This window comes from Mus caroli, unplaced genomic scaffold (genome assembly GCF_978045245.1).
Source record: "Mus caroli unplaced genomic scaffold, Mus_caroli_1 scaffold_8, whole genome shotgun sequence".
In the NCBI taxonomy this organism is placed as follows: domain Eukaryota; kingdom Metazoa; phylum Chordata; class Mammalia; order Rodentia; family Muridae; genus Mus; species Mus caroli.
The window spans coordinates 138,119,829-138,191,917 of NW_028227263.1; the positions used below are offsets into that span (position 1 = coordinate 138,119,829).

General features: G+C 38.7%; 1 protein-coding gene and 1 pseudogene across 2 annotated transcripts; both read right to left on the reverse strand.

Annotated features, from left to right (window-relative positions):
• Positions 1-15,231: 15,231 nt before the first annotated feature.
• On the reverse strand, positions 15,232-20,459 carry LOC147003696 (uncharacterized; annotated as a pseudogene).
• A 6,052-nt stretch (positions 20,460-26,511) lies between these two features.
• LOC110288775 (vomeronasal type-2 receptor 116-like) lies at positions 26,512-58,011 on the reverse strand. Of its 2 annotated transcripts, none has more exons than XM_085842317.1 (6): positions 57,732-58,011; positions 55,243-55,534; positions 50,686-51,498; positions 48,974-49,201; positions 43,248-43,371; positions 26,512-32,998 (listed from the first exon to the last, which is right to left on the reverse strand). In XM_085842317.1, the coding sequence occupies exons 1-6, from the start codon at positions 57,926-57,928 to the stop codon at positions 32,244-32,246; spliced, it is 2,409 nt and encodes an 802-aa protein (XP_085698443.1). In that variant the 5' UTR covers positions 57,929-58,011; the 3' UTR covers positions 26,512-32,243. The 2 variants fall into 2 exon arrangements, with proteins under 2 accessions (XP_085698443.1, XP_085698442.1); XM_085842316.1 differs by having other exon boundaries at positions 26,512-33,148.
• Positions 58,012-72,089: the final 14,078 nt, after the last annotated feature.

The following is a 72,089-nucleotide window of genomic DNA, read 5'->3' on the forward strand; positions in this document are numbered from 1 at the left end:
AGGGTTGGGTCCCTTTGTGATTTCTTTATTGCTTCCATTATTAGATCTTGGATGGTTTTGTTCATTTTCTTTGCCTCTTTGATTGTGATTTCGTGTAGTTCTTTAAGGGATTTTTGTGTTTCCTCTTGAAAGGCTTCTAGCTGTTTACCTGTGTTCTTCTGTATTTTTAAGGGAGTCATTTATGTACTTCTTAGTCTCCTCTATCATCATCATCATAAGAAGTGATCTTTAGATCTGAATCTTGCTTTTCCTGTGTGATGGTGTATTCAGGACTTGCTATGGTGGGAGAATTGGGTGCTGATGATATCAAGTAACCTTGTTTTCTGTTTCTTAAGTTCTTTCTCTTGCCCCTCCTTACCTGATTATCTCTAGTGCTACCTGAACTCACTATATCTGACTGTAGCCTTCTTGTGATCTCGGTTGTGTCAGAACCCCTCAGAGTTCAGATGTTTGGTCTGTGATTCTGTGATTCTGTGATTCTGTGACTGTGAGTCTGTGATTCTGTGATTTGGAGATTCTGGGATTCTGGGATTCTGGGATTTTGTGATTCTTAGATTCTGGGATCATGTAATTCTGGGTTTGTCACAGCTCCTGTGTATCAAGCTGCCTTTGAGACCCTGAGATCCTGGTGTGACTAAGCTCCTGGGATACTGTGATCCTGTGATCCTCATATCCTGAGCATTTTATAGCACCTGGGAGTGGAGCTTCCTCTTGGTGTTGTGGGACTGGCTATGAAGTTAGACCCCAAGGACTAGTCATGTCAACTGTACCCACTGGAAGACTATCTAATCCAATCTTAGATAAAATGTGCTTTATCAGATTAAGTCTAACAGCTCATGGTTAGTTTTCATCATCCATGTGCTTTGTCTATTGCCTTACATCTTTTCTTTTCGATTTCTTTGACTGTGACCTTATCTCTTGAAGAGAAAAATGAGTTGAAACCTTGCTTTCAACTCAAGAAATTGGCCTTTGTCTTATTACTAGAGAGCCCAGACAATTAGCAGATGGGAACTATTTGTTGATTCTGGTAATTTTGTTGGTGGTTTATGTTTGGTTGGTTGGTTGGTTCACTTCTTTCTCCTTTTTTTTCTTTTTTTTTTTTAGTTTCTATGAATGCAAGCTTTATTATTAATGTACCTTCCATAGACATAAATCTCAACGGCCCCCTGCCCCAACAAGTTGAAAAGTCAGAAATCCTGTGACATACCGTTTCTACTTTGGTACCCAGAAGAAAGTGTGAGACTCTTCAAGGCTTTCAAAACTTCTGGGAGTCCAAGGACATTCTGAAAGGTTTCCTTGGGGTTTAGCCTGGTGGTCTCTCTTGATGGACATTGGCAACCACACATTTTTCCAATTCTTGTGGGCCTTAGACAACCACTTGAGCCTCATTTCATGCCTCCTCTTGAAGAAACAAATGTATTCTTTTGCCAGTTTGGATGCATCAGCCAAGGCCTCGAGAGTCTCCTCCTTAGGGTTGGGGTCTGCCTTGAAGTGCTTTCTTAAGCTCCCAATACTCCTCACAGGTGAACCCAGAGCTTCTATCCATGCAGGATAAATGCGGAGTTGTCTCCATCCCAGCTGCTTCCATCATGGTTGTAACTCTTGTGAGTTCTGTTCAGAACATTTCTGTATTAGTCGGGGTTTTCGAGAGTCACACAACTTATGGGTAGTATCTATATAGTATGGGAATTTGTTGATGATTTACAGTCTATAGTCCAACTCCCAACAATGGTCGGCAGCAGCTGTGAATGGAAGTCCAAGGATCTAGCAGTTGCTCAGTCCCACGAGCCAAGCAGGTGAAGAAGAGAGAGTCAATCTTCCTTTATTTCAATGTTGTTATGTAGGTATCCAGTAGATGTGACCCAGATTAAAGGCATGTGCCGCCACGCCCTTAATCCAAGATGACCTTGAATTTAGAGATCTCCCTGGCTTAATCTTCTGGAATTCATAGCCACTAAGCCTTAACAACTCCATGCCAAGATCCAGGTCAGAAACTTGTATCTCCCAGCCTCCACATTAGGATCATAGGCGAGCTTTCCAATTCTAGATCAAAGTTCATTCCAGATAGAGTCAAGTTGAAAACCAGGAATAGCGACTACAATTTCTTTTTTTTTTTTCTTTTTTTCTTTCTTTTTTTTTTTTTTTTTTAGAATTAACTGCGCTACCAAGCTTGGTGTCTTTTGCCAGAAGCAGTTAACACCACAAGAGTGATTGATGCTCAAAGAAACCTCTATATGGAAGGTGAGAATCCCAATTCCCCTTTTCTTTTTTTTTTTAATTAGGTATTTTCCTCAATTACATTTCCAATGCTATCCAAAAAGACCCCAATACACTCCCCCCAGCCCCCACCCACCCACCCCCACCCCTTGGCCCTGGCATTCCCCTGTACTGGGGCATGTAAAGTTAGCAAGTCCAATGGGCCTCTTTCCAGTGATGGCCGACTAGGCCATCTTTTGATACAAATGCAGCTAGAGTCAAGAGCTCTGGGGTACTGGTTAGTTCATAATAATGTTCCACCTATGGGGTTGCAGTTCCCTTTAGCTCCTTGGGTATTTTTTCTAGCTCCTCCATTCAGGGCCCTGTGATTCATCCAATAGCTGACTGTGAGCATCCACTTCTGTGTTTGCTAGGCCCCGGCATTGTCTCACAAGAGACAGCTATATCTGGGTCCTTTCAGCAAAATCTTGCTAGTGTATGCAATGATGTCAGCGTTTGGAAGCTGATTATGGGATGGATCCCTGGGTATGGCAGTCTTTAGATGGTCTATCCTTTCTTCACAGCTCCAAACTTTATGTCTGTAACTCTTTCCATGGGTGTTTTGTTCCCAATTCCAAGAAGGGGCACAGTGTCCACACTTTGGTCTTCGTTCTTCTTGAGTTTCATGCGTTTAACAAATTGTATCTTATATCTTGGGTATCCTAAGTTTTTGGGCTAATATCCACTTATCAGTGAGTACATATTGTGTGAGTTCATTTGTGAATATGTTACCTCACTCAGGATGATGCCCTCCAGATCCATCCATTTGCCTAGGAATTTTATAAATTCATTCCTTTTAATAGCTGAGTAGTACTCCATTGTGTAAATGTACCACATTTTCTGTATCCATTCCTCTGTTGAGGGGCATCTGGGTTCTTTCCAGTTTCTGGCTATTATAAATAAGGCTGCTATGAACATAGTGGAACATGTGTCCTTCTTACCGGTTAGAACATCTTCTGGATATATGCCCAGGAGAGGTATTGCTGGATCCTCTGGTAGTATTATGTCCAATTTTCTGAGGAACCGCCAAACTGATTTCCAGAGTGGTTGTACCAGCTTGCAATCCCACCAACAATGAAGGAGTGTTACTCTTTCTCCACATCCTCACCAGCATCTGCTGTCACCTGAATTTTTGATCTTAGCCATTCTGACTGGTGTGAGGTGGAATCTCAGGGTTGTTTTGAGTTCCATTTCCCTGATGATTAAGGATGTTGAACATTTTTTCAGGTGCTTCTCTGCCATTCGGTATTCCTCGGGTGAGAATTCTTTGTTCAGTTCTGAGCCCCATTTTTTAACGGGGTTATTTGATTTTCTGGAGTCCACCTTCTTGAGATCCTTATATATATATTGGATATTAGTCCCCTATCTGATTTAGGATAGGTAAAGATCCTTTCCCAATCTGTTGGTGATCTTTTTGTCTTATTGACGGTGTCTTTTGCCTTGCAGAAGCTTTGCAACTTTATGAGGTCCCATTTATCGATTCTCGATCTTACAGTGCAAGCCTTTGCTGTTCTATTCAGGAATTTTCCCCCTGTACCCATATCTTCGAGGCTTTTCCCTACTTTCTCCTCTATAAATTTCAGTGTCTCTGGTTTTATGTGGAGTTCCTTAATCCACTTAGATTTGACCTTGGTACAAGGAGATAGGAATGGATCAATTCGCATTCTTCTACATGATAACCGCCAGTTGTGCCAGCACCATTTGTTGAAAATGCTGTCTTTTTTCCACTGGATGGTTTTTGCTCCCTTGTCAAAGATCAAGTGACCATAGGTATGTGGGTTGATCTCAGGGTCTTCAATTCTGTTCCATTGGTCTACTTGTCTGTCATTATACCACTACCATGCAGTTTTTATCACAATTGCTCTGTAGTAAAGCTTTAGGTCAGGCATGGTGATTACACCAGAGGTTCTTTTATCCTTGAAAAGATTTTTTGCTATCCTAGGTTTTTTGTTGTTCCAGATGAATTTGCAGATTGCCCTTTCTAGTTCGTTGAAGAATTGAGTTGGAATTTTGATGGGGATTGCATTGAATCTGTGGATTGCTTTTGGTAAGATAGCCATTTTTACAATGTTGATCCTGCCAATCCATGAGCATGGAGGTCTTTCCATCTTCTGAGATCTTCTTTAATTTCTTTCTTCAGGGACTTGAAATTCTTGTCATACAGATCTTTCACTTCCTTAGTTAGAGTCACACCAAGGTATTTTATATTATTTGTGACTATTGAGAAGGGTGTTGTTTCCCTAATTTCCTTCTCTGCCTGTTTATCCTTTGTGTACAGAAAGGCCATTGACTTGCTTGAGTTAATTTTATATCCAGCTACTTCACCGAAGCTATTTATCAGGAGTTCTCTGGTGGAATTTTTAGGGTCACTTATGTATACTATCATATCGTCTGCAAAAAGCGATATTTTGACTTCTTCTTTTCCGATTTGTATCCCCTTGATCTCCTTTTGTTGTCTAATTGCTCTGGCTAGGACTTCAAGTACAATGTTGAATAGGTAGGGAGAGAGTGGGCAGCCTTGTCTAGTCCCTGATTTTAGTGGGATTTCTTCCAGCTTCTCATCATTTACTTTGATGTTGGCTACTGGTTTGCTGTATATTGCTTTTATCATGGTTAGGTATGGGCCTTGAATTCCTGATCTTTCCAAGACTTTTATCATGAATGGGTGTTGGATTTTGCCAGTTCTGGTGGTGCAGGCCGCTAGGATTTGCTGAAAGAGGCAGAGGCAGGAGGATCTGGAGTTCGAGGACAGCCTGGTCTTTTTTTTCTTTACTAGGACTTGGTGTGGAGTTGGACATGATTGCCTTCTTCCTGATTTTCTCTTATTCTTGTATCCTTCTTTCTCACACACTCTTGATTGAGAATACCTTTCTTGCAAAGTGGGAGTTTCTCATGCCTTTATTCCAGCACTAGGAAGGCAGAGGCAGGCAGTTTAAGGCCAGTCATGTTTAGAAAGCAAATTATTGGACAGCCAGGTTTACACAGAGAATCCCTGTCTCAAAAACACAGAATTCCTTCTTTCAAACAGAGCATATGCATGCATGGCTGTAATCCTAGAATTTGGGATTTGAAAGAGAATTATACATTCAAGTCCATCCTAAACCTGAACTGCAATAGAAAAGGCCTCATAACATCAACTATTGAAGGCTGTTGAGATGGCTTATCAGGGAAAGTTACTTTTGTCCAAGTTTGACATGCTGAGTTTAATACTCAAGACCCAAAAGTTGCAAGGAGAGAGCTGGCTCCCATAGTTCTCTGACACTCACATAAACACTATAGGCACATGTGCAACCCTGTCTCTGTAAACTTGATAAATAAAATGAATATGTGTGTAGAGTCTTCTATCTGCTGGGATGATGGACATGAGGTGCCTTATTGTGTACCTATGCCAACATGCTTTTGTTTCCCTGTGAAGTTTAAAAGGTAAAACTGCTTCTCATGTATTCTTGGTTAACAGTTATGTCCATTCAATGGTAGGCATATGTCATTTCAGTCTTACTTGGATTTTCTCCGGTTTTCGGAGCACTTTGATAAAGTTCTGAGAGGCTACCCATTCTCAGTGAATTGGTATTTGGCACCAGTGGCTTTTACCACTTATTTTTTTCTTTGTAATTTCTACATTTAGATGATGTTGTGTCACAGATATTCTTTTCTTGGCAGTTAACGTTCTTAAAACCTGTGATTGAATGTCCACTTTGTTCTTACCTCTCTGAAATCATAGTCTACCATTCAATTGAATGACTCTTCTAGTCCTTTAAATTTATATTTTTCTAACTTGTTTGGGTATTTAATAATACTACATACATGAATATTTTGTCTGAATATGTGTGTGCACCTTGTGCCCTGCGTTTTGGATGATGGTAGACCACAGTGTGTTGGGTGCTGGAAAGTGAACATAAGTCCTCTGCAAGAAGAGCAAGTTATCTTAACTGTTGAGCCATCTCTCAAGCCCACCCCCTAGGTTTTATTTCATGTTTTGTTTTTATTCATTGAATTCATAAGTTTGACCTGTTGTCATGTCCCACGGTACTTAAACATTAAACGTTAAAATGCTTGTTTTTGCTTTAGGTGTTTTTTGTTTTGTTTTGTTTTGTTTTGTTTTGTTTTTTTATGGTTGGATTTTGGTTTTTAAGACAGCATCTTACTATGCAATGCTGCCTGGTCTGGAACTTATCTAGAGGCCAGGCTAGCACATATTTCACTAAGACTTACTCGCCTCTATCTCCCAAGATATGGGATTAGTGACTTATGCAAACACACATGGTCACTGTTCCATTTAATTTTTTAAAGATTTATGAATTTAATATATATGAGTACACAATTGCTCTCTTCAGGCACATAAGAAGAAGGCATCAGGGAAATGCAAATCAAAGCAAGCTTGAGATTCCACCTCTCACCAGTCAGAATGGCTAAGATGAAAAATTCAGTTGACAGCAGATGCTGGCAAGGATGTGGAGAAAGAGGAACACTCCTCTATTGTTGTTGGGATTGCAAGCTTGTACAACCACTCTGGAAATCAGTCTTTTGGTTCCTCAGAAAATTGGACATAGTTCTACTGGAGGATCCTGCAATACCTCTCTTGGGCATATATCCATAAGATGTTCCAACTGCTAAGAATGACACATGCTCCACTATGTTTATAGCAGCCTTATTTATAATAGCCAGAAGTTGGAAAGAACCCAGATGCCCCTCAACAGAAGAATTGATACAGAAAATGTGGTACATGTACACAATGGAGTACTACTCAGCTAATTAAAATAAATGAATTTATGAAATTACTAGGCAAATGGATGGACATGGAGAGTATCATCCTGAGTGAGGTAACCCAATCACAAAAGAAGTCATATAATATGTACTCACTGATAAGTGGATATTAGCCCAGAAACTTAGAATACTCAAGATATAAGATACAATTTGCTAAACACATGAAACTCAAGAAGAACAAATACCAAAGTGTGGACAATTTGCCCCTTCTTAGAATTGGGAACAAAACACACATGGAAGGAGTTACAGAGACACAGTTTATAGCTGAGATGAAAGGATGGACCATCTAGAGACTGCCATATTCAGGGATCCATCCCAAAATTAGACCCCAAACGCTGACACCATTGCATACACTAGCAAGATTTTGCTGAAAGGATCCAGATATAGCTGTCTCTTGTGAAACTATGCTGGGTTAGCAAACATGGAAGTTTATGCTCACAGTCAGCTATTGGATGGATCACAGGGCCCCCAATGGAGGAGCTAGAGAAAATAACCAAGGAGCTAAAGGGATCTGCAACCTTATAGTTGGAACAACAAAATGAACTAACCAGTACTCCCCAGAGCTTGTGTCTCTAGCTCCATATATACATATGGCCTAGTAGGCAATCTATGGAAGTAGAAGATGGCCTAGTAGGCAATCTATGGAAGGAGAGGCCCATTGTCATGCAAACTTTATCTACCTCAGTACAGGGATATGCCAGGGCCAAGAAGTGTGAGTGGGTGGGTGGGGGAGCATGTGGGGGGACTTTTGGGATAGCATTGGAAATGTAAATGAAATAAATACCTAATAAAAAATAAAATTAAATAAAATAAAGGCATCATATCCCATTACAGATGGTTTGAATCACCATGTGGTTGCTGGGAATTGAACTCAGGACCCCTGGAAATCAGGTAGGTGCTCTTAATTGCTGAGCCATCTCTACACTGCCCTCCACCTCCATGTAATTTTTTTTTATACAAATTTATTTGGAGTAGGGTGGCCTCCATCTTTGTAACTCATGATGACTTTGAACTTCCTATCCACCTCCCTCTATGTCCTGAACAAGTATCCATCACCTCTGGATTATATACAGTTGTGAATCAAACCCAGGGCCATGTACTTGCAATATAAGCCCTCTACCAAATGATCCACAACCTAAGCTATTCTCATGCTTTCTGAGGCAAAAATTAGCTATTCTCAAATTTTGACTTCACCATTATGTTGGCCTACTTGTTTAAAAAGTCAGTTAGGGAATTGATCCAGCAGCTGAGTACATTTTGTTCTTGCAGAAGACAAGTTGGAGTTTCAGCAACCACTAGGAATTTTACAACTTCTTGTACTTCCATGTCTATGTATTTTTCTATGTACAAATCTGTTATTCCACTGACCAATACACCTCCCATCAATCTTGTGCAGATTTTTGATATTTTATAAATGAAATATTTAAATGTAATAATTTTATATGTACTGTCAAATAAATAAATTCTTCTTAAGGACACGTTCTCTCTGCTGACTGTTGGTAGGATTCAATTACTTATGCCTTGAGTGACACATAATTTGTTCCAAACAGGAGGTTATTATTGTCTAGTTAACCGGTCAGTGATGTACTGACATACCTTAATGCAGTGGTTCTCAGCCTTTGGGTCATGCTCCCTTTATGGATTAAGTAATCTTTCCATAAGAGTTGCCTAAGGCCATAAGAATACAAAGTTGTGTATATTATGATTTTTAGCGGTAAAATTAAAGTTATTAAGTATAAATGAAAGTAATTTTGTGGTTGGAGACCACAACATGAAGAACTGTATTAAAGGGTCTCAGCATTAGGAAGGTTGAGAACCACTAGCTCATAATATTTTCATTTTAATTCTGTTATTAATTTATTGTATACATTGAGAGGACAGCTTATAGCTAGGCTTTACCCACCAATATCTGATTTTCATTTGCTATCACATGATCCACTTGCTGTCCCTGGGAAGCAGTCAACTGCAGATAAAGTCTAGTGTATACCAGGCAAAAATACAAGACTACCACTATCTCATACTACAATAAAGGCTTCTGCAAGAGGTCAGGCCTTTCTGTCTGGGAAAGCACGAATGGGCTGAAGTCTGCAGACATTACAAAATCCTATGAAAATGTAATCTGTTCTTTTCTTTTTAATTAGATATTTTATTTCCATTTCAAATGTTATCCCCTTTCCTGGTTTCCCCTATGAAAAGCCCTTATCAACTCAACCATCCCCCTTCTCACCAACTCACCCACTCCCACTTCCTGGTCCTGACATTACCCTACATTGGGTCATTGAGCTTTCACAGGTCCTAGGGCCTCTCCGCCCATTGATGACCAACAAGGCCATCCCCTGCTACATATACAGCTGGAGCCATGTATGCCTCCATGTGTACTCTTTGATTGGTGATTTAGTCCCTGTGAGCTCTGGGGTTACTGGTTAGTTTATATTGTTGTTCTTTCTATGGGGTTACAAACACCTTCAGCTCCTTGGGCCCTTTCTCTAGCTCTTCCACTGGGTACCCTGTGCTCAGTCCAATGGTAGGTTGAGAGTATCCACCTCTGAATTTGTTAGGCATTGGTAGAGTCTCTCAGCAGACAGCTATTATCAAGCTCCTGTCAGCAATCACTTGTTGGCATCCACAAGAGTATCTGGGTTTGGTGACTGTATATGGAATGGATCCCCAGGTGGGCCAGTATCTAGATGGCCTTTCTTTACTCTCTGACCCATACCTTTCTGTATCTTCTTCCATGTGTTACCCCTTCTATGAAGGACCAAAGTATCCAAACTTTTGTCTTCCTTCTTCTTGAGCTTCATCTGGTGTTTGAATTGTATCTTGAATAATTCTGAGCTTTTGAGCTAATATCCACTTATCAGTGAGTGCATACCATCTGTGTCCTTGTGATTGTGTTACCACAGTCAGGATGATATTTTCTAGTTCCACACATTTGCCAAAAATGTTCAGGAATTAATTGTTTTTAATAACTAAGTAATACTACATTGTGTAAATGTACCATATTTTCTGTATCCATTCTTATGTTGGGGGACATCTGGGTTCTTTCCAGCTTCTGGTTATTATAAATAAGGCTACTATGTTCATAAACATAGTAGAGCATGTGTCTTTATGACATGGTTGAGCATCTTCTGGTTATATACTCAGGTGTGGTATTGCTCACTCCTCAGGTAGTATTATGTTCAATTTTCTGAGGAACTGACAGACTGATTTCCAGATTGGTTGTACCAGGTTGCAATCACACCAGCAATGGATGGATCCTCCAATTTCTACACATCTTTACCAGCATTTGTTATCACCTGAGTTTTTTATCTTAGCCATTTTGACTGGTGCGAGGTGGAATCTCAGGTGTGTTTTGGTTTGTATTTCCATGATGACTGAGGATGTTAAATATTTCTTTATGTGCTTCTCAAGCATTTGAGTTTCCTCAGTTGAGATTTCTTTGTTTAGCTCTGTATCCCATTTTTAATAGGGTTATTTGATTGTCTTGAGTCTAATTTCTTGGGGTCTTTGTATATATTTGGTATCAGAACTCTATTGCATGTAGGGCTGGTAAAGATCTTTTCCCAATCTGTTGGTTGCCATTATCTATTAAGAGTAACCTTTACCTTACAGAAGCTTTGCAATTTTATGAGGTTTCATTTGACATTTAGTGATCATAGAGCAAAGCCATTGGTGTTCTGTTCAGGAACTTTTCCCCTGTCCCCATGTATTCGAGGCTTTTCCCCCACTTCCTCTTCTATTAGTTTCAGTGTATCTGGTTTTATGTGGAGGTCCTTGATCCACTTGGACTTGAGCATTGTACAAGGAGATAAGAGTGGTTCAATTCGTATTTTTCTACATGCTAACCACCAGTTGATCCATCACCATTGATTGAAAATGCTGTCTTGTTTCCACTGGATGGTTTTACTTCATTGTCAAAGATCAATTGACCATAGCTATGTGGGTTCATTTCTGCATGTTCTGTTCCATTCCATTGATCTACTTCTATGTTTCTATACCAGTACCATGCAGTTTTTATCACAATTGCTCTGTAGTACAGCTTGAGGTCAGGGATGGTGAATCCCCCAGGAGTTCTTTTATTGTTGAGGATATTTTTCGAGATCCTGGGATTTTTGGTTATTCCAAATGAATTTGCAAACTGCTCTTTCTAATTCTATGAAGAATTAAGTTAGAATTTATGTGGGGATTGCACTGAAACTGTAGATTGCTTTTGGCACGATGGCCATTTTTACTTTATTAGTCCTGCTAATTATGAGCATGGGAGATTTTTCCAACTTTTGAAATTTTTTTCGATTTCTTTCTTCAGAGACTTGAAGTTCTTGTCATACATATCTTTCACTTCCTTGGTTAGAGTCACACCAAGGTAGTTTATATTATTTGCGACTATTGTGAAGGGTGTCATTTTCCTAATTTCTTTCTTAGCCTGTTTAACCTTTAAGTAGAGGAAGTCTACTGATTTGTTTGAGTTAATTTTACATCCAGCCACATTGTTGAAGTGGTTTGTCAGGTTTAGGAATTCTCTGGTGGGATTTTGGGGTCACTTAAGTATACTATCATATCATCTCCATATATTTAGACTTCTTCATCTCCAATTTTTTCCCTTTCACCTCCTTTTGATATCTAATTGCTCTGGCTAGGATTTCTAGTACTATATTGAATAGGTATGGAAAGAGTAGGCTGACTCATCTAGTTTCTGATATAATTGGGGTTGTTCCAAGTTTCTCTCCATTTAGTTTGATGTTGTCTTCCGGTTTGCTATATATTGCTTTTACTATGTTTACATATGGGTCATGAACTCCTGTTCTTTCCAGACTTTTTGCATGAAGGGATGTTGTATTTTGCCAAATGCTTTCTCAGCATTGAAAGAGATGATCATGTGGGTTTTTTTTTTCTTTGCTTTTATTTATATAGTGGGTTACTTTGATTTCCTTATATTGAACCATCCCTGAATTCCTGGGAAAAAGCCTACTTTATCATGATGGTTAATTGTTTTGTTATATTCTTACACTCTGTGAGAATTTTATTGAGTATTTTTGCATCAATATTCATAAGCGAATTTGTTCTGAAGTTATCTTCCTTTGTTGCGTCTTTGTAAGGTTTAGGTATAAGTGTAATTGTTGCTTCATAGAATGAATTGAGTAGTATCCTTCTGTTTCTATTTTGTGAAATAGTTAAAACAGAATTGGTATTAGCTCTTCTTAGAAAGTCATATAGAAATCTGCACTAAACCCTTTTGCTCCTGGGCTCTTTTTGGTTGGGGGACTATTAATAATTGCTTCTATTTCTTTAGAAGTTATGAGACTGTTTAGATGGTTTATCTGATCCTTATTTAACTTTGGTACCTGGTATGTGCCTAGAAAATTGTCCATTTCATCCAGATTTTCCAGTTTTGATGAGTATAGGCTTTTGTAGTAGGAACTGATAATTATTATGATTTCCATGGTTTCTGTTGTTATGTCTCCACTTTCAGTTCTTATTTTATTAATTTGGATACTGTCTCCATGTCCTCTTGTCACTCTGGCTAAGGGTTTATCTATCTTGTTGATTTTTCTCAAGAACCAGCTCTTGGGTTTATTGATTCTTTGTATAGTTCTGGTGTGATGTGATACCCAGAACTTGCTATAATGGGAGAACTATGTTCTGATGATGCCAAGTTCTCTTGGTTTCTCTTTCTTATGTTCTTGATCTTGCCTCTCTCCCTCTGGGTATCTCCAGTGCTACATGCACTCACTGTCATTGGCTGGAGCTTGTGTGTCTTGTTTTCCTGGTTGTATCAGAGCTCCTCAGAGTCCATATGTCTCTGTGATCCATTGATCCTGAAATTCTGCATGTAAGAGTGCCTGGGATTCAAGCTGCCTCTAGGATCCTGAAATCCTGGCATGATCAAACTCCTAAGAACCTGTGATCCTATGATCATGGGTGTGTTAGAACACCTGGGAATCCAGCTTCCTCTGGGTGTTGGGTGGTTGGGTGCATTGCTAGCATTGGAGATCTACTCAGAACACTGGCTAAGACAGGAAGGCACCAGATTCTTTTGATTCCCCAGAGGGGCATGTCTTTAATACAAGCACTCAGAACCCAGAATAGGGGTATGTCTATGAGTTCAAGACAACCTGAGATACATAGACAAACAAGCTAGCCAAACCAACATAGTAAGTCTGTGTATATATATATATATATATATATATATATATATATATATATATATATATGGAAACACAGATACAGGGTGAGAAAAATGGCTCAACTCACTGGATAACAGCACTTACTCTTATTGCAGATAACTTTGGTTCAATTCCCAGCATTCACTTAAAGATATACAATGATCTGGATCTCCTAGACCATCATGACCTTGAACTCACTGACTACAGCTGCCTCTGCCTCCTGATTGTTGGGATTAAAGCCTGCACCATAATTCCTGAGCCAACATAGATACTAAAATTGTTAAAGTGAATACCTCATGACTTGGAAAATGTCAGGATGTCACAAACTGGTATCTGATATTCTGCAGGAGTAACTCTGAAACACATAGCCTTTTAGAACAAAGTCTAGTAACTTCTTAAAATGTAAAACGTGGACTCTAGCGAGGGTTCAGAGTGTAAGTCCATATTCTGCTATGGTAGAGGACCAGGGTTCCATTTCCAGCAAACAGACTGCTTCATACCCATCTGTAACTCCTGTTCCAGGAATCCAATGCATTTTGGGGGGACTCACAGGCATTAGTTATGTACTTAATATTCATATATATATGTCCACTTGAAATACTGACACATGAAACAAACAACAAGCACCAAAAACATATGGGTTGCACTCCTATGTAAGAGCATTAGGTGCTACACAGAGCTGGTCCCCAACAAAAGTAGTGACACATTAGTCATGAAGACTTTACAGTAAATGATCATTTATCCCACAGACTGTAATATTCAGTGAGGGAAGAAAGGGCAACCAATAGAACAAACAACAATAAATATATATGTCTTATTTAAAGTGAGGTCACTCACTTCCTCCCCCATTCAATGTCAGTAACATTCAGACTCCAATCCACACTGATGCAGCCAAGAACACAGCTTCATCTTGCTAAGTCCCAGGAAAGCATTAACTCCTTAGGAATGAGATGGCAATAATCCTCATCTTGATTCCATGTAATTCTTTGATGAGTAATTTTCAATGACTGGCTTCCTCACAAAAGCCACTCTTAGAACTTCTTTGCTCAAAGTCACATTCACTCCTATGGTTCAACAAGCTTGGTCAATGGCTGAAGCTTTCTCTACATTGTCTGCATTCACAAACCTATCTGGGTTGTGTCTGTGTTGTTAATAAGAACAATCTTTGTTCAAACTCTTCCCCAGATTCAGTGTGTTCATGATGCGTGTCTGCACTGTGGTTACTTCAGTTAAATATGATGCAAGTATGGGTGAACGCTCCGCTCATCTGAAGCACTCTTAACTTTTGTTCAGTGAAAACCCTTTTGTTTATATAGGGTAGATGATGGAAATGATTTCCCATGTTCATTGCACCCAATACATATACTCTATTTAGTTGTGTGCCAGTCCTGCAATAAAACACTTTGGCACATTCTTTGCACTCCTGATGCTTTATTGCATAAAACCTCTGATGTAAATGAGACTGCATCCCACAAACACTACACATAAAATCCTTTCCTCTAGTATAAAGTTGTTGGTCATTGATGGGGTGAGTTTTGTTTTTTAACATTTCCCAGATGCACGACATTCAAATTTCCTTTCCCCTATATGAGCTTGGACATGAAAAACAAGGCTGCAATTTTCCTTATATGATTTATGCATTTGATATCATGTCTTAGTTAGGGTTTCCATTGCTTTGAAAATAACTTTGAAAACTTTGAAAAGGTAAGTCTTATAATGGACAACATTTAATTGTGTCTGGCTTACAGTTTCAGAAGGTCAGTCCATTATCTTGGCAGCAACCATGGCTGCATGCAGGGAGACATGGTTTGGAGGAGCAGAGCTTTTATATCCTGATCTAAAGGCAGCCAGGAAGAGACTCTCCCTCACTGGGAGGAGGTTGAGCACTGAACCTCATAGCCCATCGCCACTGTGACACACTTTCTCCAACAATGCCACACCTATTCTAAGAAGGCCACAACATGTAATAGTGTCACTCCCTATGGGCCAAGCATTCAAACACATGAATCTCTGGGGCCAAACCTATTCAAACCACTATAGTATACTTCTATTGGTTTTCTCCAGTATGACCCCAATAATGATATAAAAGGCTGGACCTGTTTATGTATGACTTGCTACATTTAGTTCATGTAAAAGGTGTCTCTCCTGTGTGAACTCACTGATGAGCAACAATGAAGCTGTTGTGTTTGAAGGTTTTGTCACACTCACTGTACCTGAAAGACTTGTCTCTGGTGTGAATTCTGAAATGCTTAATGAGAAAGGCTTTTTGGCTGAAGGACTTGCCACACTTGCTGTACTAAAAAGGCCTTTCCTAAGTGTGCATTCGCACAAGATAAATGAGGCTGGATTTCTCCTTAAATGCTTTGCCATATTCACTGCAACTGTAAGGCTTCTCCGCAGCATGAACTTGAAAGTGATGTGTAAGGTTGGATCTGGTCATATATGATTTCCCATATTCGGTGCAGGTAAAAGGTGTCTCAACTGTGTGAACTCGCTGGTGAGATATGAGGGAGATATTATGCTTGAAGGCTTTGCCACACCCACCACACCTGAAAGGCTTCCCTCCAGTGTGAGTTCTGAAATGCTTAAGAAGAAAGGATTTGTGGGTGAAGGACATCCCACACTCACTTCCCAGAAAAGGATTTTCTCCAGTGTGTATCATCCGGTGTTGATCGAGGTGTAACATGCTAGTAAATTTTTGCAACAGTCGCTGTATATGCAGTTCTTCTTCTCACTCTGAATGGCCTCTCCACTCTCAGTGTTCATGGGGGCATCCCCAACATTATAAGTCACTTGATGCTTTAGAAGACCTGAGGAGGTCTGGAGGATCATCACATTGTTCATACTTAGCAGGGGCGTCTCAGCACAGCACAGCATGTGCTATTGCAGGATGCATGAATTGGCACATTTTGCAGACAGACTCTGCTCAAAGGATGACATTTCACTCTCCACGTTAATCCAACAACCTGGACACAGAGAAATAGTGATGAGTGGCATGTAGACTATCAAGTGACAGACAGACAGAAAGACAGAGAGACAGCACCTATTACTAATGGTGATCTGATATTTCTCACAGAACAAAGGGGCTACTTTAGGGTAGACAGGGTCCAATATCGAATCAAATCCAATAAAATAAAATAAAATAAAATAAAATAAAATAAAATAAAATAAAATAAAATAAAATGAGCTTACAAGTGCCACAATTCATGTTACATTCAAACATAAGGCATGTCACCAGAAGTACTTGAGGCACAAAGATCCCAAATATTTACAGTGTCATCAAATTACAGGGAAGCCATCAGTGTTAAGACTCCTGACCCCAGGCCAGGTGTGTTTATGCAATCCATTAATTGCAACACTCAAAAGACAGAGCAAGAAGACATTGGCAAGTCAGAGGACAGCCAGGTCTACATAGTGCATCTAGCACAGCTTGGATTCTAAAGATAGACCGATTTCTCAAATGCACCCCAATAAAATCTTTACCCCAAATTGATTCCTGTGTGCCTTTGTTGCAATTGAGATAAACAGAGATATTGTGAAACTTGACTTGGTTTTTACCTGTATTTTATACTCCAAGACTGTGGGGGAAAGACTTGGTGTTCATAGGCAAGCTTTGAGAAAGATACAGCACTCTCTAAAAAAACAAACAAACAAACAAACAAAAACAAAACAAAAACAAAAACAAAGGAAAGCCTATATATGCTCTGAAATGATGGTAGGGTCTTACCCAGCAAAGACATGAGTGTGAAGATCTCTGTCATCACAGTCTAGTGCAGGATCCTTTGAGAGTCATCAAGCAGTGTCCATTCCTCCCAGGAGAAGTACACAGCCACATCCTCAAAGGATAAACAGTCTTGAACAGTGGAGAAAGTTGAATTTATATGAATCTTCCTTGTCAGGGATTCCTGTTACCCTTAAGTCATTCCCACTTAGCTTTCTACCTCTGAGGATACTAGGCTGTGAACCTATTCTATTGATAGCCAGTCTGTCCTCAAGTTTCCACCAACTACTGTGCTCATCACTCAGCAACAACAGTCAAGTTGACATAGGGGCTTCATTACTTTTCTATTACTGTGAAGAGACACCATGACCAAGGCAACTGATAATAACAAGGAGTTTAATGGGGCTTACAACTCAGAGGGTCAATCTATAACCTCCATGTCAGGGAGGATGGATACAGGCGCACACACAGCACTGGAACAGTTGCTGAGAGCTTACATCCTGATCCATAGTACAGTACCAGGCAGAGAGAGTTAACTGGGAATGGCAAGAGCTTTTGAGACCTACAAGCCCTGCCCCAGTGATACACCTCCTCCAACAAGGCTATACATCATTATTATCTCCAAAGTGTTCCACCAATATGGAACAAGTATGCAAGTCTATGAATATCTGGAGGGTGAGTTCAGTGAAACCATCACAGCTGGAGTCAATCCAAGCAAGAAGAATGTCCTCCTTTAAATCTGAGAATTCACCTGGATGCCTCCCAATCCGACACTAACATGGATTCCTCCCAATCATCTGTTTCACACAGATTACATTTGGGTCACTGTTGTTCACTCTGTACCTGGCACAAAGGCCAAGAAGCCATGTGTACATGACCTCAGGACACACACATCAGTCTTCACACTGAGCTTCCATTCAATCTCAGTATGCAGACTCAGCCCTCAGCTGTTGTGTTATCACAATTTTTACCTTCCACTAAAGCCAGCCAAACTCATGCATGCCTGAGCATATCTAATCATCCCCAACACATCTCACTTCCAGGTCTGCTCTAATGTCATCACTGGAGCTTTAAGACCTTCAAATCTTTAGCCAATGGTTACCACGAAGGGAAACCTGTCCATATAATCCCTGCTGTGGATGTGGGGACTTTTCATTCTGAGCATGTGCCAGGGAAATCAAATGGAAAGGCAGAGAGAATTCCAGCACAGAGTCCCAGGACACCACAGCCTCAGAGATCACTTATGTGTTAAGTGGGGAGTATGATTCCTGGGCTCCCTCCACTTACCTCTTCCTGGATGGCAGGGTTTAACTGAATACTGGGAAACCTGTAGAAAAACAAGGTTGTGAGTAATAAGCAAGAGTGTTGGTATCCCAAAGGTTCACCCAAGTCCTCTCTCATACATGCAGTCAGGAACCCACTGGGCTCCATCCTTGGAGTCTCTTACTGGGTGACCTTGGACAAAGAATCAATCTCTACTGTTTGTGACCTGAGGATAAAATTTACTGTTTTATTGCTTGGAAGAGACACCATGGACAAGGCAATTCTTACAATATAAAATAAAACATTTAACTGGTGCTAGCTAACAGTTTCAGAGTGTTCATCCAGGATGAGCATGGTGGTGAGAAGGGAGGCATGGAACCAGGGCAATACCTGAAGACTTTATATTCTTATCTACAAGCAGCAGGCAGACACACACACACACACACACACACACACACACACACACACACACTGGATTACATGTGGGCTTCTGAAACCTCAAAGTTCACTCCCAGCCACATCCTTCCTCCAACAATACTTTCGTTACCTCTTAATCTTTCCAATTCTTCTCAAAGAGTTCCACACGCTGGGGACTGAGCATTCAAATATCTAAGCCTATGCAAACTGTACTCATTAAAAATAATGTACCTTCCTATTCCAAAAAGAGACTCATAGGGCTGGAGAGATCACCCTCTTTTGATGTGTCTGAAGATAGCAACCATGTACTTATATACATAAAATATATCTTTAAAAAACAAACAAATGAGAATCACAGTCTCAACCTCAGTCCTATGTGTCAAGTATTTGGTACAGGCTCTTCCTGAGCACATGACTTATGCCTCTTTAACAAATTTCACCAATGGGTACATATGATTTCAAAATGTAGTTTTATCTATGCACATAGAATTACGACTTTGGAATTAATTGGCCTTTCTTTACACAACATTTGCAAGGCAGAAGCAAGCAGACTTTTGTGCATCTGAGGCCAACATGATGTACATAGGCCAGCTAGAGTCATGGAGAGTGTCAATGGGGAGAGGGAGGATAGCTAATAACAAGACATACTTTACTCAAATACTGAATGCAATCACACAACTGTAAAATCTTTCAGTAGTACTTAAAAATTAATCATATTATTAATTATAATTACTAATATAATTTAGTAATATTATTTAAAAATAAAATTTATTTTTAATTTAATTTTTCTTCACAGCTAAGCTTAGCATAACAGCATATCCTGATGGCTGAGTTTTTAAAATTCATTGGCAATGTAAGACAGGTTGGCTCCAATTAGGGCACTTCCACCATGAACCAGTGTTCAGTTGGCAGCCTTAACCAAAGGAGACCCTAACCCACAAGAAGGAAAATCTCTTTGAATTTGAGGCTAGTGTGATGTAAACAGTGAGTCTGAGCCAAGATTAAAATAAATAAATAAAGTAAAAATATAACAAAGGGTGCTTTTTCTTATCAATTGTGATTTAGAGTTAGAAGGATCTCTTTGAGTTTGAAGATAGTGTGGTACATAGAGAGACAGGACAGCCATGACTACATAGAGACACACTATCTGAGGTAGAGGGAGGGGAAGGGGAGAGGGAGAGGGGCAAAGGGAGAGGGGAGAGGAAGGGAGGGAGAGAATGAGCTCACAAGGCCCCCTGTGAGGGGGCAGCAGAGCAGGAAAGGACAGAGGGGGTGGGAGAGGGGCATACTTAGAGAATAAAATAATTCCATCAAAAATCTGGACACCACCATTACCAACCTTAAACTCTCCCATGCCAGCTGCAGCTTGCATTCCAACTTGAACATTAGTGCACAGGATTTACCCAAAGATTCACAGGTCTCTGCCTACACCCAAATTACCCCCACACCACCCTTGGAAAACTGACTAGATCGAATCTCTCAACTATTCAAATCTTCTTGGACACCAGAGTCTCTCTGTATACAAAAGTCAGGTCCTTAGGGGCACTGAGCCCTTTCCCTCATCTAATGCCAGTAAAGGTCTCCCCAGGACTCTGTCTTCAAGCACAGGCCTGCCCAACTGCCTTAGGGAGTACAGTCCACCAGACTCTGTGATTCAGAGGGGATGTCTCTAGTGATTGAGCACACAGATGTCAAAAAATATTTTTTTTCCCCACAGGTTTCCTATAGTCAGGGACATGGGAGTTTATCCTGTTGGCTCCTGACCCAGAACTCAGGAAGCTGGGAGATCACTAGGCACTCACCTGGGGCAGGGTTCCACCAGCAGCCTCCACAATCACCACTGGGCTCCACTGGCCTGCCAGGCCCTGGAGCATTGTCATCCCCCATCGAACCCTGGATCAGATCACAAGGGTTGTAAAAAACCTCAGTTCCACCTCCATGATGGAGGAAAAATGCTTCAACTCTCCCATTTTCCTGCCATGACCAATACTGATAAAACAAGTTTTCTGTGACTGACAGATACAAAATGTTTCAAAGAACCTCCTGCACACAAGTCGAAAGTCCCATCATTTTGTCTTCACCAAAATGCCTATTTTCTCTGGCTATTCTCAGTGCAATGTCTTCTGTACAATGTAGTTCAGACATGATCAAGTGCCAGGAAGTAGACACACCTCCCCAGATGGAGCTGTACACTCAATCTGTTAGGGAGATTGTCTGCCAATATTTTCTTGAGCTACAAAGGCCAGGCTTGCTGAAACACTCCTAAATTACAGAACTGCTGGCAGAGGCAAGTTAATGTCTGGGATTAGAAACTAGCCTGTCAGAGTGAGTTCCAGACCAGACAGGAAACCTCTTGGAGAGTTACAGAGTGAACATGACCCCAAGCTGGGCCATGTGAGGAGAGGAGATCTGAAAAGAGAAAGAGGAGCCACCAACCAAGAGGGGCAGCCTTAGTGAAGAGACTAGCATGGCTAAAAGTGCCTGAGTTATATAAGTGTCAGAAGAGCTGGAAGGAGGAAAGCACAGGGGATCACCTGGACTAGAAAGTTTGGGGGAGCTGGGGCTAGGTTGGGGAGGCATGCCAGCCAGGAGGGACCTATATGCAGTAGAGACAGAGGGATGCTGAGAGAAACTGGAGGCCACTGTACAGTTGATATGTTAATGGACACTTTAGTTCAACATTTTTGCCTTGGATTTCAGACCCAACTGGCTTTAGGCCTTTGTGTGAATGATACTGACAGGTCTTCTTGCAAAAAAAAACTCACGAAATTACCACAGAGGAAGAAAGAAAGGACATATTTGAAATCGAGTATTCATTCACCACTGATCTCAAGAATTCAAACTCTTCTCAGTTATACACATCAGATATGATGTCATCATCAATAACTTTTCTATTGTGCATTGCCATGCTAAGAGAAATTTAGAGATGCATAACAGAATTCAGCCCACAAAATCACTTAGGTGTGGCACTGAGGATGCACTTCAGAAGGAAAGTCTAGAGTAGCAGCTTCCCAGGAAAGGGAACACTGGAGCATATGTAAATGTGATCTAGTCTGCAGGGAGTCTCATTAACCCCTTACACTTTGGTTCTCCACTGTCCATCTCTGCAACTGCCCTGGTATCCATGGCCGAAGCTGTCTGAACTACGTTAACCAGGACCCAATGTGTGCATTAAGGCAGGAAGAGTGGCTGGAGGTGTTAGTGCATACATATACTCCCAGTGGATATCTGAGTTTGTGGCTAGCTTGGTTTACCTTCTAGTGCATCCAAGGCTACACAGAGAAAGCCTGACTCAAAGGAAAGAAAGAAAGAAAGAAAGAAAGAAAGAAAGAAAGAAAGAAAGAAAGAAAGAAAGAAAGAAAGAAAGAAAGAAAGAAAGGGTGGAAGGAAGGAAGAAAGAAAGAAGAGAGAGAGAGAGAGAGAGAGAGAGAGAGAGAGAGAGAGAGAGAGAGGAAAGGCATTCACCTGGAGCCTAGACAGGTCTGAAATTTGCACCACCACAGTATAACTCATCTAAGCCTTGGGTAGAATCACCCCTATTCCTGTGCCTCTCTGGACAGCCCTGTCTGAGGGCCTGGAGATGCTGGATGGGGTGGCAGAGGATCCTTAGTTTACCTGATATTTGCAGCTCTCTGTGGTGTGGGTGCTAAGCCCAGGCAGTGGGCTGATGTCCCTGATAGTGATCCAGTCTTACAGTCCTGTTTTATTTATTAATTTTACTCTTATAGAGATGGTGTTTGTGTCCGTGTGGCATTGGTACATATAGGAGACATATGATGGAGTTTAAGGTCAGCCTGGACTACAGAGTGAGTTTCAGGACAGCCAGGGCTACACAGCTACTATAAATAAGGTTGCTATGAACATAGTGGAGCATATATCATTATTACAAGTTGGAACATCTTCTGGGTATATGCGCAGGAGAGGTATTGCTGGATCCTCCAGTAGTTCTATGCCTGCCAATTTTCTGTTGAAACACCAGATTAATTTCCAGAGTGGTTGTATCAGCTCACAATCCCACCAGAAATGGAGGAGTGTTCCTCTTTTGCCAAATCTTCCCCAGCATCTGAATTTTTGATCTTAGCCATTCTGACTGGTGTGAAATGGAATCTCAGGGTTGTTTGGATTTGCATTTCACTGATCATTAAGGATGTTGAACATTTCTTTAGGACCTTCTCAGCCATTCAGTATTCCTCAGTTGAGAATTCTTTGTTTAGCTCTGTTTGTACCCCATTTTTAATGGGCTTATTTGGTTTTCTGGAGTCCAGCTTCTTGAATTCTTTATATATATTGGATCTTAGTCCCCTATCAGATTTAGGATTGGTAAAGATCTTTTCCCAATCTGTTTGTTGCCATTTTGTCTTACAAACAGTATACTTTGCCTAACAGAAGCTTTGCAATTTCCTTAGGTCTCATTTGTCAATTCTCGAACATATATCACAAGCCACTGCTGTTCTGTTCATGAATTTTTTCCCTGGGCCCATATACTGGAGGTTTTTATTCCTACATTCTCCTCTGTAATTTTTAGTTTGTTTTTATACGACACTATGTATTATATATATACAAACATGTATTTATATGTATTTTTTTACATTATATATTTATGTGATATATTTATATTATGTCTATATTATACTTTATATGTTATATATTATATATTATAATTGTACATTTATATATTTTATGATTTTATATTAAATATTTATATATTTTTATAAGACCATAAGTTTTTATAAGTTTATATATATGTTTATATTATAAATGTATATTATATGTTTATATTATTTACATATTATAATTTTATATATTATATATTTGTATATTTATATTATTTTTATATTAAATATTTATATATAAATTTAAGACACACACACACATATATATATATATATATATATATATATATGTGTGTGTGTGTGTGTGTGTGTGTGTGTGTGTGTGCCCAGCCCTTCCCAATCCCTGGGGACTTAAATTTCTCTGGGGTTAGGTGTGTCTCTCCCACTGATGCTAGATCAGGCATTCTTATGCTGCATATTTGTTGGGGGCTTCACATCAGCTAGTGTATGAACTCTGGTTAGAGGCTCAATGTCTGAGAGATCTTGCTTGTCCAGGTTTGTTGAGAATGCTGGTCTTTCTATGGGTCACCCTCCTCCTCAGATTCTTACAACTATTCCCAATTCATCCACAGAGTCCCTGGGGTTCTGATCATTGTTGGATATAATATATTTGTATTTGACAGCAGAAAAGGAACATTTCCTCAATATATATATATATTTCTTTGATATATATATGTATATATATATCAAAGAAATGACAGTAACTTTTTAAAAGTTTTTATAAGACACTATTGCCTATGCTCACTACATTTTCTGACAGGACCCTAATATAGCTGTCTCTTGTGAGGCTATACCAGTGCCTAGCTAATCCAGAAGTGGATGTTCAATGTCATCTATTTTATGGAAGGCAGGGTCCCCAATGGAGGAGATAGAGAAAGTACCCAAGGAGATGAAGGGGTCTGCAACCCTATAGGAAGAACAACAATATGAACTAACCAGGACCCCCAGAGCTCATGTGTTTAGCTGCATATGTAGCAGAAGATAGGCTCCTCCACCATCATTGGGAGGAAAGGCCCTTGATCTTGTGAAGATTATATGCCCCAGTAGAGGGGAATGCCAGGGTCTGGAAGCAGGAGTGGGTGGGTTGGGGAGCAGGGTGGTGAGAGTAAATAGGGGATAGTATTTGAAATGTTAATGAAGAAAATTTCTAATAAAATAATTAAAAAATTAAAAAAGAATAAATTCGTGAAGAATTCCATTAAACTGTAGTTTGAATATCTAATCTTTCTTGGCAACAATGCCATCTTCAATAAATTTTCTTCTTTTTTTGTTTTTTTTTATTTTTTATTACATCTTATCCTCAATTACATTTCCAATGCTATCACAAAAGTCCCCCATACACTCCCCCCCACTTCCCTACACACCCATTCCCAGTTTTTTTTTTTTTTTTTTTTTTTTTTTTTTTTTTTTTTTTTTTTTTTGGCCCTGGCTTTACCCTGGACTGGGGCATATAAAGTATGCATGTCCAATGGGCCTCTCTTCCCAGTGATGGCCTACTAGGCCATCTTTTGATACATATGCAGCTAGAGTCAAGAGCTCCGGGGTACAGGTAGGTTCATAATGTTGTTCCAACCATAGGGTTGCAGATCCGTTCAACTCCTTGGGTACTTTCACCAGCTCCTCCATTTGGGGCCCTGTGATCCATCCACTACCTGACTGTGAGCATCCACTTCTGTGTTTGCCTGGCCCCGGCATAGTGTCACAAGAGAGAGTTATATCTGCGTCCTTTCAGCAAAATCTTGCTAGTGTATGCAATGGTGTCAGCGTTTGGAAGCTGATTATGGGGTTGATCCCTGGATACGGCAGTCTCTAGATGGTCCATCCTTTTGTCACAGCTCCAAAATTTGTCTCTGTAACTCCTTCCATGGCTGTTCTGTTCCCAATTCTAAGAAGGGGCATAGTGTCCACACTTCAGTCTTCATTCTTCTTGAGTTTCATGTGTTTAGCAAACTGTATCTTATATCTTGGGTATCCTAAGTTTTGGGCTAATATCCACTTATCAGTGAGTACATATTGTGTGAGTTCCTTTGTGAATATGTTACCTCACTCAGGATGATGCCCTCCAGGTCCATCCATTTGCCTAGGAATTTCATAAATTCATTATTTTTAATAGATGAGTAGTACTCCATTGTGTAAATATACCACATTTTCTGTATCCATTCCTCTGTTGAGGGGCATCTGGGTTCTTTCCAGCTTCTGGCTATTATAAATAAGGCTGCTATGAACATAGTGGAGCATGTGTCCTTCTTAACGGTTGGAACATTTTCTGGTTATATGCCCAGCAGAGGTATTGCTGGATCCTCCAGTAGTACTATGGCCAATTTTCTAAGGAAGGCCAGACTGATTTCCAGAGTGGTTGTACAAGCTTGCAATCCCACCAACAATGGAGGAGTGTTCCTCTTTCTCCACATCCTCGCCAGCATCTGCTGTCATCTAAATTTTTGATCCTAGCCATTCTGACTGGTGTAAGGTGGAATCTCAGATTTGCTTTGATTTGCATTTTCCAGATGATTAAGGATGTTGAACATCTTTTCAGGTGCTTCTCTGCCATTCGGTATTCCTCAGGTGAAAATTCTTTGTTCAGTTCTGAGCCCCATTTTTTAATGGGGTTATTTGATTTTCTGGAGTCCACCTACTTGAGTTCTTTATATATATTGGATATTAGTCCCGTATCTGATTTAGGATAGACAAAGATACTTTCCCAATCTGTTGGTGGTCTTTTTGTCTTATTGACAGTGTCTTTTGCCTTCCAGAAGCTTTGCAGTTGCATGTGGTCCCATTTGTCAATTCTCGATCTTACAGCACAAGCTATTGCTGTTCTATTTAGGAATCTTTCCCCTGTTCCCATATCTTCAAGGCTTTTCCCCACTTTCTCCTCTATAAGATTCAGTGTCTCTGGCTTTATGTGAAGTTCCTTAATACACTTTGATTTGACCTTAGTACAAGGAGATAGAAATGGATCAATTCGCATTCTTCCACATGATAACAACCAGTTGTGCCAGCACCATTTGTTGAAAATGCTGTCTTTCTTCCACTGGATGGTTTTAGCTCCCTTTTCGAAGATCACTTGACCATAGGTGTGTGGGTTCATGTCTGGGTCTTCAATTCTATTCCAGTGGTTTACTTGTCTGTCACTATACCAGTACCATGCAGTTTTTATAACAATTGCTCTGTAGTAAAGCTTTAGGTCAGGCATGGTGTTTCTACCAGAGGTACTTTTATCCTTGAGAAGAGTTTTTGCTATCCTAGGTTTTTTGTTATTCCAGAAGAATTTGCAGATTGCTCTTTCTAATTCGTTGAAGAATTGAGTTGGAATTTTGATGGGGATTGCATTGAATCTTTAGATTGCTTTTGGCAAGATAGCCATTTTTACAATATTGATCCTGCCAATTCATGAGCATGGGAGATCTTTCCATCTTCTGAGATCTTCTTTAATTTCTTTCTTCAGAGACTTGAAGTTTTTATTATACAGATCTTTCACTTCCTTAGTTAGAGTCATGCCAAGATATTTTATATTATTTGTGACTATTGAGAAGGGTGTTGTTTCCCTAATTTCTCTCTCAGCCTGTTTATTCTTTGTGTAGAGAAAGGCCATTGACTTGTTTGAGTTAATTTTATATCCAGCTACTTCACCGAAGCTGCTTATCAGGTTTAGGAGTTCTCTGATGGAATTTTAAGGTCACTTATATATACTATCATATCATCTGCAAAATGTGATATTTTTACTTCATCTCTTCCAATTTGTATCCCCTTGATCTCCTTTTGTTGTCAAAATGCTCTGGCTAGGACTTCTAGTACAATGTTGAATAGGTATGGGAAGCATAGACAGCCTTGTCTACTCCCTGATTTTAGTTGGATTGCCTCAAGCATCTCATCATTTATTTTGATGTTGGATACTGGTTTGCTGTAGATTGCTTTTATCATGTTTAGGTATGGGCCTTGAATTCCTGATCTCTATAAGACTTTTATCATGAATGGGTGTTGGATCTTGTCAAATGCTTTTTCTGCATCTAAGGAGAAGATAAAGTGGGTTTTTTCTTTGAGTTTGTTTATATAATGGATTACGTTGATGGATTTCCATATATTAAAACATTCCTGCATCCCTGGAATAAAACCTACTTGGTCAGAATGGATGATTGCTTTAATGTGTTCTTAAATTCAGTTAGCAAGAATTTTATTGAGTATTTTTGCATCAATATTCATAAGGGAAATTGGTCTGAAGTTCTCTATCTTTGTTGGATCTTTCTGTGGTTTAGGTATCAGAGTAATTGTGGCTTCATAGAATGAGTTGGATAGAGTTCCTTCTACTTCTATTTTGTGGAATAGTTTGTGCAGAACCGGAATTATATCATCTTTGAAGGCCTGGTAGAACTCTGCACTAAATCCATCTGTTCATGGGCTTTTTTTGGCTGGGAGACTATTAATTCCTGCTTCTATTTCTTTACGGGATATGGGACTGTTTAGCTCGTTAACTTGATACTGATTTAACTTTGGTACCTGTTATCTGTCCAGAAATTTGTCCATTTCGTCCAGGTTTAAATGTTTTGTTGAGTATAGCCTTTTGTAGAAGGATCTGATGGTGTTTTGAACTTCTTCAGGATCTGTTGTTATGTCTCCCTTTTCATTTCTGATTTTGTTAATTAGGATGTTGTCCGTGTGCCCTCTAGTGAGTCTAGCTAAGGGTTTATCTATCTTGTTGATTTTCTCAAAGAAACAATTCCTCGTTTGGTTAATTCTTTGAATAGTTCTTCTTTTTTCCACTTGGTTGATTTCACACCTGAGTTTGATTATTTCCTGCTGTCTACTCCTCTTGGGTGAATTTTCTTCCCTTTTTCTCTAGAGCTTTTAGATGTATTGTCAAGCTGCTAGTGTGTGCTCTCTCTAGTTTCTTTTTGGAGGCACTCAGAGCTATGAGTTTTCCTCTTAGAAATGCTTTCATTGCGTCCCATAAGTTTGGGTATGTTGTGGCTTCATTTTCATTGAACTCTAAAAAGTCTTTAATTTCTTTCTTTATTCCATCCTTGACCAAAGTATCATTGAGAAGAGTGTTATTCAGTTTCCACGTGAATGTTGGATTTCCATCATTTATGTTGTTATTGAAGATCAGCCTTAGTCCATTGTAGTCTGATAGGATGCATGGGACCATTTCAATATTTTTGTATCTGTTAAGGCCTGTTTTGTGACCAATTATATGGTCAATTTTGGAGAAGGTCCCCTGAGGTGCTGAGAAGGTATATGCTTTTGTTTTAGGATAAAATGTTCTGTAGATATCTGTTAAGTCCATTTGTTTCATAACTTCTGTTAGTTATACTGTGTCCCTGTTTAGTTTCTGTTTCCACGATCTGTCCTTTGATGAAAGTGGTGTGTTGAAGTCTCCCACTATTATTGTGCTAGGTGCAATGTGTGCTTTGAGCTTTACTAAAGTGTCTTTAATGAATGTGGCTGCCCTTGCATTTGGGGCAAAGATATTCAGAATTGAGAGTTCCTCTTGGAAGATTTTAACTTTGATGAGTATGAAGTGTCCCTCCTTGTCTTTTTTGATAACTTTTGGTTGGAAGTCGATTTTATTCGATTTCAGAATGGCTATTCCAGCTTGTTTCTTCAGAACATTTGCTTGGAAAATTGTTTTCCAGCCTTTCACTCTGAGGTAGTGTCTGTCTATTTCCCTGAGATGGGTTTCCTGCAAGCAGCAGAATGTTGGGTCCTGTTTGTGTAGCCAGTCTGTTAGTCTATGTCTTTTCATGGGGAATTGAGTCCATTGATATTAAGAGATATTAAGGAAAAGTAATTATTGCTTCCTTTTATTTTTGTTGTTAGAGTTGGCATTCTGTTCATGTGGCAGTCTTCTTTTAGGTTAGTAGAGGGATTACTTTCTTGCTTTTTCTAGGCCGTGATTTCTATCCTTGTATTTTTTTTTTCTGTTATTATCCTTTGAAGGGCTGGATTCGTGGAAAGATAATGTGTGAATTTGGTTTTATTGTGGAATACTTTGGTTTCTCCATCTATTGTAATTGAGAGTTTGGCCAGGTATAGTAGCCTGGGCTGGCATTTGTGTTCTCTTAGTGTCTGTATAACATCTGTCCAGGCTCTTCTGTCTTTCATAGTCTCTGGTGAAAAGTCTGGTGTAATTCTGATAGGCCTGTATTTATATGTTACTTGACTTTTCTCCCTTACTGCTTTTAATATTATATCTTTATTTAATGCATTTGTTGTCCTGATTATTACGTGTTGGGAGGAATTTCTTTTCTGGTCCAGTCTATTTGGAGTTTTGTAGGCTTCTTGTATGATCATGGGCATCTCTTTCATTAGGATTGGGAAGTTTTCTTCTATTATTTTGTTGAAGATATTTGCTGGCGCTTTAAGTTGAAAATCTTCATTCTCATCAACTCCTATTTTCCGTAGGTTTGGTCTTCTCATTGTGTCCTGTATTTCCTGGATGTTTTGAGTTAGGATTCTTTTGCATTTTGTATTTTATTTGATGTTGTGCCAATGTTCTCTATGGAATCTTCTGCACCTTAGTTTCTCTCTTCCATCTCTTGTATTCTGTTGCTGATGCTCGGATCTATGGTTCCAGATTTCTTTCCTAGTGTTTCTATCTCCAGCGTTGCCTCACTTTGAGTTTTCTTTATTGTGTCTACTTCCCTTTTTAGGTCTAGTATGGTTTTGTTCATTTCCATCACTTGTTTGGATGTGTTTTCCTGTTTTTCTTTAAGGACCTGTAACTCTTTAGTGGTGCTCTCCTGTATTTCTTTAAGTGAGTTATGAAAGTCCTTCTTGATGTCCTCTACCATCATCATGAGATATGCTTTTAAATCCAGTTCTAGCTTTTCGCATGTGTTGGGGTGCCCAGGATTAGGTGGGGTGGGAGTGCTGCGTTCTGATGATGGTGAGTGGTCTTGATTTCTGTTAGTAGGATTCTTACGTTTGCTTTCGCCATCTGGTAATCTCTGAAGCTAGCTGTTATAGTTGTCTCTGGTTAGAGCTTGTTCCTCAGGTGACTCTGTTAGCCTCTATTTGCAGACCTGGGAGGCTGGCTCTCTCCTTAGTTTCAGTGGTCAGAGTATTCTCTGCAGGCAAGCTCTTTTCTTACAGGGAAGGTGCCCAGATATCTTGTGTTCGAACCTGCCTCCTGGCAGAAGTTGTGTTCCACTCACCCGAAGTCTTAGGATCCCGTGGGGAATTCTGTGTGGGTCCTTTCAGGTGTCTGGGGAATCCACTGGCAAGGCAACCCGGTGCTCGAGTGGACTGGAAGGAACTTGTGCCCCAGCTCAGGCCGGGTTGCCTGCTTCCCTAGTTAATACAGTCTCAGGAACATCAAGATTGGATTGGAGCAGACGCTGTGTTCCTCTCACCAGAGGTCTTAGGATCTCGTGAGGAAGGAATCCTGGGCGGGTCCTTGAGGGTGTCCGGAGAATCCTCTGGTAAGGCACCCCGGTGCTCGAGTGGACCGGGAGGGACTTGTGCCCCAGCTCAGGCCGGGTTGCCTGCTTCCCTAGTCAATGCAGTCTCACGTTCCGCGAGATTGGATTGGAGCAGACACTGTATTCCACTCACCAGAGGTCTTAGGATCCCGTGGGGAATCCTGTGAAGGTCCTTGCAGGTGTCCGGACACTCCTCTGGCAAGGCACCCCCAGTGCTTGAGTGGCTTCAATGAATTTTCAATAACTAAAATGTGGATGATTATGAAGTATGTGTTCCTTAAAGGGACATTGCTAATGATCATATTTCTATGAAGACTGACTTAGGGAAGTGATTGTTTTTGTAAATGCATTTTAGACCCATTTGGTTTCCCATTATATAGTAAGAATTGAAAAATGTGAAATATTTAGTGTAGCAGCAAACACTCATTTGTTTGTTTTTTTTTTTTTTTGAAAAGTAGTTTTCTAGAAAGCAGCGTAATTAAAGCATCTGCCTCTCATTCTGTTTTCCAGAATTTTCTGAGTCCAGAAACTCAATCAGAACTGCACAAAAAGGGTAATCTCTGAAAAAAAAAAGTTAGGTTCATGCAAATGTCAGTAGTTTTACCTATCCCTTCCATAACTACAATATAAATAGCATGTTGACATATATACAAGCTTATTTTATTTCATTTTTAAATTTATTATTGCTCAATATTTTTTTACAGTCTAGTAGTAATCCCCGTCCTGGTCTGTCCCACTGACTCTTCCTCTTCTAACATCTCCTCCCCCATTTCCAAGATGATATCCCTACATCGCCAACGCCCAGCCCTTCCCAATCCCTGACCATATAAGTCTCTCTGGGGTTAGGTGTGTCTCTCCCACTGATGCTAGACCAGGCAGTCTTATGCTGCATATTTGTTGGGGGCTTCACATCAGCTAGTGTATGATCTCTGGTTAGAGGCTTAATGTCTGAGAGATCTTGCTTGTCCAGGTTTGTTGAGAATGCTGGTCTTTCTATGGGTCACCCTCCTACTCAGCTTCTTACAACTATTCCCAATTCATCCACAGAGTCCCTGGGCTTCTGATCATTTTTGGATATAATATATTTTTATTTGACATCAGAAAAGGTACATTTCTTCCTTAGACTATTGGCCAATATCTTGAAGAACAGATGAATAAAGGCTGTATTTTGTTATGTGTGTGCTCTTACTGGAAATAAGAAAATATGTTCTGATGTAATCTTTGCTGATTATTTAGTTAGTCTGTGTTTCTCATTGGCTATTTGATTTGGTAGATGTTTTCTATTTGTAACCCTGTCTGTCCTAGATCTCATTTTTCTGCACAAAGTGATGGATTCACTGCCTTATCAACATTTTTTGGAAGTTACCAGAGGAAAATCTCCATGAAAGCAAAACGAAGAATAAAATTGTAATATTAGAGAGTTTAGTTCTGTGAGAAGAAATAAAGCAAGTGAATGAGTGCAAGATTTTATGGACACCGTAAGGAAGTTCAGTAGATATGATAGATCATGACATCAGTAGAGCAATCAGTGAGAGTGATTCTAAAACTAGACACATGCACTATAACCCAATATTTGGTTGGTATGTACCAACTTTACATTTGACAGAATTCCTGAAATATTTGTTCAGAAATATGATTTTTTCCTGATCTTTTGGGTAGAATTTCTCTCTGGTCGCATTAAAATGATATAAACCTTGGGTACAAAAATACATCCAAGCATCCCTGCACTGGATGCCAAGATGGAGAAGATCTCCACAGCAACCATGTGTTTGCCCTTGATGCTATGGTAGACAGGCAGGAAGGTAACCCAGACACTGCAGAACACTAGCATGCTGAAGGTCAAGAACTTGGCTTCATTGAATGTGTCAGGCAGATTCTTGGCTAAGAAAGCCACAGAGAAGCTTCCAAGTGCCAGGCAGGCCAAATATCCCAGGATACAGTAGAATGCAGTAACTGAACCCTTGTTGCACACAATGATGATGTGGCCATGGAGAGTGTGTTCATCAATATCAACAAAGGGAGGAGAAACTGCTAGCCAGATTGCACACAGAACGCATTGGAGTAGGGAACATATGGGAATAATGTAGTTGGGTGTCCCTGATACCAGGAAGTTTCTCAATCTTCTTCCTGGGTCTGTGATTTTGAAAGCCAGAACCACAGTGACTGTTTTGGCCAGAACTGTGGAAACAGCCACAGTGAATACAATTCCAAATGTAATTTGCTGTAAGACACAGATGGCTCTGTTTGGAAGGCCAATGAAGAAAAAGGAGCACAGAAAACAGAACATGAGTGACATGAGTAATAGGTAGCTGAGGCTTCTGTTATTGGCCTTCACAATAGGAGTGTCATGGTGCTTCACAAAGACACAAAGTACCACAGCTGTGAATGCAGAGAAACAGAAGGCCATTAAGGCAAGTGCCATCCCCAAGGGGTCTTCATAGCTTAGAAAGGTGACACCTTTCTGAATACATTTGTTCTGTTCTGTGTTGGCATATTGGTATTCTGGACAATTCACACATTGATCCATATCTGATTTCCAAAGGAAAGATTAGTTAGGTCTGCTTTAGAAATTTTATTGTCAAGGTATTTCAAGTAAGGGTAATGAAAGAAGCCTTGCAATGCTGACTGTGATGCTGAGAATGTAATGTGAAGGATATTGCTGTGGAGCATTGTTTTCAATTCATAATGTTCATAAAGATTTAAAGGAAATAAAACCAAGAAATATTTTGTCTACTTAACTTGATTGTATCATATATGATGTTATTAGAAAGGGATTTGATCCGGCCACCCTTCCGGCCAGAGGACAGGTGTCTACATGGCTCAGAAGCCCTCTGCCTCAGGATCAGCGGGTGCCAACTTGGTTCCAGGACTCCTCTGAACTTAGGAACTTAGTCTGCACAGGTGAGAGTGTGCATCACAGAAGCTGATAGCTTCTGTGACCTGCCAAAGCAACACAGCTTCTGGGAAAGTTCCTGTTTTTGGCCTTCTTCTACACAAGGAGGAGGTCCAAACGCAAGATATCTGTGCACCTTCCCTGTAGGAGAAGAGCTTGCCAGCAGAGAGTGCTCTGACCACTGAAACTCAGAGGAGATAGCCTATCTCCCAGGACTGCTGATAGACGGTAACAGAATCACCAGAAGAACAATCTCTAAACAGAGTCAACAATAACAACTAACTCCCGAGATTACCAGATGGCAAAAGGTAAATGTAAGAATCTTACTAACAGGAACCAAGACCACTCACCATCATCAGAACCCAACACATCCACTTCGCCCAGTCCAGGGCACCCCAACACACCCGAAAAGCTAGAACTGGATTTAAAAGCATATCTCATGATGATGGTAGAGGCCATCAAGAAGGACTTTAATAACTCACTTAAAGAAATACAGGAGAACACTGCTAAAGAGTTACAAGTCCTTAAAGAAAAACAGGAAAACACAACCAAACAGGTAGAAGTCCTTACAAAAAAAATAATAATAACAGGAAAACACACCCAAACAGGTGATGAAAATGAACAAAACCATACTAGACCTAAAAAGGGAAGTAGACACAATAAAGAAAACTCAAAGTGAGGCAACGCTGGAGATAGAAACCCTTGGAAAGAAAACTGGAATCATAGATGCGAGCATCAGCAACAGAATACATGAGATGGAAGAGAGAATCTCAGGTGCAGAAGATTCCATAGAGAACATCGGCACGACAATCAAAGAAAATGGAAAATGCAAAAAGATCCTATCTCAAAACATCCAGGAAATCTAGGACACAATGAGAAGACCAAACCTACAGATAAAAGGAGTGGATGAGAATGAAGATTGTCAACTCAAAGGACCAGCAAATATCTTCAACAAAATTATAGACGGTAACTTCCCAAATCTAAAGAAAGAGATGCCCATGAACATACAAGAAGCCTACAGAACTCCAAATTAACTGGACTAGAAAAGAAATTCCTCCCGACACATAATAATCAGGACAACAAATGCACTAAATAAAGATAGAATACTAAAAGCAGTAAGGGAAACAGGTCAAGTAACTTATAAAGGCAAACCTATCAGAATTACAACAGATTTTTCACCAGAGACTATGAAAATCAGAAGAGGTTGGACAGATGTTATGCAGACACTAAGAGAACACAAATTCCAGCCAAGGCTACTATACCCAGCCAAACTCTCAATTACAATAGATGGAGAAACCAAAGTATTCCACGACAAAACCAAATTCACACATTACCTTTCCATGAATACAGCCCTTCAAAGGATAATAACAGAAAGAAAAAAAAATACAAGGACGGCAACCTCGCCCTAGATAAAACAAGAAGGTAATCCCTCAATAAACTAAAAGAAGACAGCCACAAGAACAGAATGCCAACTTTAACAACAAAAATAACAGGAAGCAACAATTACGTTTTCTTAATATCTCTCAATATCAATGGTCTCAACTCCCCAATAAAAAAGACATAGACTAACAAACTGGCTACACAAACAAGACCCAACATTTTGCTGCTTACAGGAAACTCATCTCAGAGAAAAAGATAGACACTACATCAGAATGAAAGGTTAGAAAACAATTTTCCAAGCAAATGGTATGAAGAAAGAAGCCGGAGTAGCCATTCTAATATCTGATAAGATTGACTTCCAACCCAGTCATCAAAAAAGACAAGGAGGGGCACTTCATACTCATCAAAGGTAAAATCCTCCAAGAGGAACTATCAATTTTGAAGATCTATGCTCCAAATACAAGCGCAGCCAAATTCATTAAAGAGACTTTAAAATCTCAAAGAACAGATTGCACCTCATACAATAATAGTGGGAGACTTCAACACACCACTTTCACCAATGGACAGATCATGGAAACAGAAACCAAACAGGGACACAGTGTAACTAACAGAAATTATGAAACAAATGGATCTGACCGATATCTACAGAACATTTTATCCTAAAACAAAAGGATATACTTTTTTCTCAGCACCTCATGGTACCTTCTCCAAAATTGACCATATAATTTGTCACAAAACAGGCCTCAACAGATACAAAAATATTGAAATTGTCCCATGTATCCTATCAGATCACCATGGACTAAGGCTGATCTTCAATACAACATAAATAATAGAAAGCCAACATTCACGTGGAAACTGATCAACACACTTCTCAATGATACCTTGGTCACAGAAGGAATAAATAAAGAACTTAAGGACTTCTTAGAGTTGAATGAAAATGAAGCCACACAATACCCAAACTTATGGGACACAATGAAAGCATTTCTAAGAGGAAAACTCATAGCTCTAAGTGCCTGCAAAAGAAACTAGAGAGAGCATACATTTCAGCTTGACAACACACCTGAAAGCTCTAGAACAAAAGGAAGCAAATTCACCAAAGAGGAGTAGATGGCAGGAAATAATCAAACTCAGGGGTGAAATCAACCAAGTGGAAACAAGAACTATTCAAAGAATCAACCAATCGAGGAGCTGGTTCTTTGAGAAAAATCAACAAGATAGACAAACACTTTGCCAGACTCACTAGAGGGCATAGGGAACGCATTCTAATTAACAAAGTCAGAAATGAAAAGGGAGACATAAGAACAGATCCTGAAGAAATCCAAAACACCATCAGATCCTTCTACAAAAGGCTATACTCAACAGAACTGGAGAACCTGGATGAAATGGAGAAGTTTCAAGACAGATACCAGGTATCAAAGTTAAATCAAGATCAGGTTAATGATATAAACAGCCCTATATCCTCCATAGAAATAGAAGCAGTCATTAATAGTCTTCCAACCAAAAAAAGCCCAGGACGAGATGGGTTTAGTGCAGAGTTCTATCAGACCTTCAAAGAAGATCTAATCCCAGTTCTTCACAAACTATTCCACAAAATAGAAACAGAAGGTACTCTACCCAACTCATTCTATGAAGCCACAATTACTCTGATACCTAAGCCACAAGAAGACCCCACAAAGATAGAGAACTTCAGACCAATATCCCTTATTAATATTGATACAATATCCTCAATAATTTCTTGCTAACCGAATGCAAGAACCCATCAAAACCATCATCCATCCTGACCAGGTAGGTTTCATCGCAGGGATGCAGGGATGGTTCAATATACGGAAATCCATCAACATAATCCGTTATATAAACAAACTCAAATACAAAAACGACATGATCATCTCATTAGATGCTGAGAAAGCATTTGACAAGATCCAACACCCATTCATGATAAAAGTCTTGGAAAGATCAGGAATGCAAGCCCATACCTAAACATGATAAAAGCAATCTACAGCAAACCAGTAGCCAGCATCAAAGTAAATAGAGAGAAGCTTGAAGCAATCCCACTAAAATCAGAGACTAGACAAGGCCTCACACTTTCTTCCTACCTATTCATCATTGTACTTGAAGTCCTAGCCAGAGCAATTAGACAACAAAAGGAGATCAAGGGGATACAAATTGGAAAGGAAGAAGTCAAAATATTACTTTTTGCAGATGATATGATAGTATATATACGTGACCCTAAAAATTCCACCAGAGAACCCCTAAGCCTGATAAACAGCTTCAGTGAACTAGCTGGATACAAGATTAACTCAAACAAGTCAATGGCCTTTCTCTACACAAAGGACAAACAGGCTGAGAAAGAAATTAGGGAAACAAACCCTTCTCAATAGCCACAAATAAAAAAAAAAATACCTAGGCATGACTCTAACTAAGGAAGTGAAAGATCTGTATGACAAGAACTACATGTCTCTGAAGAAAGAAATTAAAGATCTCAGAAGATGGAAAGATCTCCCATGCTCATGGATTGGCAGGATCAATATAGTAAAAATGGCTATCTTGCCAAAAGCAATCTACAGATTAAATGCAATCCCCATCAAAATTCCAACTCAATTCTTCAACGAATTAGAAAGGGCAATCGGCACATTCATCTGGAATAACAAAAAACCTAGGATAGCAAAAAATCTTCTCAAGGATAAAAGAACATTTGGTGGAATCACCATGCCTGACCTAAAGCTGTACTACAGAGCAATAGTGATAAAATCTGCTTGGTACTGGTATAGTGACAGACAAGTAGACCAATGGAACAGAATTGAAGACCAAGAGATGAAACCACACATCTATGGTCTTTGACAAGGGAGCTAAAACCATCCAGTGGAAAAAAAGACAGCATTTTCAACAAATGGTGCTGGCACAACTGGCTGTTATCATGTAGAAGATTGCAAATTGATCCATTACTATCTGCTTGTACTAAGGTCAAATCTAAGTGGATTAAAGAACTCCACATAAAATCAGAGACACTGAAACTTATAGAGGAGAAAGTAGGGAAAAGCCTTGAAGATATGGGAACAGGGGGAAAATTCCTGAATAGAAGAGCAATGGCTTGTGCTGTAAGATCGAGAATCGATAAATGGGACCTCATAAAATTGCAAAGCTTCTGCAAGGCAAAAGACAACGTCAATAAGACAAAAAGACCACCAACAGATTGGGAAAGTATCTTTACCTATCCCAAATGGGACAGGGGACTAATATCCAATATATATAAAGAACTCAAGAAGGTGGACTCCATAAAATCAAATAACCCAATGAAAAAATGGGGCTCAGAACTGAACAAAGAATTCTCACCCGAGGAATACTGAATTGCAGAGAAGCACCTGAAAAAATGTTCAACATCCTTAATCATCAGGGAAATGCAAAGCAAAACAACCCTGAGATTCCACGTCACACCAGTCAGAATGGCTAAGATGAAAAATTCAGGTGACAGCAGATGCTGACCAGGATGCAGAGAAAGAGCAACGCTCCTCCATTGTTGGTGGGACTGCAAGGTTGTACAACCACTCGAAAATCAGTCTGGTGGTTCCTCAGAAAATTGGACATAGTACTACTGGAGGATCCAGCAATACCTCTCCTGGGCATATATCCAGAATATGTCCCAACTGGTAAGAAGGACACATGCTCCACTATGTTCATAGCAGCCTTATTTATAATAGCCAGAAGCTGGAAAGTACCCAGATGCCCCTCAACAGAGGAATGGATACAGAAAATGTGGTACATTTACAAAATGGAGTACTACTCAGCTATTAAAAAGAAAGCATTTATGAAATTCCTAGGCAAATGGATGGACCTGGAGGGCATCATCCTGAGTGAGGTAACACAATCACAAAGGAACTCTCACAATATGTACTCACTGATAAGTGGATATTAGCCTAAAACTTAGGATACCCAAGATATAAGATTCAATTTGCTAAACACATTAAACTCAAGAGAACGAAGACCAAAGTGTGGACACTTTGCCCCTTCTTAGAATAGGGAACAAAACACCCATGGAAGGAGTTACAGAGACAAAATTCGGAAGTGTGATGAAAGAATGGACCATCTACTGATTACCATATTCAGTTATCCATCCCATGATCAGCTTTCAAATGCTGACACCATTGCATACACTAGCATGATTTTGTTGAAAGGACCCAGATATAACTGTCTCTTGTGAGACTATGACAGGGCCTAGCAAACACAGAAGTGGATGCTCAATTCAGCTATGGAATTGATCACAGGGCCCCTAATGGAGGAGCTAGAGAAAGCACCCAAGGAACTAAAGGGAACTTCAACCCTATAGGTGGAACAACAATATGAACTAGCCAGTACCCTAGAGCTCTTGTCTCTATCTGCATATGTATCAAACGATGGCCTAATAAGCCATCACTTGAAAGAGAGACCCATTGTACTTGCAAACTTTATATGCCCCAGTACAGGGGAACACCAGGGTCAAAAAGGGGGAGTTGGTGGTTAGGGGAGTTGGGGATATGGGCGACTTTTGGTATAGCGTTGGAAAAGTAAATGAGCTAAATACCTAATAGAAAATGAAAAAAAAAAAAAAAGAAAAAAGAAATGGGTTTGTGGGGTGTGGGGGTTGTGAGAAGTGAACCAAGACCAGAGCTCCAGCAAAAAGAATAATAACAGGCAACCTCAGGTAATATTAGGGTAGGTGGACCCACCAAAATGCACCAGAGACTTGGGAGGTCAGAGACCTTAGATGAAATGTACTGCAATAGATAGAGGGAACGTACAGTGCCCACCACCAGTGGGAAGACAGGTCATCAAGTGAATGATGGGGTTCCCTTCCCATAGTCACATCTCTGACCCATAATTGTTCCTGTCTGAATGCAAGGATGAAGTGGAGAGGAGCCTGAGGAAAAGAAGGTCCAATGACAGGCACAAATTGGGATCTAGGTCAAGAGGACATCTTATGGCCTCACATTTTACTGAGGGTCTGGAGCACTCACAAAATGTGTCTTTCATGACTGCCCTCCTAAATACAGTTATTTGCACCCAACCAATGGACAGAAGCAATTAACCCCTGAAATAGGGAAGGCTGAAAGTAGTTGAGGAGTAAGGTGATCTTGCAGGCATACCAACAGTCTCAATTAATCGTGACCCCAGAAATCTCTCAAACAATGTACCACCAAACAGACACCATACACCAGCTGATATGGGTCCCTCAATACAGTAAAGGGCTTCTGTGTCTTTGTTCATTCAGAGAAGATGCAACTAACCCTCAAAGACTGAAGGCCCCAGGGAGTTTAGATGTCAGGTGGTGTGGGGCATTGGTCTATGCACAGACACCCTGGTCTCCAGTCGAGCTCAGATGATGAACCCTGGGACTCGGTGGTCATAATTTACCTACATAGGAGGGAAGGAGTTCTCTCATGATCCTGGAACCCTGGCTCCTGCCTAAGTTACCTTCCACTACAGCCCCCACAAAAGAAACAAGTCTAGAAGTCATGTAGTCAATATCCCAAGCTTTGGACCTTCAGGCTAAACTCCTCCCCAGGTACCTAGCAACCGAAAAGATAGCATATTTTAAAAGAGGCTGATTGGTCACTCCTTGTTCTCTCTCTCTCTCTCTCTCTCTCTCTCTCTCTCTCTCTCTCTCTCTCTCTCTCTCTCTCTCTCTCTCTCTCTCTCTCTCTCTCTAACTCATTTGATCTCTTGTTCTTACTCTCCTCTCACTCTCTCCCTCTTACTATCTCTTTTTTTCTAACCCCCCTTCTCTCTCCTACATTGTTTCTTTCCCTTGGCCTTTCTACAATAAAGCTCTCAAAGCATAGACACTCTCTTATCATGAAGGCTGTGCTCACTCTTGCCAGTGTGGGAACCTGTCTTCCCTTTCTCCCATAACCCTGGGGCTTCAAGGTGTTGCCACATGGCCCCCAGGTTGGGCTGCCCCTTGTCCATCTCCTGTTGTTCATCCCCTTGGATGCCCACCCAGAGCTGAATGGAAAGTGTCTGGCAGCCCTCCCATGTCTGCCTGTTCAGGGCATAAGTGGAACTCTAGTGGAACATGGGTACTCACTTCCCCCTCTTTTCCCAGGCCCCCTTTTAGTTCCTATAAGGTGGTGTGGGGGATGGGAGTTCAACGTGAAGACAGGGTGGGTTGGGGAGAAGGTGTGGGATGTGGAGTATTCAGTCGGTGTATGGGGGATGGGGAATTGAATTTGAAATGTAAAAAATAAATAATAAATAATGTTATCAGACAGCAAAGATTTCCTGAGTCATTTTTTTTGGTTCTATGTTAACATCAAGTAGATTATTTAATTCACAGAAGATACATTCATAAACCACAATGTGGTTGCGCATATTTTATAAATACAAAACCCTATACTCACTGTTTTCTGAGATCACTGATTATTTTATGAATTCATTCTGTATGACACATTGAGAATCTTACTTCTACTGGTAAAACATGTATAATACCTACTGGAGAATTTACTAGTTTAAATTTGTTGACACAGAAACAACACAAAATTGAACAGGTAGGCTGTATGTATATGTAAATACTTATATGTGTGAATTCATGTGAAGGTAGATATTGCATTATTGTATTTAAGTGATTCCTGTCATAAGTCATAGGAAGAAAGTGGAATATGAGAGGAAATATAATGTTTATGTTTGAATAGTAAAAAATATTAATGAAATAAGCCCTAAGATGTTTCCTCATCTGGCAATAATTAATCAAAAGTTCTGGTTATTGTTCATGAGGTACACTAATTTTAGCACCGAAAGAAAAATATTTCTGTAGATACTTTGTACTAAAAGATACTTCACCTTGATTCCTTCTTCATATGGAAAGCTGAGCACTTTAACCCTTGCCTCACCTCCATTCTTATGAGAATCAAGGATGAAATCAGTGTTGAGAAACAGAATGAGCAAAATAACAGAGGAACCCACTGGAAAGGGTGGTAACCCAGATGGTTTGTGTCAAGCAATTATATTCCATTCTAAAATTGTAATCCCCAATATGGTAACAACATGAACAGTGATTGTAATTGTACTTAATTTCCAAGTCATTTCAGAGAATGTTGATGTGCTTCCTTGGTTTTCAGAATTCTTATCTACAACAATGCATTTGTGGACAGATATTATTTGATAAGTTGCCTAAGATCCTAAGAAGTTGGATTAGATATAAATAGAATATGTTGCTCTACCAGAGAATCTGAGTTCAGATCCCAGTACACATGACAGATATCTCACAAGTAAATATAAATTAATGACATCAGTATTATTTGCTCATATGTGCACCTGTCTATGTGTTATCCACTCAACACACTTAAGCAATTAATGCAATAAAATATTTTATAGAATTTTTGTATTTAATTTTTATGTACATATTAATTTTTTAACGTAAAAAACAATTTTGTATACTTTAAATTTCTTTTCAAGCACAGTATATGTTAAAATGTATGACTAAAATAGACAACTTAGTAGATTGTTTGGTTTTACTCCATGCATAATGGAAATAAACTAAAACTGTAAGCCTTAGCAACAAATGATTTAACTGTTTAAGTGTCTTACAGGTACAATATGTCTTTTAAGAATTTTAATTCGTTATGTAGAAGGAAAGGCAAAATATTTGAAAAGGTAACCATAAACTTAGTGCATTTTGCCAACCCTAAAAAATTATCTTAACAATGGGTGTAGTATGTAATATACTGAATATGAGTCTCATGGTATATTCCAATTCATAGGTCAACTCTTATCCCCTACATCCTGGATTCTTACTACATCTGGTTTTGAACATGGCCCTCTTAATATCGCATACTTAGCATTTTTTCATAAATTTGCAAATACTCTTGTCTGCTATATTAATCTTAAAGAGAACATGGATTTTGCACCTAGTTGTCTCATGATCTAATCCAGTAGATTAAATATAATATTCAGATCTTCATGGGCTCTTATATGTACATAGTGTGCATAATCATATTTAGGATAGATATATTCATGAAATATGAATAAATCAATACTAACAAAAATTGTGACTAAAATCTAAATGTACATGTAATTTTATAATAGATTATCTGTTTGGAAAATCTTGTGCAGTATTCTTGCAAATTGCAGTTATATTTCCTAAAGTATTTTCTTTGTGAAATATAATCTACCATGAATTTTCAATGAGTCATTATGTGGGTCAAGGCAACAGGCATGTTTGTTTGCTTTTGTAAGGCTTTGTTAAGGATTTTTGTATCTACATGTAGAAAATTTGATAAGTAATATACTTTATATCTGCAGTTGCCTTTTAGCTGACTTCAATATTCCAGGGTGATGCAAGAGAAATACATATCTTCAGGATTTATCAGAGCAAGGAACACTCACTTGTCTCATTAGAAATTTCATTTTCAGGGCAGGGGCTGCAAACAAAACAACAGGCTGCCATTCCCTCCTTCCATAATCTTCTGAATCCAGGACTACAATCTGCACTGCACACAGAGGATGGCATCTGATTAAAAATTAGACACATATTGATAATGAGGTTTAGAAGGTTCTTTTATGTTTTAGATTAGCACTTTAAGATTTCAATAAACTCATTTTATTCACACAATCTGATTGACATATTTTTTTGTGTGTGTTTGTGTTTTGAGGTAGGGTTTCTCTGTGTAGCCCTGGCTGTCCTGGAACTCACTTTGTAGACCAGGCTGGCTTCAAACTCCGAAATCCACCTGCCTCTGCCTCCCAAGTGCTGGGATTAAAGGTGTGTGCCACCACCGCCAGGACCCTGATTGACATTTTACAATGTCCATTATTTAATGGCCAGAAATGAATATTGGAAATGCATTGAAGAAATGTTGCATAGTATCTGAGTGTCTAGTAATTTAGGAAAAAGAGCTGATATTGAGCTGTATGTGAAAACTACAACCTGATGTTTTTTAGTTAATTATTTTCAACTTGGTACTAAGTGCTATGGACAGAGGAAACTTAATTGAAATATTCTCTCAGCCAACACTAGCCTGTCCTCATATCTTTGAAGCATTTTCTTCTTTGGTAAATGATATAAGAAAGCCCATCTGACTGTGGGCAGTTGAGCCAGTAAGTAGTGTTATTTTAAGATCTCTTGGAAAAAAAAAAAAAAAACAGCCTAAAGTAGTGTTGGACGTTTTTTCCATTAATGGGAGAATCAGAAAAATGTTTTTGGAAACTGATATTAAAAGATTTTGCCTTGCCTTATCATAAAGAAAAATAATCTATTCTTTAGTTCCAGTTTCCTGATATCCACACTTGTTCTATAACTATAAGCCATATGTCAAATCACCCCTTCCTCCTCACTTTCCTTATTATCAAAGTTTAATTAAAGCAATAGAGAAGCAAGTTAGTATTTGAAAAAATTTGAAATAGGAAAAATATGTCCTTCAGTCACAGATAACAAATATGACCTCAAATAAATTACTGTTGCAAAGCATGAGAAAATGCATATAAAAATGGTGGAGTAAGCAAACACTGGTTTAATATGGTTTGGTGATAATAAATTATTCCATAGTGACCTTGAATATGGAGTATTCCATGATGTCAAAATCCTCTATAGTGGCTTCAAATATTGGAAAAAGCTGGATAAATATTAGATTGTTGAAAGTTAATTGAAGATTTGAAGAATTCTTAATATATTTTTGGTATTGTTGAAAAGGGCCTTACACTTTCCCATCAAAGATCAGAGTATGTTTCCCCGCCCATTATTTTCTTTGTTTCTTTTTTTTTTCTTTGTTTCTTTGTTTCTTTCTTCCTTCCTTTCTTCCTTTCTTCCTTTCTCCCTTCCTCCCTTTCCCTTTCCCTTTCCTTTTCTTTCCTTTCTTGCTTCTTTCCTTCCTTCCTTCCTTCCTTTCCTTCTTTCCTTTTTTTTTTTTTTTTTTTTTTTGATTTTTTGAGATAGGGGTTCTCTGTATAGCCCTGCCTGTCCTGGAACTCACTTTGTAGACCAGGCTGGCCTCAAACTCAGAAATCTGCTGGCCTCTGCCTCTCAAGTGCTGGGATTAAGGGCATCTGCCACCACGCCTGGCTCCCATCATTTTCTTTAACTGTATATTAACCCTTTGTTATATTTGAAGCCTATTTTGAGTTAGAGTATGGAAAGTCTGCATACTTTTTTACTTTATGATAATTTATTTTAAGATAGTGTCTCCATATAACACATGGCTGTTTTGGACACACAATATAGGGAAGATTGGGAAGAAACAGACAGAGATTTTCAGATTTTCTCTCTAAAGTGCTTGGATGAAAACATGAATCACAAAACAACCTGACATTATTTCTGACTTTCATAGATAAAATTTCCTCTGCATGTATTATAGTATTGTAAATACTTTTGTGAAAGAAAATGTTCTAATATCAATATAGGTTCCTTCTGTTCTATCACTATTTTTGTTTCTTTATCTATGAATTAATGTTGGAGTTGGCTAAGACCCATTTTTGAAGGTTTTTGGAAAATAATGTAATTCTATATTTTGTCATGTATTGCATTTAATGGAATTGCATATATTGAAGTATGATTGCATCCCTGAAATAAATTCTCCCTTAGAGAAAGAAAACAGGGGGAGGGGAAAATTAGGAGAAGAATCAGGTATGGTAGAAGATGTAAGATGTGTACAAAGGTCAGGAAATTGAATAGAGGTGTATAGCAATCATGAATGTGGTTCTTTGGGTAGCAACAAGAGAGTCCCAGATGCCAGGAAATCAAGAACATCCCAGGAAAGCACAGGGATGACATTAGCTGAAATATCCTAGAATTGGTAGGAAGAATCTGTTGATACCATATCCAGAGGTTAGGCATGATCCCACAGTTGAGGAATAGGGCCACCCACACATCTACAAAATTTTAACCCAGAATTGTTCCAGTCTAATGGAAATAATGGGGCAAAGAGTAGAGCAGAGACAGAAGGAAAGGATACACAGAGACTACCCCACCTGGAGATCCATCCCAAATGCAGACACTATTATGGTTGGCAAGAAGTGTTTACAAACAGTAGCCTGATACAGCTATCTCCTGAGAGGCTCTGCCAGATCATGACCAATACAGATATGGATGCTCACAGTCAACCACTGAACTGAGTACAGGGACACCAATGGAGGTGTTAGGGGAGGACTGAAGGAGTTAAAGATTCCTATCTGGCATCAATGGGAGGGGAGTCCTTTGGTTCTGTGAAGGCTTGATGCCCCAGTGTAGAAGAATGCTTAGGTACTGAGGAAGGAGTGGGTAGGTGGGTGGGAGAGCACCCTCATAGAAGCAGGGTAAGGGGGGATGGTATAGTGTGTTTGCAGAAGGGAAACAGGGTATAGGAGTAACATTTGAAATGTAAATAAATGAAATCTCCAATTTAAAAAATTGAAAAAAAAAAGCCACAAATAGCAAAATCACAATAAAAATGGGAGTATAATTCATGTGTAGCTTCTAGCCTAACACATACTATGTTCAATCTTCAACTCTAAGAATGTAATAAACAACAATAAAATAAGAGCAGTTTTTTTTTTTTAAGATTACTGTTAAGGCTTTATGTGTCTTACTTTTATTAAGCCAAAGGCATCTGGGCAGTGGTGGTACACACCTTTAATCCCAGCACTTGGGAGGCAGAGGCAGGCAGATTTCTGATTTTGAGGTCATCATGGTCTACATAATGAGTTCCATGACAGCCTGATAATAAAACTAGTTTTTTGATTTTTTTTGGCTTTAGTCTCTTTTATACCAGTTGAATGTTAGGAATATGATTGCAAATTTTCCCCATAAAAGCCCTACTACATATAAGGCCCTACTCAAGGAACAAAGGTAAAAAATAATAAAAATAATAACAAATAATAAATAAATACATATATATACATATATTTATAATATTATATAAACTTGCTATTTACTTACTGTTTCTTCATATAAAATATTAAAGTATACTGCGATAAATGATACTTATATTTTCATGCATTGTACCACATAGATACATATGAGGAGTATCTAACACTCATTTATTGCCATGTAGTGCTTCCTAAATACTTTATAAGTAGCACAGCTCCAAAAATAACAATTTTCAGAGTGAATGGTAAAGAGTTGACAAAAATCCAAAGTAGAAAAAAGATTGAGCAAACCAGGATTATCAGCAGTTGTGGAGTTGTATTAACTGTGATTAGTTTGCAAGCAAAACTAAGAATTGGTCTCATCCCACAAACCTGAATTAATCCTGTCTACAATTGAAGAAATAGTCAAGTGGAAGCAATGAGTTGGTCTCATTTCTGCTCAAATATCAACGTGATTGTATTTTCACACTTTTGCTCCCAAGTCCTGAGTACATTCAGTTTAAGTAAGATTAATTTCCAGGTAGGAGAACAGGTCATTTGTGAATCACAAAAATTTTCCTACTGTCCCTTGTATTTGGCAATTATGTTATGGTTAATCAGTGATAAAAGAAGATACCAACAGTGTTTGACTACCAGATTCTTGTGTTTTGGCTGACTTTGAAAAGGAAAGTCTATTTCAGGGTTTTTGTGTAGAATTCCCACTGAGATATAACATCACATTGTCCAAGGAATTCCTTTTGCAGTTTGACATTAATAGTTTATAGGCGCTTCTTCTTATGTTTATTCACATGCAAATGTGGAATAAATAATTTGTATCAGTAGTTCCAGATGTTCTGATTGTCGAATTGACAGTTTGAATTATATTTTCAAAAATAAAATATTTTTAGTACTAAACTGGGAATAACTGTCACTCAATTCTCTATCACTAACTCACGCTTCATTCACTACTATTCATGTGAGCTATGAAGTAGGATTTCGTGGTCTTTTCACCTAGCTCAATTTCATATGTATAGTTACCATAATACGTTATGAAAATTTTGTTCTATTATGATGGCTTAGGTTTGTTTAATCTTGTTTTATTTTATTATTCTCCCATAGAATCCTGTCAGTTTCTAATGAGTAACATAAAGTGGATCTGATGAAAAAGGAAGGAAATAGGAATATTAACTATGATATATTTGCCAGTAGAACTGACAATTGTTCACATCACAATAGAAGGAATGGAAACTGTAATTAGGATGTATTATGTGAGAATAACAAGTTATTGTCAATAAATAAAACAATCAAAATTAAAAAAAGAAATCTCCCTGTTCTCAGAGAATGATCTTTCTGTTGTGTGTCGTGTTCTTTGGTAGGTGTTTTTGTCAAGAATTATTCCACACATATCCATCAAATGTATTGTTCTTGAATGACCTTTTTCCCTCTTATTAAACATTATACTGTTTTCCTCCATTTTTTAATAAAGAAAAGTTCTCTTCTTGTATATGAATGTGTCTTCCTACCCTCTGCAGGCAACTTAGAAATGTCTTAAAAAATAAACCAGTTTTGTTGTCTTTGATTTCATTTAGAGAATGTTAACAAAAGTTCAGTTATAACTGAAAATTATTTGTTGCTTTTGTCTGTTGCTCTTATTGCTGTACATGTGGTGTGTTAATAACCTTTATTTTTTTTTCTGTTTTTTATTGCTGTCTATAGGTTCCTTTGACCTTCTGGTCATCTTATGTAAAAGAGTGAATGGGTTCTTCAAATTTACTAAAAAGTGATGTTTCTATGAATATGATTTTCTGTAATTGTGTTCATTAGTAAATGTGGTGAATGTCCTTTTATTATATGGTAAACATTTTTGGATATAATGACAAGGGTTAGCAATTATGACTATTGGTATTTCGTAACTGTAACATTAGCCTTTTTCATATCAATACCTTTTCCAGAAGTTTAAGGTAAGGGAGATTACTGTTTCATTAGAGCAATTATGTGAAGAAAATTTTTTTAATTTAAAGGAAAGAATATCAAACAGTGGTGAAGAACAGGGTTTTTTTTTATTTATTAAATTTCAAAAAATGGTTCTGATATTACAAAGCTATATTTTATGCATGGTTGAAATCTTCAAATAATTTGTAAAAATGTGAAAAATAAAAAAAAGAAATATCATACTGGAGACTAGAAATTGGTTCCTTATGTGACTAAATTGTTCATTTTAACATGTTGCCATGTATTCATTTGACACTGTTTACTGCTATGTATTATAAACCAGTAAGCTAGCACACACTTACCTTTCTTCTTCCTATGGCCAACTCAATCATGTCTATGTACAAGTGAAAGTGTTGAACATGTGGTAAATATGGGCTGAACTTTCCTAACTTCATCTTAGTCTCAAGATGTTGTGAGAGAGTCCCAAAGTGAATAATGTCATATTCATCCTGCATTATTACTCTTTGCTTCATAAACACTTTGTCCCCAAGAGGATTAGTGAAGTAGGTCCTTCTTAGAAAGGAGTTTACCTAAAATACAAGAATTGCACTATAATGTATATATCATTCCTTCAAAGCATAAAATTCATTCTGATTTCATAGCAAAGGCACACATATTTAAAGAGAGAAAGAAAGAAAGAGAGGAATCACAACAAATGCAATTGCATAAATGAAATTATCACAATATTACAAGAATTTCAGTTTTCTCAGCAAAGAATACCAAACACAAACAGAGAAAATGCAGTTGGAATGCAGTTCCAAACACAGGTATGCAACACACACACACACACACATACACACACACACACACACACCAAACCCACACACACAAACACATACATATACACACAAACACTGAAAGAGGCTCACATCTTTTCTAAGTCACACATATATTACAGCTATACATTTATTTACAAACAAATATATGTACATGTTGACATACATATGTAAATATTCAGGCACATAAATGACAATCATATCCATTCAAATAAAAACACAGATATGAAATCACACAAAATAATACACTGGCACACATAAAACCACACACAACGACATAGAGACAGACAGACAGACAGACAGACACACACACACACACACACAGAGAGAGAGAGAGAGCACAAAACACGGGGAGAGGTATAAATATTTAAGGACCAGCCATGAACAACATTGACACACAGAGATTTTTATACTCACACATAAAGACAAAAAGGAAGGGAAAGGCTTTGCCACGTACAAAGAAATAGGCAGACACATACTTACTAAAGCACGTACAAATCCGTATAAGTACTTATAAACACAAAATACATACATTGTACACAATGAAACCTACTCTGACAAAACCCCAAAGAAACATACACACATATATAAACAAACACTTATAAAAATAAATTCCTACATAGAAAAAAAATTGTTGCTCACTTCCACTTCCATACAGAAAGATAAACATATATGTTGAAAGTAACACAAATATAAACACAGATACACAGGAAGAGTAGAAAATATACATATACTCAGTGAGAAGCATACATTCACACATATAAACACATTTCTACAGACATAAATGAATACCAACACTATTTCTTGTTTAGTTACTCTCAGAAAACCAGGAATGTTCTCCAGAGCCTACACTCTTGGCAGAATCACTGGATTACACTAATGAAAATAATTCCTCCAAATAATTTCCATATAATTGACAAATATGAATAAAACTCATCTTCTAATTATGGAGAAAATTAATGAGGAAAGACTGTTTATATCCAATATTGGAAGGGGCATGCTAATAGATATTTGGGTGCTCTGTATAAAACCACCATTTTCATTGCTAATTTGTGAATTCTTTTTCCAATCACATTCATAACAATCTATAGATTTGCTTTTGTTAAGGTAAGATATTTGGAAACCTATCTATTTTGGAAAAAGATATTTCTTATTTCTTTAAATCTGGGCATCTGAAAGACTCTAAACAACTATGCAATTGAAGCCACCAAACCTCGGCCAATAGAAGAAACGTTTACCTTCAAGCAGTGAGAACTGGCTCTTTTTCCATTGTCTATTGCCTGATTATCAGTCTGTTGCAGATTCATCTCATGGAGGGCATGAGCTATGGCATGCACAGCATTGTATATGTTATGACTACACTCACTAAAGGTCATGTCAAACTTCTGTTCCATTAGCCAATCAAATGAGGCATCAGATGAATTGTTCTTCAGTAATTTACAGTTAGATGCTGAGTCTTCATAGTTAAAATATTTCCACTCTGGCATTACTAGATATAAATCTGTGTTTCTGAGATGGAACCATGTCTGTACAAAATTTTTAAAGCCAAAAATCTCACCATGGTGGGGTAGAAAAGTAAGTGATCCATAGAATGTGCCATGATTTATGTCTGTCTTACTGGTACGGAAATTCAATTGTTTTGTGGTAATCCATATTTTTTGTAAAATGGGAGGTTCCCACATTCTGAAGATCAAATCAATGAAATTGTATGTTTCTCCATAAATGATAATAATATTTGTGGATGACATCACAATTTGGTTGTAGTACATTTCAGTTTTTTGTGGAAATGAAGCTTCATCAACAGAGATCATTTTCACAAAAGCAAAGCAAATTTCATTGTTTTTACTCTGTTTCTTCAACTCTAAAAGAAATTGGTTTCCTTGATCGTCATCTGGGATGACAAGGCCAATCCAGTTCCATTTGAAGTAAAGTATGAAGGATACCATTGCCAAGGCTAGATATGTGTCCTTTGGGGCCATCTGATAGAGATAGGGATATTGTTCATCATCACTGAAGATAGCATGGAAAGGTCCATAGGTAAGCTGAAGGATCTACAACACAGAGAGCAGCATGAGGTGTTGTGCATGTGAAAACACTTGTAATTATATTTACCTGCAAACAGTTGATTACCTGTGACTTTTTCTCTCTGATTAAAATTAGTAAACGTGGAAGTCTGGCACATCCACTTACATCCACTTCTAATGGGAACAGTAAGCATAGCTGTTTGACAAAGATGTAACAAATGTATTCAGATGTTATAACGGCTGCCTTTCTGTCTTTCAGTTTTAGTCTTGATATCTCTGTTTCAAATGTTTGAAGGGATTTTTATACTTTTACAATTTGGGGATATTTGATGAATATTTTTTAAAAAGGCTTTTATGCCATAATCCATAAATACTGCTAAGATTGAAGAGGACAGTCCTGTACATAATACTGATATAGCATTTGGAAGAGATATTCTTACATTGCCCTACTTGACAGTAATATTGAACACTAAAGGTTGTGACTTACATAAACCTGCCAGAGATCTCCCTTTTTAGGATTTGTTCTGAATTAGGGAAACCACACCCTTCTCAATAGTTACAAATAATATAAAATACCTTGGTGTGACTCTAACTAAGGAAGTGAAAGATCTATATGATAAGAACTGTAAGTCTCTGATGAATGGAATTAAAGAAGATCTCAGAAGAAGGAAATATCTCCCATGCTCATGGATTGCCAGGATCTTGCCAAAAGCAATCTACAGATTCAATGAAATCCCCATCAAAATTCCAACTCACTTCTTCAATGAATTAGAAAGACCAATCTACAAATTCATCTGGAATAACAAAAAACCTAGGATAGCAAAAACTCTTCTCAAGGATAAAAGAACCTCTGGTTGAATCACCTTTCCTGACCTAAAGCTGTACTACAGAGCAATTGTGATAAAAACTGCATGGTACTGACATATTGACAGACAAGTAGACCAATGGAACAGAATTGAAGACCCAGAAATGAACCCACACACCTATGGTCACTAGATCATCGACAAGGGAGCAAAAACCATCCAGTGAAAAAAAGACAGCATTTTCAACAAATGGTGCTGGCACAACTGGTGGTTATCATGTAGAAGAATGTGAATTGATCCATTCCTATGTCCCTGTACTAAGATCATATCTAAGTGGATCAAGGAGCTCAACATAAAACCAGAGAAACTGAAACTTATAGAGGAGAAATTGGGGGAAAGCCTCGAAGATATGGGCACAGGGGAAAAATTCCTGAATAGAAAAGCAATGGCTTGTTCTGTAAGATCGAGAATTGACAAATGGGACCTCAGGAAACTGAAAAGCTTCTGTAAGGAAAAAGACACTGTCAATAAGACAAAAAGGCCACCAACAGATTGGGAAATGATATTTTCCTATCCTAAACAGGATAGGGGACTAATATTCAATATATATAAAGAACTCAAGAAGGTGGACTCCAGAAAATCATATAAACCCATTAAAAATGGGGCTCAGAGCTAAAAAAAGAAATTTCACCTGAGGAATACTGAATGCCTGATAAACACCTTAAAAATGTTCAGCATCCTTAATCATCAGGGAAATGCAAAGCAAAACAACCCTTAGATTCCATCTCACACCAGTCAGAATGGCAAAGATCAAAACTTCAGGTGACAGCAGATGCTGGCGAGGATGTCGAGAAAGAGGAAGACTCCTCCATTGTTGGGGGGATTGCAAGCTTGTAAAACCACTCTGGAAATCAGTCTGGCAGTTCCTCAAAAAATTGGACATGGTACTACAAGAGGATCCTACAAAACTTCTCCTGGGCATATATCCAGAAGATGTTCCAACTAGTAAGAAAGACACATGCTCCACTATGTTCATAGAAGCCTTATTTATAATAGCCAGAAACTGGAAAGAACCCAGATGCCCCTCAACAGAGGAATGGATACAAAAAATGTGGTACAGTTATGCAATAGAGAATTATTCAGCTATTAAAAAGAATGAACTTATGAAATTCCTAGGCAAATGCTTGGACCGGTAGGGCATTATCCTGAGTAAGGTATCCCAATCACAACAGAACTCAAATGATATGTACTCACTGATATGTGGATATTAGCCCAGATATTTAGAATATCCAATATATAAGTTACAATTTGCAAAACACATGAAACTGAAGAAGTACGAAGACCAAAGTGTGGACAATTTTCCCCTTCTTAGAAATGGGAACAAAACACCCATGGAATGAGTTACAGAGACAAAGTTTGGAGCTGAGACAAAGGGATGGACCATCTGGAAACTGCCATATATAAGGATCCATCCCATAATCAGCCTCCAAACGCTGACACCATTGCATACACTAGCAAGATTTTGCTGAAAGGACCCTGATATAGCTGTCTCTTGTGAGGCTATGCTGGGGCCTAGCAAACATGTAAATGGATGCTCACAGTCAGCTATTGGATGGATCACAGGATCCCCAATGGAGGAGCTAGAGAAAGTACCGAAAGAGCTAAAGGGATCTGCAACCCTATAGGTGGAGCAAAATTATGAACTAACCAGTACCCTGGCGCTCTTGACTCTAGCTGCATATGTATCAAAAGATGGCTTAGTCAGCCATCACTGGAAAGAGGGGCCAATTTGACTTGCAAACTTTATATGCTAAGGAACAAGGGAACACCAGGTCCAAAAGTGGGAGTGGGTACATAGGGGAATGGGGGGGAGGGTAAATGGAACTTTTGGGATAGCAATGGAAATTTAAATGAGGAAAATACCTAATAACAAAAAAGAAAGAAAAAATTAATGACCATACCAAAAAAAGTGTCTTAAAATGATGCAAAATTCTTCATGTGGAAAATTGTGGAAGAACAAGGTATTGGAACCCTATAACTCCTCTTTCTTAGAAAAGTTCACTTGTGAAGTTCTAATCATTTATCTTACAATGTGCAAGCAAAAGAAAAAAAAAGATAAAACATAGCAATAAATTCTACAGATTATATAATAATATTATATAATGATAATAATATAATAATTTAAATTAATTTCTTTAATAATATCATCATATTATTAAAGAGAATGACTTATTAAAGGTATTGCACTTTGGGTGTGAAAGTTTTGCCTGGGATCTAATGTCATTTTAAATTCTGACTTTTAATAGTTGGTCATACACTCACAAGAAGTCAAATGACTAACTCCACAGACTGGATTGGAGCTTTTCATCCTTTCTAATACCACTGAAATGTCATGAGTTGCCAGATTAAGAATGGTATTTTATGCCTTTACGAAAAAAAAATACTCCAGATATTAAAAGTTAGGTTATAGAGAAAATGTTGGTAAAATTTATTTCTGTTCCATCACAGTTTTTTTCTGATGACTAAACTTATAACACCACCATAATTCTATTATTTCACAGTTTACCAATGATAATTTAATCTTATAACCAAGATAAAGATAACACCTATCTGGTTACAGAAATAACATTCTCTATATTTTGAAACAGCATGAACAAATCTCTGTTTGCTGAGATTGGTATAAATAATGAAACACTCTGACTGACAGTCAGTCAAGGCTGTAAGATTCTCTCTTCCATCATGACAACTTAATTCTACATAGCCTTCTCTATTCCTCCTTGAAGGTATCTGTCAACTTCTGGTGGTAGCCCCTAGTTGAAAGCATATCATATTTCTGAATAGTAAGTATCCTGGAACTACCTAGATTGACATAAGCATAAGTCCAGCCATATCCATTAACTTTCTTAATAGCTATCAAAGTCCCCCAAAGAGACATGGTGTTAAGAATTCCTGGCCTATGATAACTCACACGTGGGGATAAGAAGCTGTCCAGGTACTTCCAGAAACTTGAAGATACCTCCCAATTGGGTCCTGAAAGTAGAAATGAACACATACTCTCTTCATTACAGAAATAATTAGGGATAGGGCTTTCTTTTTTTTTATGAAATAAATATGGTGTAGGTATTACAGTTTTTCCATCACAATGGCCCAAAGTGTATCTTATAATCAAAGACATATTTGGTAAAAGATCAGGATTTCTGTTGATTTCATCCATTGCAAATACCAATGCCAAAGCATATTTGTGGTTTTTAGTTGTTTTTCTGTAAAAGAGTACAGTGTTTATTATGGACAGATGATTATACATGCACATTTGTACTCAATAGTAGCACTACCATATATTGAAGTTTCTGCATCTGACATCTAAAGACAGTAACAAATGCCTTTTGTTATAAGATTGGATTGACAGATCAACCTGGAAAATAGAAAGCACTTTAAAAGTTCATGATGGTGTTGGTCCCATAAATAAGAGATGGTATTGACCTCATACAGAGAGATAATTTACATTTTTATTATTTGAGTGCTTGATCAGAAGGTACAGAGAAAACCACAGATATTGACAAAACAGTAATTCTGATCATGTCTTCATTTTGAAATTATTGAGCCATAAATAAATTTGTTATTAGAGCCACTGAGTCCTTGATATTTTCTTGTTTAATTAAGTGAATTTTTTAAGGAAATGAAACCATATCCAGGAGTGGTGTCACACGCCTTTAATCCCAGCACTTGGGATGCAGATGCAGGTCGATTTCTGAGTTTGAGGCCAGCCTGGTCTACAAAGTAAGTTCTCGGACAGCCAGAGCTATACAGAGAAACCCTGTCTCAAAAAAAAAAAAAAAAAAAAAAAGAAAGAAAGAAATGAAACCATGATTTATCAATGCATAATTTTCTCTCTCTCTAGCAACATTTGATTCCTGTACTTATAATCACTTACAATTAGTGGCCAAAATTCTTGACACATTCCTTCATATCTATCCTCATGCTGTTATTTTTCAATGTTTTATTGAAATAAAATATTTTCTAAAGATTTATTTTTAATTAAATTCAAATATCAAACACGAATTTGGTAATTGATACATGACAATATTTAAGTTTGTATGTATTTGAGCAAGGACTATTTTGGTTATAAGATTGCAATACAACCAAATGTTTTATAAGATACTTTCCTGTAGACTCTCCTCAATTCAAATGCACAGGTATGCAGCAGTGGCAGGTGTTTAGTGCAGAGATTAAGGACTTGTCCCACCACTGATGTATCATTCTCCTACTTCCTATTTAAAAAGGAATGTGATATATATTCACTCTGAGTCTTTTATTCATTATAAATTAATTTCTAGGAAACATCTTTGACAACATTTATCATTACACTAAAACAGTACTAGTATCCTACTGAGAACTAGGAAAATAAGGAAATATCTATGATATTTGTATATGCCAGTATTATATGCTTATAATATTGAAGAGATTTTTTGTGTAAATTTGTATGATATATTCATTGTTTTTGTAAAAAAAAAAAAGTGGACCACTAGACCATGGGAATTGATACATAATACAATTGTTAACCATGCCAGAGATAAGGGACATAACCTCACACCACTGTTATTGATAGCCTGCCTATTCAAAGAATGTAATCATATCATTGGATTCCATATGTTCCAAATATGGTTTACTCTAAAGAGAGAGTGCCCAATTGAACTTTGCAAAACATAAAAGCCAGTGATTGTACATTAATAGGGTGAAGTACGAAGCCACAATTCTTTTGGATTTTATCTTTAAAAACACAGTGCTTTTGGATTTTATCTTTAAAAACACTTGGATGTCTTGACCCCTAATGAGCTAAATATTCCTTGCTCATATACATACAAAGATATCCATCCAGGCATTCATATGAAGTAGGAATCTGAGTGTAATTATCTTCTCTTTCCAAACCTGATGAAGTTTTAGAAGTCAATAAGTGACCACATGCAATGAATTTGAGACAGTAAGTTTGTATGTATGTAAAGTTTTTAACAACTATATGTGCTATGAATATTACTGGAACCAGAATATGCTCTAGGAGCAACACACTTATGGAAGGACTGTCAGCAGAATTTATGACGATTTATTTACATGATAAAACATAATGAAATATTACAGGATCAATTTCAATAAGTCATCTCTGTATAGAGTGCAATATAAATTGTCAAAAGGCAGGCTTTATGTTAAAGATCAATGTAGATAGTCCTTTATTCCAAAGGTTCCAACCTTTAAAATAGAAGTCACCTGGAGGAAAACCAAAACCTCCACTGGATTAATTAAATGGAGAAAATAGGATTAAATCTGTAAAGGAATAAAGGTTGTTTCTCAGAATTCAGACTTAGCACTAGGAGAGAAGGTTTAAGAATTTGCCTAATCTTCATCCTCAGAGCACTCAAGAAATATTTATGTTCTCATTTCAATTTAAAATACAAATTTACTTACAGAACATTAAGAGTCTTGTTGAAATAATCTTTTTCAATGGGTTTCTGAACTGCTGCCAGGATGAAAGTACAAGTTAATCCCAAATATTCATCCTTTATTTCATCCAAATTTATTCTCCAAAAGCACCTGGGATCAATGAAATTGGCCATGAGAAGTGTAATATTAAGGAGGAAGAAGACTCCCATGAAAATGAACATATTTTTCCTGCCTTAAACCTGGCCAGTGTGGATTGTGAAGTGCCATGCATATAAGCACATCAGATTTCTGCCTGCTTTTATTTCTTTGGGCAAAGGAGATGTTTATTTCATATGCATGATTCATTTTATTTTCAGGTTTCTCCTGAGCCCTGGAAGAAACTTAAATACTTTCTTCCCTGGGGCACTGCAACTGGTGTCCACAGCCCGTGGAATGAACACGTGTAGGTAAATACTTAGGAGGATAATTCATTCTCAGTGTCCATGATATCATTCATGTTTGTGAATCTGTGGAAGGAAGCCCCTGCGTTCAAATTTGGTCCTTGGAAAGTTTCAACAATCTGATTATGTGACCACAGTCAGAAATGATGTCAGTAGACTGTATCACATTATTCACAGTGAGACATCCATTAATATTAAAACTGGAGCTACTGAGAACACACAGGACACTTTATTACACAGTCCAAGTCATGCAGAGGCAGAATCATGTTTACTTTCACTGCAATCCACAGACCATGTAGAGTGTGGACTATGTCACTAAGTGACAGAAATATCTAAACAAGTCCTGTGCTTCCATTATCTTGAGAATCTATAAACAGATCAAATCCCAAGTATAGGTAATCCAGCTCTATCTGAAATCATACATTTCTTCACATATCCACAGTTAATTTACATGGTAATGATTGAGTTTTCAAGCCAGAAAATATGCCATGCTTTGTTCTATATTTCCAATAAAACAAAAAGTCACCCTACCTTCCAAAAATTAATTAGTAATGAAAAAATCATGTTAATATTTGAATTCCAAACCATTAACTCCCTCCCATGTGCTCAATTTTTTCCGACTTAATAGCTTAGCCTGACCCATCTATTCTCTCTCTCTCTCTCTCTCTCTCTCTCTCTCTCTCTCTCTCTCTCTCTCTCTCTCTCTCTCTCTCTCTTTCTCAAAATATATTTTTTTCCAACATTGTTTTTTTTCATTTTACATTGAGGTAGTGGCTGTTAAGGAATCTTATTTAAAAATAGCTTTTAAATATCTTAGAAACAAATTGTGATTGTGAAGGAGCACTATGTTTCAATGTGTAAACTTTTCCTATGCATAGTTTGTACCCATGTATATTTGGTTGCAGTCTAGAGTCAACAGTGACAATCTGAGCATTTACTAAATATTGTACACTCATGAACCTGTTACATTGTATTTGGACTGGAAACAAGCAGAGTTTATATAAGCAGTTCATAAGTTTGGGCAATGATCTGCCCCATTTTATGTTTGAATGACACAAACAAGTTTAGTGTTTTGCATTGTATATTTCTGCATTACGTAAAAGTCACTGTTTTTCCTGTGTATAACTGCTGAATCTGTGATAAATTCAGAGTGCAGAGAATTGTATCTAGAGGAATGATAATGGAGCATTCTTTCATAAGAATACAGAGGAAATTGTTTTTCAAGTATGCAAATGAAATTTCTAGCAGTTCAGATTTGATAATGTTTTTTTGTTTAATAATTATTATTTCCTGTAAATTTCAATACATTATTGTGATTTTCATTATGGCACATTGACACAAATATACAATGTACTTTGATGGAAATTGCACTTCCATGATCCATATCTGTTGCCCATCTTGCCACTGACTCATTCCTCAATTCAATCCAACTTCTCCCTTCAGGATTTCTGTGTGCATGCTCAATTTGCAACTCAATAATGATATATTTGTTTATATTTCCTTAATACAAGCTTCACATTTGCATTATGCCTTCTCAATTCATTTATGCTTTTTTAGTCAAATAATTTTCTCCTACTTTCTTTGTTTTTTTTTTTTTTTTCTAATTTTAGATCTATTTATTTAATTTATATTTTTCAGGTTCTGATTGCTCTTTTTTTTAAGGTATTTTCCTCATTTACATTTCCAATGCTATCCCAAATGTCTCCCATACCCTCCCCCCACTCCCCTAACCACCCACTCCCCATTTTCGGCCTGGGCATTCCCCTGTATTGGGGCATATAAAGTTTGCAAGTCCAATGGGCCTCTCTTTCCAGTGATGGCCGACTAGGCCATCTTTTGATACATATGCAGCTAGAGTCAAGAGCTCTGGGGTACTGGTTAGTTCATAATGTAGTTCCACCTATAGGGTTGCAGACCCCTCTAGCTCCTTGGGTACTTTCTCTAGCTCCTCCATTGGGAGCCCTGTGATGCATCCAATAGCTGACTGTGAGCATCCACTTATGTGTTTGCTCAAATATATCATTCTTGAATTGAAAATTGAGCATGCACATAGTATATGCAATGGTGTCAATGTTTAGAGGCCGATTATGGGATGAATCCCTGGATATGGCAGTCTCTAGATGGTCCATCCTTTTATCTCCGCTACAAATTTTGTCTCTGTAACTCCTTCCATGTGTGTTTTGTTCCCAATTCTAAGAAGGGGCAAAGTGCCCACACTTGGTCTTCATTCTTCTTGAGTTTCATGTGTCTTGCAAACTGTAACTTATATCTTGGGTATTCTAATTTTCTGGGCTAATATCCGCTTATCAGTGAGTACATATCATTTGAGTTCTTTTGTGATTGGGTTACCTCACTCAAAATAATGCACTCCAGAACCAACCATTGGCCTAGGAATTTCATAAATTCATTCTTTTTAATAGCTGAGTAGTACTCCATTGTGTAAATGCATCACATATTTTTTGTATCCATTCCTCTGTTGAGGGACATCTGGATTCTTTCCAGCTTCTGTCTATTATAAATAAGGCTGCTATGAACATAGTGGAGCATGTGTCTTTCTTACTAGTTGGAACATCTTCTGGATATATGCCAAGGAGAGGTTTTGCGGGATCCCCTGGTAGTACCATGTCCAATTTTCTGAGGAACCACCACAATGATTTCTAGAGTGGTTGTACCAGTTCACAATACCACCAACAAAGGAGGAGTGTTCCTCTTTCTCCACATCCTTACTAGCATCTGTGTCACCTGAGTTTTTGAACTTAGCCATTATGACTGGTGTGAGATGGAATCTCAGGGTTGTTTTGCTTTGCATTTCACTGATGATTGAGGATGTTGAACATTTTTTCAGGTGTTTCTCAGGCATTCAGTAATCCTCAGGTGTGAATTCTTTGTTTAGCTCTGAGCCCCATTTTTAATGGGGTTATTTGATTTTCTGGAGTCCACCTTCTTGAGTTCTTTATATATATTGGCTATTATTCCTCTATCTGATTTAGGATAGGTAAAGATCCTTTCCCAAGCCGTTGGTGGCCTTTTTGTCTTATTGATGGTGTCTTTTGTTTTACAGAAGATTTACAGTTTCATGAGTTCCCATTTGCCAATTCTCGATCTTATAGCACAAGCCATGGCTGTTCTATTCAGGAATATTTCCCATGTTAGAATATCATTGAGGCTTTTCCCCACTTTCTCCTCTATAATTTTCAGTGTCTCTTGTTTTTATGGAGCTCCTTGATCCACGTAGATTTGACCTTAGTACAAGGAGATAGGAATGGATCAATTCGCATTCTTCTACATGGTAACCACCAGTTGTGCCAGCACCATTGGTTGAAAATGCTGTCTTTTTTCCACTGGATGATTTTAGTTCACTTGTTAAAGATCAAGTGACCATAGGTGTGTGGGTTCATTTCTGGGTCTTCAATTCTATTCCATTGGTCTACTTGTCTGTCGCAATACCAGTACCATGCAGTTTTTATCACAATTGCTCTGTAGTAAAGCTTTAGGTCAGGCATGGGGATTCCACCAGAGGTTCTTTTATCCTTGAGAAGAGTTTTTGCTATTCTAGTTTTTTTGTTATTCCAGAAGAATTTTCAGATTGCTCTTTCTAATTCTTTAAAAAATTGAGTTGGAATTTTGATGGGGATTGCAGTGAATCTGTAGATTGCTTTTGGCAAGATAGCCATTTTTAGTATATTGATCCTCCCAATCCATGACCATGGAAGATCTTTCCATCTTCTGAGATCTTCTTTAATTTCTTTCTTCAGAGACTTGAAGTTTTTATCATACAGATCTTTCACTTCGTTAGTGAGAGTCACGCCAAGATATTTTCTATTATTTGTGAGTATTGAGAAGGGTGTTGTTTCCCTAATTCCTTTCTCAGCCTGTTTATTCTTTGTGTAGAGAAAGGCCATTGTCGTGTTTGAGTTAATTTTATATCCAGCTACTTCACTAAAGCCGTCTATCAGGTTTAGGAGTTCTTTGGTGGAATTTTTAGAGTCACTTATATATACTATCATATCATCTGCAAAAAGGGATATTTTGACTTTTTATTTTCCAGTTTGTATTCACTGGATCTCTTTTTTGTCGAATTGCTCTGACTAGGACTTCAAGTACAATGTTGAATATGTAGGGAGAAAGTGGTCAGCCTTGCCTAGTCCCTGATTTTAGTGAGATTGCTTCCAGCTTCTCATCTTTTTCTTTGATGTTGGCTACATGTTTGTTGTAGATTGCTTTTATCATGTTTAGTTATGGGCTTCGAATTCCTGATCTTTCCAAGACTTTTATCATGAATGGGTTTTGGATTTTGTCAAAGGCTTTTTCCACATCTAAGGAGATGATCATGTGGTTTTTGTCTTTGAATTTGTTTATATAATGGATTACATTGAAGGATTTCGGTATATTAAACCATCCCTGTAACCCTGGAATAAAACCTACTTGGTCAGGATGGATGATTGTTTTAATGTGTTCTTGGATTCGGTTAGCCAGAATTTTATTGAGTATTTTTGCATTGATATTCATAATGGAAATTGTTGTGAAGTTTTCTTTCTTTGTTATGGCTTCATTTTCATTAAACTCTAAAAAGTCCTTAATTTATTTCTTTATTCCTTCCTTGACCAAGGTATCATTGAGAAGAGTGTTGTTCTGTTTCCACGTGAATGCTGCCTTTGTATTTTTTACGTTGTTATTGAAGAACAGCCTTAGCCCATGTTTGTCTGATAGGATGCGTTGAAAGATTTCAATATTTTTGTATCTGTTGAGGTCTGTTTTGTGACCAATTATATGGAAGGTCATGGGACCTTCTCCAAAATTGAAGTGCCAAGAAGAAGGTATATCCTTTTGTTTTCAGGATTAAATGTTCTGTAGATATCTGTAAAGTCCATTAGTTTCATAACTTCTTTTAGTTTCACTGTGTCCCTGTTTAGATTCTGTTTCCACGAATATTTCATTGATGAAAGTGGTGTGGCTCTTCCGGTCAGAAAAGCACCTGAGCAGCTGGGGCGCAGGGTCTGCTGACACTCGCCAACTGCCCACAACACCCGCCACAGGATCTTAAGACTTCTGGTGAGGGGAGCACAGCTTCTGCTCCAATCCAATTGCGCGGGACCTGAGACTGCATTAGTTAGGGAAGCAGAAACCAGCCTGAGTAGGGCCACAGGCCTCACCCGGCCGGATCAGCGCCAGGGTAGCGGGAGCGCAGAGTTGCCTGACACCCGCCAGCTACCCACGACCCCCGCCGCAGGATTTTGGGACTGCTGGTGAGCGGAACACAGCTTCTGCTCCAGTCCAATTACGCGGGACCTGAGACTGCATTAGTTAGGGAAGCAGAAACCGGCCTGAGTAGGGCCACAGGCCTCACCCGGCCGGATCAGCGCCAGGGTAGCGGGAGCGCAGGGTTGCCTGACACCCGCCAGCTACCCACGACCCCCGCCGCAGGATTTTGGGACTGCTGGTGAGTGGAACACAGCTTCTGCTCCAGTCCAATCACGCGGGACCTGAGACTGCTCTGGTTGGGGAGAGAGAAATCCGGCCCACACAGGGCCACAACCCTCTTCCGGTCAGAAAAGCACCTGAGCAGCTGGGGCGCAGGGTCTGCTGACACTCGCCAACTGCCCACAACACCCGCCACAGGATCTTAAGACTTCTGGTGAGGGGAGCACAGCTTCTGCTCCAATCCAATTGCGCGGGACCTGAGACTGCATTAGTTAGGGAAGCAGAAACCGGCCTGAGTAGGACCACAGGCCTCATCCGGCTGGATCAGCGCCGGGGTAGCGGGAGCGCAGGGTTGCCTGACACCCGCCAGCTACCCACGACCCCCGCCGCAGGATTTTGGGACTGCTGGTGAGTGGAACACAGCTTCTGCTCCAATCCAATTGCGCGGGACCTGAGACTGCATTAGTTAGGGAAGCAGAAACCGGCCTGAGTAGGGCCACAGGCCTCACCCGGCCGGATCAGCGCCAGGGTAGCGGGAGCGCAGGGTTGCCTGACACCCGCCAGCTACCCACGACCCCCGCCGCAGGATTTTGGGACTGCTGGTGAGTGGAACACAGCTTCTGCTCCAGTCCAATCACGCGGGACCTGAGACTGCTCTGGTTGGGGAGAGAGAAATCCGGCCCACACAGGGCCACAAGCCTCTTCCGGTCAGAAAAGCACCTGAGCAGCTGGGGCGCAGGGTCTGCTGACACTCGCCAACTGCCCACAACACCCGCCACAGGATCTTAAGACTTCTGGTGAGGGGAGCACAGCTTCTGCTCCAATCCAATTGCGCGGGACCTGAGACTGCATTAGTTAGGGAAGCAGAAACCAGCCTGAGTAGGGCCGCAGGCCTCACCCGGCCGGATCAGCGCCAGGGTAGCTGGAGCGCAGGGTTGCCTGACACCCGCCAGCTACCCACGACCCCCGCCGCAGGATTTTGGGACTGCTGGTGAGTGGAACACAGCTTCTGCTCCAATCTTTAAATAGTGACAACGATAACAACTAACCCCAGAGATTACCAGATGGCGAAAGGTAAACGTAATAATCTTACTAACAGAAACCAAGACCACTCACCATCATCAGAACCCAGCACCCCCACTTCACCCAGTCCAGGGCACCCCAACACACCGGAAAAGCTAGACACGGATTTAAAAGCATATCTCCTGATGATGATAGAGGACTTCAAGAAGGACGTTAATAACACACTTAAAGAAATGCAGGAGAACACTGCTAAAAAGGAAGAAGACAATAAAGAGGAAGCACAAAAATCCCTTAAAGAATTGCAGGAGAACACTGCTAAAGAGTTACAAATCCTTAAAGAAAAACATGATAACATAATCAAACAGGTAGAAGTCCTTACAGAAAAGCAGGAAAACACATCCAAACAGATGATGGAAATGAACAAAACCATACTAGACCTAAAAAGGGAAGTAGACACAATAAAGAAAACCCAAAATGAGGCAACACTGGAGATAGAAACCCTAGGAAAGAAATCTGGAACCATAGATGCAAGCATCAGCAACAGAATACAAGAGATGGAAGAGAGAATCTCAGGTGCAGAAGATTCCATAGAGAACATCGGCACAACAATCAAGGAAAATGGAAAATGCAAAAAGATCCTAACTCAAAACATCCAAGAAATACAGGACATAATGAGAAGACCAAACCTACGGATAATAGGAGTGGATGAGAATGAAGATTTTCAACTCAAAGGACCAGCAAACATCTTCAACAAAATTATAGAAGAAAACTTCCCAAATCTAAAGAAAGAGATGCCCATGAACATACAAGAAGCCTACAGAACTCCAAATAGACTGGATCAGAAAAGAAATACCTCCCGACACATAATAATCAGAGCAACAAATGCTCTAAATAAAGATAGAATACTAAAAGCAGTAAGAGAAAAAGGCCAAGTAACATATAAAGGCAAGCCTATCAGAATTACACCAGATTTTTCACCAGAGACTATGAAAGCCAGAAGATCCTGGACAGATGTTATACAGACACTAAAAGAACACAAATTCCAGCCCAGGCTACTATACCCAGCCAAACTCTCAATTAACATAGATGGAGAAACCAAAGTATTCCACGACAAAACCAAATTCACACATTATCTCTCCACGAATCCAGCCCTTCAAAGGATAATAACAGAAAAAAACCAATACAAGGACAGGAACCACGCCCTAGAAACAACAAGAAGGTAATCCCTCAACAAACCTAAAAGAAGACAGCCACAAGAACAAAATGCCAACTTTAACATCAAAAATAACAGGAAACACCAATTTCTTTTCCTTAATATCTCTTAATATCAATGGACTCAACTCCCCGATAAAAAGACATAGACTAACAAACTGGCTACACAAACAAGACCCAACATTTTGCTGCTTACAGGAAACTCATCTCAGAGAAAAGGATAGACACTACCTCAGAATGAAAGGCTGGAAAACAATTCTCCAAGCAAATGGCATGAAGAAACAAGCTGGAGTAGCCATTCTAATATCTGATAAGATTGACTTCCAACCCAAAGTCATTAAAAAAGACAGGGAGGGACACTTCATACTCATCAAAGGTAAAATCCTCCAAGAGGAACTATCAATCCTGAATATCTATGCTCCAAATACAAAGGCAGCCACATTCATTAAAGAAACTTTAGTAAATCTCAAAGCACACATTGCACCTCATACAATAATAGTGGGAGACTTCAACACACCACTTTCACCAATGGACAGATCATGGAAACAGAAACTAAACAGGGACACAGTGAAACTAAGAGAAATTATGAATCAAATGGATCTGGCAGATATCTACAGAACATTCTATCCTAAAACAAAAGGATATACCTTCTTCTCAGCACCTCATGGTACCTTCTCCAAAATTGACCACATAATTGGTCACAAAACAGGCCTCAACAGATATAAAAATATTGAAATTGTCCCATGCATCCTATCAGATCACCATGGACTAAGGCTAATCTTCAATAACAAAATAAATAATAGAAAGCCAACCTTCACGTGGAAACTGAACAACACTCTTCTCAATGATACCTTGGTCAAGGAAGGAATAAAGAAAGAAATTAAGGACTTTTTAGAGTTCAATGAAAATGAAGCCACAACATACCCAAACTTATGGGACGCAATGAAAGCATTTTTAAGAGGAAAACTCATAGCTCTGAGTGCCTCCAAAAGGAAACTAGAGAGAGCACACATTAGCAGCTTGACAACACACCTAAAAGCACTAGAACAAAAGGAAGCAAATTCACCCAAGAGGAGTAGACGGCAGGAAATAATCAAACTCAGGGGTGAAATCAACCAAGTAGAAACAAGAAAAACTATTCAAAGAATCAACCAATCAAGGAGCTGGTTCTTTGAGAAAATCAACAAGATAGATAAACCCTTAGCCAGACTCACTAGAGGGCACAGGGAAAGCATCCTAATTAACAAAATCAGAAATGAAAAAGGAGACATAACAACAGATCCTGAAGACATCCAAAACACCATCAGATCCTTCTACCAAAGGCTATACTCAACAAAACTGGAGAACCTGGATGAAATGGAGAAGTTGCTAGACAGATACCAGGTACCAAAGTTGAATCAAGATCAGGTTAATGATCTAAACAGCCCTATATCCCCCAAAGAAATAGAAGCAGTCATTAATAGTCTCCCAACTAAAAAAAGCCCAGGACCAGATGGGTTTAGTGCAGAGTTCTATCAGACCTTCAAAGAAGATCTAATCCCAGTTCTTCACAAACTATTCCACAAAATAGAAACAGAAGGTACTCTACCCAACTCATTCTATGAAGCCACAATTACTCTGATACCTAAACCACAAAAAGACCCAACAAAGATAGAAAACTTCAGACCAATATCCCTTATGAATATTGATGCAAAAATCCTCAATAAAGTTCTTGCTAACCGAATCCAAGAACACATCAAAACAATCATCCATCCTGACCAAGTAGGTTTCATCCCAGGGATGCAGGGATGGTTCAATATACGGAAATCCATCAACGTAATCCAGTATATAAACAAACTCAAAGATAAAAACCACATGGTCATCTCCTTAGATGCGGAAAAAGCATTTGACAAGATCCAACACCCATTCATGATAAAAGTCTTGGAAAGATCAGGAATTCAAGGCCCATACCTAAACATGATAAAAGCAATCTACAGCAAACCAGTAGCCAACATCAAAGTAAATGGTGAGAAGCTTGAAGCAATCCCTCTAAAATCAGGGACTAGACAAGGCTGTCCACTTTCTCCATACCTATTCAACATTGTACTTGAAGTCCTAGCCAGAGCAATTCGACAACAAAAGGAGATCAAAGGGATACAAATTGGAAAAGAGGAAGTCAAAATATCACTTTTTGCAGATGATATGATAGTATATATAAGTGACCCTAAAAATTCCACCAGAGAACTCCTAAGCCTGATAAACAGCTTCGGTGAAGTAGCTGGATATAAAATTAACTCAAACAAATCAATGGCCTTTCTCTACACAAAGAATAAACAGGCTGAGAAAGAAATTAGGGAAACAACACCCTTCTCAATAGTCACAAATAATATAAAATATCTTGGCGTGACTCTAACTAAGGAAGTGAAAGATCTGTATAATAAAAACTTCAAGTCTCTGAAGAAAGAAATTATAGAAGATCTCAGAAGATGGAAAGATCTCCCATGCTCATGGATTGGCAGGATCAACATTGTAAAAATGGCTATCTTGCCAAAAGCAATCTACAGATTCAATGCAATCCCCATCAAAATTCCAAATCAATTCTTCAACGAATTAGAAAGTGCAATCTGCAAATTCATCTGGAATAACAAAAAACCTAGGATAGCAAAAACTCTTCTCAAGGATAAAAGAACCTCTGGTGGAATCACCATGCCGGACCTAAAGCTCTACTACAGAGCAATTGTGATAAAAACTGCATGGTACTGGTATAGTGACAGACAAATAGACCAATGGAATAGAATTGAAGACCCAGAAATGAACCCACACACCTATGGTCACTTGATCTTCGACAAGGGAGCTAAAAACATCCAGTGGAAGAAAGACAGCATTTTCAACAAATGGTGCTGGCACAACTGGTTGTTAACATGTAGAAGAATGCGAATCGATCCATTCCTATCTCCTTGTACTAAGGTCAAGTCTAAGTGGATCAAGGAACTTCACATAAAACCAGAGACACTGAAACTTATAGAGGAGAAAGTGGGGAAAAGCCTTGAAGATATGGGCACAGGGGAAAAATTCCTGAATAGAACAGTAATGGCTTGTGCTGTAAGATCGAGAATTGACAAGTGGGACCTCATGAAACTACAAAGCTTCTGCAAGGCTAAAGACACCATCAATAAGACAAAAAAACCACCAACAGATTGGGAAAGGATCTTCACCTATCCTAAATCAGATAAGGGACTAATATCCAATATATATAAAGAACTCAAGAAGGTGGACTCCAGAAAGTCAAATAACCCCATTAAAAAATGGGGCTCAGAACTGAACAAAGAATTCTCACCTGAGGAATACCGAATGGCAGAGAAGCACCTGAAAAAATGTTCAACATCCTTAATCATCAGGGAAATGCAAATCAAAACAACCCTGAGATTCCACCTCACACCAGTCAGAATGGCTAAGATCAAAAATTCAGGTGACAGCAGATGCTGGCGAGGATGTGGAGAAAGAGGAACACTCCTCCATTGTTGGTGGGATTGCAAGCTTGTACAACCACTCTGGAAATCAGTCTGGCGGTTCCTCAGAAAATTGGACATAGTACTACCGGAGGATCCAGCAATACCTCTTCTGGGCATATATCCAGAAGATGTCCCAACCGGTAAGAAGGACACATGCTCCACTATGTTCATAGCAGCCCTATTTATAATAGCCAGAAGCTGGAAAGAACCCAGATGTCCCTCAACAGAGGAATGGATACAGAAATTATGGTACATTTACACAATGGAGTACTACTCAGCTATTAAAAAGAATGAATTTATGAAATTCCTAGCCAAATGGATGGACCTGGAGGGCATCATCTTGAGTGAAGTAACACAATCACAAAAGAACTCACACAATATGTATTCATTGATAAGTGGATATTAGCCCAAAACTTAGGATACCCAAGATATAAGATACAATTTGCTAAACGCATGAAACTCAAGAAGAATGAAGACCAAAGTGTGGACACTGTGCACCTTCTTAGAATTGGGAACAAAACACCCAGGGAAGGAGCTACAGAGACAAAGTTTGTAGCTGTGATGAAAGGATGGTCCATTTAGAGACTGCTGTATCCAGGGATCCGTCCCATAATCAGCTTCTAAACGCTGACACCATTGCATACACTAGCAAGATTTTGCTGAAAGGACCCAAATATAGCTGTCTCTTGTGAGACGATGCCGGGGCCTAGCAAACACAGGAGTGGATGTTCACAGTCAGCTATTGGATGTATCACAGGGCTCCCAATGGAGAAGCTAGAGAAAGTACCCAAGGAGCTAAAGGGATCTGCAACCCTATTGTTGGAACAACATGATGTACTAACCGGAACCCTGGAGCTCTTGTCTCTAGCTGCATATGTATCGAAAGATGGCCTAGTCGGCCATCAATGGAAAGAGAGGCCCATTGGACTTGCAAACTTTATATGCCCCAATATAGGGGAATGCCAGGGCCAAAAGAATGGGAATGGGTGGGTAGGGAAGTGGGGGGCGCTATGGGGGACTTTTGGGATAGTATTGGAAATGTAATTGAGGAAATTATGTAATAAAAATATTTAAAAAAAAAAAAAAAAAAAAGAAAGTGGTGTGTTGAAGTCTCCCACTATTTTTGTGTGAGGTGCAATATGTGCTTTGAGCTTTACAAAAGTGTCTTTAATAAATGTGGCTGCCCTTGCATTTGGAGCATAGACATTCAGAATTGAGAGTTCCTCTTGGAGGATTTTCCGTTTGATCAGTATGAAATGTTCCTCCTTGTCTTTATTGATAACTTTCTGTTGGAGGTAGATTTTATTCGATATTAGAAATGCTACTCCAGATTGTTTCTTCAGATCATTTGCTTGGAAAATTTTTTTCCAGCCTTTCACTCTGAGGTAGTATCTGTCTTTTTTACCTGACATGGGTTTCCTGTAAGCAGCAGAATGTTGGGTCCTGTTTGTGTAGTCAGTCTGTTAGTCTATGTCTTTTTATTGGGAAATTGAGTCCATTTATATTAAGAGATATTAAGGAAAAGTAATTGTTGCTTCCTATTATTTTTGTTTATAGAGTTGGCATTCTGGTCTTGTGGGTGTCTTCTTTGAGGTTTGTTGAGGGATTACTTTCTTGCTTTTTCTAGGACGTTGTTTCCATTTTTTTATTGGATGGATGATTATTTTAATGTGTTCTTGGAATCGGTTAGTGAGTATTTTATTGAGGATTTTTGCATCCATATTCATATGGGAAATTGGTCTGAAGTTCTCTATATTTGTTGGATCTTTCTGTGGTTTAGGTATCAGAGTAATTGTGGCTTCATAGAATGAGTTGGGTAGAGTTACTTCTATTGCTATTTTGTGGAATAGTGTGCAGAACTGGAATTAAATCTTCGTTGAAGGTCTGATAGAACTCTGCACTAAACCCATCTGGACCTGGGCTTTTTTTGGCTGGGAGACTATTAATTCCTGCTTCTATTTCTTTAGGGGATATGGGACTGTTTAGATCGTTAACTTGATCCGGATTTAACTTTGGTACCTGGTATATGTCTAGAAATTTGTGCATTTCATACAGGTTTTCCAGTTTTGTTGAGTATAGCCTTTTGTAGAAGGATCTGATGGTGTTTTGGATTTCTTCAGGATCTGTTGTTATGTCTCCCTTTTCATTTCTGATTGTGTTAATTAGGATGTTGTCCCTGTGCGCTCTAGTGAGTCTAGCTCAGGGTTTATCTATCATGTTGATTTTCTCAAAGAACAAACTCCACGTTTGGTTAATTCTTTGAATAGTTCTTCTTGTTTTCCACTTGGTTAATTTCACACCTGAGTTTGATTATTTCCTGCCATCTACTCCTCTTGGGTGAATTTTCTTCCTTTTTTTCTAGAGCTTTTAGATGTGTTGTCAAGCTGATAGTGTGTGCTCTCTCCAGTTTCTTTTTGGAGGCACTCAGAGCTATGAGTTTCCCTCTTAGAAATGCTTTCATTGTGTCCCATAGGTTTGGGTATGTTGTGGCTTCATTTTCATTAAACTCTAAAAAGTCTTTAATTTCTTTCTTTATTCCTTCCTTGACAAAAGTATCATTGAGAAGAGTGTTCCTCAGTTTCCACGTGAATGTTGGCTTTCCATTATTTATGTTGTTATTAAATATTGGCCTTAGTACATGTTGGTCTGATAGAGTGCATGGGATAATTTCAATATTTTTGTATATGTTGAGGCCTGTTTGTGAACAATTATATGATCAATTTTGGAGAAGTTCCCATGAGGTGCTGAGAAGAAGGTATATCCTTTTGTTTTAGGATTAAATGTTCTATAGATAT

Bases quoted from the DNA above. Each gene is read 5' to 3' on its own strand.
- LOC110288775 (XM_085842316.1), bottom strand. From the start codon at position 57,928: ATGTTCATTTTCATGGGAGTCTTCTTCCTCCTTAATATTACACTTCTC. The intron at 51,499-55,242 runs GTGAGTTATCAT...TCTGTGTTGTAG, and splicing joins ACAGCTTCTTATCCCCACGT to ATCCTTCAGCTTACCTATGG. The intron at 43,372-48,973 runs GTAAGTGTGTGC...ATTTTTAATCAG, and splicing joins TGGCCATAGGAAGAAGAAAG to ATGCCATCCTCTGTGTGCAG.